The 72089-nt window shown below is 41.1% G+C and overlaps 2 protein-coding genes and 1 long non-coding RNA gene across 4 annotated transcripts in view; 1 reads left to right on the top strand and 2 right to left on the bottom strand.

Annotated features, from left to right (window-relative positions):
• Positions 1-16107: 16107 nt before the first annotated feature.
• On the bottom strand, positions 16108-20345 carry LOC119029432. The gene is made up of 4 exons (XR_005077988.1): positions 19767-20345; positions 19529-19653; positions 16385-16510; positions 16108-16230 (listed from the first exon to the last, which is right to left on the bottom strand). It is a non-coding gene; the product is annotated as an uncharacterized LOC119029432 (long non-coding RNA).
• A 24504-nt stretch (positions 20346-44849) lies between these two features.
• On the top strand, positions 44850-67127 carry lmnb1 (lamin B1). The gene is made up of 11 exons (XM_037117571.1): positions 44850-45603; positions 51433-51589; positions 51852-51977; positions 52803-52973; positions 54451-54576; positions 56628-56848; positions 56954-57182; positions 57305-57409; positions 61336-61455; positions 61649-61756; positions 66079-67127. The coding sequence occupies exons 1-11, from the start codon at positions 45248-45250 to the stop codon at positions 66118-66120; spliced, it is 1761 nt and encodes a 586-aa protein (XP_036973466.1). The 5' UTR covers positions 44850-45247; the 3' UTR covers positions 66121-67127.
• Positions 67128-71925: 4798 nt separating this feature from the next.
• LOC119029733 (E3 ubiquitin-protein ligase MARCHF3-like) overlaps positions 71926-72089 on the bottom strand; it is an 11328-nt gene continuing 11164 nt past the window's right edge. For both annotated transcript variants that reach the window (XM_037116795.1, XM_037116794.1), the window contains exon 5: positions 71926-72089. This exon is cut by the window's right edge and continues 843 nt beyond it. The gene's annotated coding sequence lies outside the window, so the exon portion shown is untranslated.

Below are 72089 nucleotides of genomic sequence, written 5' to 3'. Positions count from 1 at the left end.
GCAACCTCCAAACCCAGACTCGTCCATCAGATTGCCAGATGGAAAAGCGTGATTCATCACTCCAGAGAACGCGTCTCCACTGCTCTAGAGGCCAGTGACGGCGTGCTTTACACCATTGCATCCGACGCCTTGCATTGCACTTGGTGATGTGTGGCTTGGCTGCAGCTGCTCGGCCATGGAAACCCATTCCATGAAGCTCTCTGCGTACTGTACTTGGGCTAATCTGAAGGTCACATGAAGTTTGTAGCTCTCTAGCAATTGACTGTGCAGAAAGTCGGCGACCTCTTTGCACTATGCGCTTCAGCATCCGCTGACCCCTCTCCGTCACTTTACGTGGCCTACCACTTCGTGGCTGAGTTGCTGTTGTAGTGGGTTCTTTTCTGATCTGGTACCATGTATAACTGAAGCCAAGGTAGACATAAATCACTTAAAGAAAAAAAAGAAAAAAATCACCCATTTCTACACTATCTTTGTTGCTGTATCCATATGATACCCCTGTGCCAATCCAATCCAATCCAACATCACTTATTAAGCACTTTAAAACAACCAAAGTTGAGCAAAGTGCTGTACAGAAGAATAAATAAGACATCACAAATAAAAAGACATAGAAGACATAACAGCTCACATAAGGCGCAAAAATTTAACATAAAATACAACAATAAATTAAAAGACATAAAATATGAGTCAAAATAAAAGCCACGCAATAAAAGTATAAAGTAAAATAAAATCAAGTAGATAAAGTCGACCTCTTACTACGTGCAGCTGCATTTTGGACCATTTGGGGATGGGTGATGGAGGACCCACTGACTCCCACATACAGTGCGTTACCATTATCCAGCTGAGTGTTTACAAAGGCATGGATTACCGTCTCAAAGTGTTGCCTTGAAAGAATTGGCTTAATTTTGGCCAGCTGCCTCAGATGGAAAAAGCTTGATTTGACAACAGCCTTGATATGAGAGTTAAGATTAAGCTCAGGGTCCATTTTAAACCCTAGTGCCAAATGACAGAGCTCTTATAGCAGTCTCGCCTTATAGCAGCGTTATTTTGATCGTTTTCTTGAGTGCCGCTGCATAACTTCAGTGCATTCTGTATTGCGATTCAATCTCAGATGTTAGCAATGTTCGTGGTGTTGCCTAAATACCTCACTCAGTGCGTTTACATGCACAGCTTAGTCAGATTACAGCCATAGTTCGACTATGCCACTCAATCAGAGACACTTCCGGCTGACCTCTTTACATCACCAGCTGCCTTGGCATTCAAGAAAGATGGCATACGAACAGCAAGACGAAGCCACATCTTTATACACTTCGTTTTATGGTGTACATGATAATTACACAAACTAGATGCACAATGGTGCTCTTTCTTGCGGCGATTTTGGAGGAAAGACGCCGCCACTGCCATCCGTCTACTTCCGGCTCAAGGCCCTGGGGAAAAATCATGCGCCTGCGCAGAACGCAAAAATCCTATCCGATCCGCTGGAACATATACATGCAGGAGTAATGCGACTATCAATCGAATAATCTGGGTGCTTTAATTCGACAATGAGAAATCCGATCTGGTCCGATTTTATTCAGACTAAGGTGTATACATGCATCTTAAAGATCCGATCATAGTCGGACTAACCCAGTAATTCGGTTGTCTTAAGTGTCATGTAAATGCACTGACTGTCCGCACACATTATACACAGCATCACTACTGTTTTGAGAGCTAAGTCATCATCAATGACAACTCCTTGTCAGTGGTGCCTTATGCATTCATAAAACTGTAGTTAGCATATGACAGTTAATTCCTATTGTGTTGATGATAAAACTCAGGTATCCCAAATTACTGAGTTCAGATATCAGACTTTTTATATGAAAATCAATCCAACAAACAGAAACCTTTGGAATGACAAGTGTTAATGCTTAATAATGATCTACACACCACTACATGAAACATTTGAGTGAGGTCAGTCTGGTGATGCATTAGCGGTGCCAAAACAGAGCACTCTGAAAAATAACACGGGATCAATCAACTTTTACCCTAAAAAAACGCAATGTAATCTGGGACGCTGCTGCATTGGCCAATCAATTAAACATTCCCTGTTGATACAGTAACATGAGCAAATTTTTACTGTTAACCTCACAATCGTCACCATCAAATATGAAATAGATGCCACGGTGATAACTTTATAGAGTTGTAAAATCCTGTGTCAAAATATTTGAAGTATAAGTGTTGTGGTGTCTGTTAAGCCTTCCTTTAAACCCAATAATCAGTTATAACATCTAAACTTCCTTGATCAGACTTGATTATCTCATCTGTATCTGAAGCAATATAGCCGCAACAACATGGCTCTGTGAATTGTTATTATGCAGTATTATTATGCATGTGTAATGTGAGTCACAGATGAAAAGACACTAAAGTTACTTTGTTTTGCCTGATGAGGTAATCAGTCATATTTGAAACCAGTTTCTTGTTGCTATGCAATTAAAATAAAACAGAGCTTTTCTAAGCAGTGTGATAGTGAAACATGTCAAGTCGATTCACAATCCAAGAATAGAGTCTGTTTAATTTCTGTGTGGAAACTGGGCTAATTGGCTGTCAGTTAGCAACCAGAGAGCTGTCAGATCCACCCCCTGCTCATTTTGGTGGGATTAAAAAACAGCATGTTCATAGTGAAGCAGGCAAAGAAACAACACACAGCTGATGATGATCCACAATGATTGATTCAGCATTGATTCAGGGAAATGCACAATATATGGCCAAATTGGAACAAAACAAAAAGGCTAGTGTTAACTCTTGTTGAGGGGATGCTTCTTCTGTGTTTGGCAACACTGGCTGCTGCTGAGAAAGCGGCAGTAGAGAACGCGCAGGTAGAGAGGGCGGAGTGCATTTAAAATACATTCAAAACAAGAGGAAAGACATCAAGAAACAAGACACTAAAACAAGTTAAGAAATGTGAACAAGTTAGAAAATAGGAAAGTAGGTTAAAATAGAAAAAGGTTTAAAAGAGACAAGAATATAAAGTAGAAGTCACAGTGCAGGTCAAAACCTTAAAATTGCCCCTGTGAAAGACTGTGGTAAACAGAAAGGAGTTGAAGCAGACCTGCAGTTTTCAGGGAGTTTGTTCCAGATATGTGGCACATAATAACTGAACGCTGTTTCTCCATGTTTAGTTCTGACTTTAGGGATTGAAAGCAGACCCGAACCTGACGATCTCAGAGGTCGGGATGGTCCATAACTTGGCAGTTGATCAGAAATGTATTTTGGCCCAAAACCATTCAGTGCTTTATAAAGCAACAGCAGGATTTTGAAATCTAATCTTTGACAGACAGGAAGACAGTGTAAAGGTCTAAGAACTGGAGTGATGTGATCTATTTTGTTGGTTCTTGTTAGGACTTGAGCAGCAGCGGTCTGAATCAGCTGCAACTGTCTGGTGGATTTTTTAGAGAGTTCTGTAAAGACACTGTTACAATAGTGGAGTTTGCTGAAGATAAATACATGGAGTAAGATTTACCAAATCCCGCAGAGTTAGAGTCCTCTTATCCTGGATGTATTCTTATTCTTAGTGGGCTGACTTTATAATTGTCTTGGTGTGGCTGCTAAAACTCAGGCGTGAGCTGGGGCGTCACCAGGTTTTAAGGACAGGGGAGGCTTAGCCCCCAAGAGATGCACAGGATATGAGTGAATGTAGCATGCGAGCACAAAATTTCACGAACAGCTAACAAAGACTGAGAAATTATTTATTATTATGTTGATCTTTTTCTCCCTCAGCATTTCCTTCTGCCTGACCCCTCAAGATACATTGAAATACAATGAGTTGAATTAATAACTGATCAACATAGAGGCTAATGCCCTGACTTTCGCTCAAAACACGGTAATTGTTTGCTCCCAAATATTTTAAATTCACACAGATTACATTTTGGGCACATATGTGACTAAAATGGTTGTAATTTCACACCCTGAAAAATATTACTTAATTACTTAAATTAAAGTAATATTAAGATACTTTTGAAAATATTTGGGTCGGGCTAATTTGGCTCAAGTTAAATCTTAAGTCTTATATGGTGCACATTGACTGAAATGTTTCATATTCATACTGAGTTCCATAAAATTCCAAGACTGTCTGCATCACAAATTACTTTATCCTGTGAAATCCTTTAGACTCGCATTTCCAGTAGAGGTCTCTCCCCTCTCACTCCCTGTGCTCCTCCGCCCTAACACCTACATAGGGGTTGTGGGGTGATTATTATCAGTGTATTATTATTATTATTATCATCCGCTGATGATAATCATACGTGAATGAGCTCAGCTCCTGTTTCACAGTGTGCATCCATGCATAAAATGAGAAACACTGCTGATGCTCCGGAAGTTAGTATATGGCAAAAAAGAGTGCACACTTAACTCTATAAACAACCTGGGCCTTCACCATGCATTTCAGACTAACTAGCTATCTAAGTAGCAGTGTTCTTTTGGAGCTGGAATGTAACTTTTGACCGCGAAACAACAAAGGTGAGACGTGCAAAGATTGTCTATAGTGTGCAAGCTAGGTTTGTATTTGTTAAACAGGAAGCACTTGGTTCATTAATTACATGGTACTTTCTGTTGTTAGCTGGGGGCTGGAGCTAATTAATGTTACTACCAGCAGTGATGAGTACTTGCTCTCTTGAAAAACATTCTTTTATCCATTCTACTTCATTCATGTTCTTCTCCTCATGCTGTTCTAGTCACTCTGTGTGTGCTTCAAGGTACAGAAGCAGCAGGTACTGTGTGCAAGCAAGGTTGCAGCGAAAGCGTGGACTGTATATTCAGTGATGTGTGCATTATCATTATGAACAAGTGGAATGGATTGGCTAACGACGCACTGAAGGGGCTCTCTCTACCTTACACTGTGAAGTGAAGGGAAACTGACAGATTTATGATCATATTTAAGTGATTTTAAACTCATATTCTGGTCACTTTATATGGAATTTGTATGGAATCTGCACTTTTTTGCAATGATTGACTCCACTGTGTTATCCTTTTGCTGTCCCTAATAATGACACTACTCGTTCATTATAATCACAATCATGCCACTGCAATACTGTCCATATTAACTGCTAAGTATCCCTTTTTAAATCATCATGCAGCCATAATATGCACATAACCATAATATAACCATATAATATTTTCAAATCAGATTCATGTTTCTTCAAGACAAATTTAAAACCATCAATGACACTTTTCAACATACATTTTTTAGTTGAATTCAAGGTTACAGTAAAATAATTGTATCTAATTGCAACGTAGTTAATAAAGAGTTACTTTAAAAAAACTTTAATTAGAAAGCAAATGTAGTCCAACAGCGACTGGTGGTATATTCGTGACAAAAAAAATTCCAAGTTGATGTGTTAGTAGCAGGAAAAATGGGCAAGCCTAAGAATTTGAATTTGTATGAAAAGGGCCAATGTGTGATGTGATGACTGGTACAGTGCAGCTCTTGTGTGGTATTCCCCATCTGCAGTAGTCTGTATCTATCAAGGATGGAACAATGCTGAACTGAAGACAGGGTCATAGGCAGCTAAGACTCACTGATACATGTGGGGAGTGAAGGCTGGTCCCTGTGGTGTGATCTAATGGACAAGGTACTGTCGCCCAAATTGCTGAGGAGGTTACTGCTGGTGTTAGAATAAACTGTGCATCCCACTTTGTTGTGTATTTGAGAGCAAAAGAGGACCAAAGAGGGAACATTACGACCACCTGCCAATATTAAGCAGGTGTCTGGTCTGCTCCAGCTCAGAGCAGCTGATAGTAATCTCATTTAGTATGTTAAAAGCCACAGAGCTGTGTGGCATAATGAAAGCTATTTCAGTGCAGTATAATGTCACTGTTGTTGTAATGTCATCACACATCAACCTCTACTTCTTTCAAGTTGATTTTTTAAAAAGTCTTTAAAACTCACCTCTGTGTGGATGGCATTGTCAGCTATATTGACAGTCCTTCTACCAAGACCTGCTTTGAGTAGGATTGCCTCATCTTTGGGGTTTCTGTCGGTGTTTTGTGACAGAAAGCAGAACTGTATCTCTTTGTACTTGCACACGGTGACACGAGGTGGATCTCCTCCTTTCCTTTTATGCCTCTGACCAGATAAGATGGATGGGAAGCACCTTGGATGAAGAATAGACAGTTATTAATATGTGAAGTCTAAATATCCAACTTCAAAAAGAATGCCTCCCTGCTGAGGAGGCTCAGGCATTTTTTTTAGATGCTTCCTGGACTCCTCCATGGGGAGTTGTTATGGGCATGCCCCACCAAGAGGAGACCCCAGGCAAGTCCCAGGACATGCTGGAGGGACTCAAGGACACAGGAACAAACAAAACAAAGAATAAATGGAGCGCCTGTTAGTCAGCACGGAGGGAACAGCAGAACCGCAGTCAGCAACGCAGGGAATAGCACCGTCCGAATAAACACACTCTTAGGCTCCATGTACACAGCGGTGGCAATGCAGGAGGCCCAGAGATCCAATCCCACCGATGCAGCCTGGGGTGAAGTGACAGCAGAGGACCAGGAGCGCTTTTGCTGAACACCTGAAGACCCCGCCAAGAGCAGCGGAGCAGCGACCATCCAACATCGCTGCGAGCTGGGGAGACCACAGGAGCAGATGGCAGATGGCGCTGTAGGAGACGGCAGCCTTTCCAGTCGCTCTGCAGCACTGTTTTTGTTAACCCTACCCTTTCGGGTTTTTTTAATGTTGAACTTCTTCACAAAGTATTTTACATGTATCAAGACACACGGGAGTCAGCTCTCTCATTTACTCTAGAGACCAGTTGCTGGCTCTTAGGATGAGCACACCTGGACAGAGACACAACATCCTACTGGAGCTGCAGAGGAGATACCGAGGCTGTAAGGCTGGAGCTAAGCTAAAGGCGACGGTAGTGGACAACCTGAGGCGCTTCAAACCATCGATTCCCTTCGTGATTATAGGGAACGTCAACTCGCTGCCGAATAAGATGGACGAGCTGGCCGCTCTGGAGAACCAGCGGATCTACCGTGAGTGCATTGTTCATTCTGACGTAGACATGGCTAACAGATAGCATACTGGATGCTAACATGGACCTGCAGGGATTTACAGCAGTGAGAGCCGACAGGGGCACGAAGGCATGTGGCAAAAACAAAGGTGGTGGACTCATATATGTCTCATGTACAACTGTCGGTGTAACCCCGGCCATGTCACCATGAAGGTGGTTTTGTGTTGCCCTCATCTGGAGCTGCTGGCTGTTAGCTTGTGGCTATCGTAGATGTGCATGAATGAGGAAGACTGCAGACAGTCACGGTGTAACACCCGCTAGCTTTATTAGCCCAGAAAGAACATCAACAACCGTGTGTACCCAGCATTCTCCGCGCCCCTGACGTCCTCACGCTGTAGCAGTAACCATAGAAACTGTCAGCACAGTCTACAGCTATACTATCTACCGAGGGAGTTCAGTGACGTGATCGCCCTCTGTGTTTACATTCCTCCGAGAGCAGATGCGGCCACTGCTTGTGAAAGGATATACAGCGTAACAACACGGCTGCAGATGCAACATCCTGAGGCCTTCATAATAATATCTGGAGACTTCAATCATGTCACTTTGGACTCTACCCTGGCTGCTTTTCACCAGGTTGTCAACTGCCCCATCAGGAAGAACAGGACAATTGACTTATTATATGCCAACGTTAAGGAAGCATACAGAGTCACCACCCCTGCAGGGGCTGGCTCAATTTGTGGCAGCGGCACCTCCAGATGCCGCAGCTAGGTGCCACTAGCAGTCGCAGCAGATGCCGCTGTTTGCCGGAGGTGCCACTGCATGCCAGGAGGTGCCACGGCATGCCGGGAGGTGCCAGTGCTTGTGCCACTGTTTGCCAGGAGCTGCCAGTGCTTGTGCCACTGTTTGCCAGGAGCTGCCAGTGCTTGTGCCACTGTTTGCCGAGAGGTGCCAGTGCTTGTGCCACTGTTTGCCAGGAGCTGCCAGTGCTTGTGCCACTGTTTGCCAGGAGCTGCCAGTGCTTGTGCCACTGTTTGCCAGGAGCTGCCAGTGCTTGTGCCACTGTTTGCCGAGAGGTGCCAGTGCTTGTGCCGCTAACGGTAACATCTGCCGGGAGGTGCCACTGCTTGTGCCGCTACCCGTGACATCTGCCGTGGTATCTAGGAGTTCCAGCAGGGATGTCGCGCCACATGTCACAGCAAATTCCGCTCGTTTGGGCGAGGTGTCGCGGCAGATGCCGCTGTTGGGGGGTGATGTCACTGCTTATTTTCATTAATTTCTTACACATGTTGTGTGGATTATCACCTGCAACTTAATAAACTAAAATTACAGGCTACTTTGCAACTTATTTTGTTGTCTGTGTACTTTCTTGTATGATTATGACAGCCTTTACCAATTGTGGGTTACAACTGCTAGAGATGCCTGATGACACTGTTTGGGAAGGCTGCTATTGAGATGCCAAGGTTTAGTTTATGAATGTTAACAATTGCCAAAGTTGAATTAGACTAGCTACAGATAGCATTTCCATGACACATTTTTGCATTAACTTGCATGGTTCCCCTAATTAATCTCTCAATATTTCTGATTGATTCATATCACTATTTGTTCATTCATTTCATTGCCAATTATGATCTTATTTCGAACATTTAAATAAGATTACATGAACAAAAGTAGGCCATCATAAATAATATGTTATGTTGCAATGCTGGTAAAAGAAAGAAAATGAATAGCTTACATTTAGGTTATTATCTTTCTTTATATTAAAAATGCTGTGTAATACTACTGTGATACAGGTTTTCCATCTTCACATTGTTTTTTTTTTCCAAAGGAACACAAAGTCTTTACTGTTTCCACTGTCTGACTTTCTTGTACTGTTTATCTTAAATAACTTTCAATTATGCATTTGCACACCCCAGACTTTGATATGCTGCCAAAATATGTGTCTTGAAGAGACATCAGATCCAGAGATGTAGGCTACTGCTCACAATGTCAATACACCGAAACAACTTGGAACCCACCTTCTGTGGTTTTTTTTTGGACTCAAGCTGTTTAATACAGTATAATCCCTCTGTATGTAAAGACAGAAATATACAAAGCTTTTAATCACTGGTTTGCAACTCAACACATTAAGACTTTTAACCTATATTTTATTTCATTTTATTAATCTGGATCCATAATATACATGGATTTAATTTGACTGTGAAAGACCCACTTATTTTTGGTAATGTTTTTGTATGCATGTCAATCAGCACCTATTATGCTGATGTTGGTAGGTTCAATGATATTGTTTATTTTCAGAGGATGGTATATTGCACAAAATCTTCATGACATATCTGTTATTCCAAATCTTTTGATTCTTTTGATCTTTTATGATTCATGTTCTGTATATTTTTAGTTGTGTTGCCCTGTTGTGCCACATAGGTCTACATCAATTTTCAATTGTGCTACAATAAATCATCTAAATACAGTCCTGTGGACATAAGACTGCATATAAATGTCAACATGTCAACAGATGGCTGATGGTCCATGAGGTAGAAAAAAATTAAATATTTTGATGACACACACTTTGAATTTACAGAATAAACATGTAAACGGTTGACATATTTGGGTTTTTCCTGTCACTTTGGGTATTTGAATCCTCATCAGTGACTAAAACATAGGCTACATTGATTTGTGTTGTTTCAAAGGTGATTTTTTTTTTCTTCTTACTTTGTCCATTACAATCTGAACGAAAATGCCAATTGGAAGTGTGCAGAGGCAACACTTATGATAGGGTTTATGATACAAGGGGACTGCAGAAATTGGTCACTCTAAAGGTCACATTTTGAAAGTCCACTTTATATTAGGCAATAATTACACATAACCAGTGTTGGGCAAGTCACTGAAAAGTTGTAATTAGTTACAGTTACTAGTTACTTCTTTTAAAAGTAATTGAATTACTTTACCAATTACTATATTTGAAAAGTAATTAGTTACTAGGGAAAGTAACTTTTAGGTTATACTTCCATGTCTGCTTTTTAAAAGTAAATATACTGAACAGTCAAACACAATAAACATAATTTTTAGACCTAGGCCTATTTATTGTAATCAACAGGGCAACAGGCCTTAAAATCAAGCAGTACAACACTTAACTGTCTCAGTTATTTAACATTGCTACTCTTTGCTGTGGATAGGTTCTTTACACCTGCACAGAAATGACAACTCAACACAACATTTTTGTCTCTTTTTTTGACAAGCGAAAAGTAATGTCCATGCCTCCAGGAGAGAAAGCTCATTCTAACCGCACTGTTGGCCATGCTGTGGTTTAATGCTGATTGACTGATTTGACTGGTGTATCATTGTGTCACCATAAGGTCCTGCGACATTAGATCAGAAGCAGCTAAAGTAGACCTGTTGCAAGAGTGGCATAGCCCCTTTCAGGAATAGGGCGGTGCGTGAGGTGTGTGAGGACGTGCAAGAGTGAGGGAGCTTGCATATCTGCAGCAGGTGAATGAATGGGAGAGGAAGGAGAGCAAAGCAGGTAACAGTAGTAGATTAAGCAGTTAATACACAGCATAGGCTGCAATTTGGCGGTGAATAAAGGTGACGGCTCCTCCAGATACAGCAAAGCTCCCTGATATTATTTCCTGACCAGCTTAACACATGAAACGTGTTTGACCCCAAAGGTAAACACAAACTTCAGCCCTGGAGGAAATCATCTCCCCTGTGCTTCCCGACCACGGTCCGGGAGCTGGAGAGCAATGGTGTAACATTGTCTTCTTGTCTACAAGTGTTCATTTTTCCCAAAAGAGAGTGACGCAAGTAACAAACTCATTTAAATTTCAGTTATTGTGATTGCATTACTTGGTTAAAAAAAATATTTCGTTACATGCTCGTTACTGCTAAAAGTAGTGGAATTACAGTAACGCGTTACTTTGTAGCAAGTTACTCCCAACACTGCTCATAACCACATTGGAATAGTGCTACAGAGGAAAATATGCAGATTTTTCTTTAACCTGGTATATTTTGTTATGCTTGAGACTGAGAGAGATGCGGCAGGAAAGTTGATAAAAGTCAAGGTAGCCTATTAAATTAGCCCACTCAATGATCACGATGTAGGTAAATAACATAACCCATCCAGATGTCATGGGTAGCAGCGCAAGCAGTGGCACCTCCTGGCAAACGTTTCACCCAAACAACATCTGTTGCGACATCCCTCCTGGTAAGGCAGATGTCACGGGTAGCGGCACAAGCAGTGGCACCTCCGCCAAACAGCGGCATCTACCGTGACATCTCGCCAAACAGTGGCATTTGCTGCGACAGTGGCACCTCCCGGCAGATGTCACGGGTAGCAACACAAGCACTGGCACCTCCCGGCAAACAATGGCACAAGCACTGGCACCTCCCGGCATCTGGAGGTGCCACCAGAGATGCCGCAGCTAGGTGCCGCTGCCACAAATTGAGCTTGCTGTCTCTCCACCACCCTCCCCCAAATCAGACCACAACCTGGTGTACATACAGCCCCAGTACACCCCCCTGTCCAAAGGCAGGCTGTCACCACTCGCTCCATCAGGAGATGGACTCCTGAAGCAGAGGAGGCCCTGAGGGACTGCTACAACACTGGACAGGGAGGTGCAGCTGGGTGCACACGGTGAGGACATTGAGGGGATGACTCACTATCTATCTACCTATCTATCTATACACACCTACGTATATGTATATTCATTGAAAACAAATGCACAGGGTTGGGAGGAGGGTTAGCAAAATAGAGGAAAAGTGAGAGGACACCAAGTCTCCCAGCTTCTCGTCGGGGGTTTATTTATTAATGTGGTTAAAAATACAACCTACCTTGAAAGGTGCCTATATCACTGTCTCTGCTGCTGTTAGTTTAGTATGTGCTGAATCCACCGGTGGGAACTCCTCTTCCCCTTCCTACTCCATATGTAAACAAAAGCCCCTCTCCTCTGATTAGCTGTGGGATCAGTCAATCACAGATCAGCACCCGCTTTTTGCTCCATCTCTCTATCAAAGCAAGGAATCTCTGCCTGTCTGTCTGTCTGTCTGTCTGTGTATGTGTGCCTTAAATATCTCTGCAGATCAGGATCAGACTGATGTGAGAGTTTCAACATGGCTGCTGTGTGGTTCAAGGGTGTGCAACGTTGCATTTGTTTGGACTACAATGATACCGTTAATAAATTACTTCATAAATGCTTTACGAATTCCGCTAGCATTGTCAACCATAGCCACCATAGTCACGTGCGCACCAGAGCCAATCACTGCACAACTTAGCCACGTGCGCACCAGAGCCAGTCACTGCAGAGCTCATTTCCACGACATACCTTAAGAAACAAGCGGATTTATACCTGCAGCGATGCAAGCTGGGCCGGGATTTTGCCAACGGTTTGCTCTCGTTCTGTGCATCTGAACTGACTGTTGTGGATTAATGCGACTAAATGAGTCTGGACCGAGTCTGTTCCAGTCTGAGGAGATCCGGATACGCGAGGACAACAAAATGTAATCGGAATCTGCGGATGTTCGTGTGTAGCTAGATGCTAGCCCACCCCCACGGCCTGCCTCCTGAGTCGACAGACGCACCGGCAGGTCCAAAACCAGACTTAGGGTCAATAATGTCCACCACGCTTTTTCGCGAACATTGCGTCTGGTGTAGGAAGACTTGGTAAAAACTGGCTTTTGTCACGAAAGTGTCCACAAGCAGCAAGTTTGGTTGCTGAGGAACTGGGGAAGTTGTGTGAGGGATGTCGGCGTTGATACAGACAGCGACAGAGATGGCAAGTTTTGAGAGTTGAGAGATTTGTGACATATAGCGTGTTTGGAGTGTATAGTTACTGTTATTATATAATGTTTAGTGTAGTGTGTTTAGTGTGTAGTGTAGTTGTTTTTTGTGTTGTGAGTCAAAACAAGGAGGAGACTGCTGAATGTGGAACAACAATTTATATTTGCATTATAACTAATGCAATTGGTTCAGTAAACATATTTGTGGTTTTCATAATAAGAAATCTTTTTCCTACTCTGATTTTCTGTTATTTTGTGATTTTAGGTCAATAGTGTTAATATAGTATGTAAAAATGAAAAATAGCTGTACAGTCACACATGTGAGGTTGTGCTGAAAATAATGACACCAAACAAGGCAAAGTTAATAGCTTTAAGGTGAAATATAATGGTATAATCAAAAGTTGTCAAAAACAGCCAATTATATCCCTGATGTCCCACCTTTAAACACAACCTCATTTGGCCATCCATGAAAAAGCTACTTAACCTCCCACTTTTCAATAGGAATACATGCTTCCTACGGGCAATGCACTAGTAGACTGAATGCACAGATAGTTCTGCACCACATATCTCAGTGGACTCATTTGTGGACCTGTTATTAAGAATTTGTGAATGTCCATGTGTTGTGTTGTATTTGTGGTGAGGGAAAATATCTACAAGTACACAACTCATAGATTCTGTGACCTCAAACTGACTGATACACATACACAACCACTGTACACAACTACAAATCCCACTGTTATAGGTGCTCAAACCTTTTGCACCAATAATACCTTCATAGTTTCAGCTCATCATCCGTTTACAAAGGTTTTGGTTCACTCTCTCCAGTCTCATAGATTGTTGTTAGTCACAGTAGACATGACTTACTGGAACACTGAATAGAATGGAGCCATTCATAATGTTATTGGTCACACCTGTGCTTTTCCTGCTTTTACAAGTCAAGTCTGTTCCTGACAAAACCCTCATTTGTGCTGCATAAGGGGAACTCACAAGGCATTTGCATCAATTAAAGTAGATTTAGTAACTAGTTTATTTATGACTTTACCATTATTTATTACTTTTGTATTCCTTTCTCACTTTGTTTTACTACTGTTGCAAGACACTTTCCTTCGGGATAAATAAAGTCTTCTTGAATCTTGAATCTAGATTTGATAGTAATAGGTCACAGGTTTGTAAGTTACAAATGGGATTCTTAGAATCTGCTTAAATAAGCGGCATCTATAACGTATCAAATGTAAGGACACTGTTAAACATGATTTTAAGTTCAAGTATAAAACTAAGTACAGTTTTGTAAAAACGAGGCCCCTGGTCAGTCATGTCCTTTACAACTGGAAATTCCCTGGCTGAAAAAGGAAAGGGTCAAATACAAACTGTTGACACAAAGTTGGGCACACAACTCAAAAATATAATTGTATGTCGTTGAATCAGTGAGTTCTCTCTTTGAATCTAAGGAGAGAAACGTACAAAACAAACCAAAATTATATGGAAAATGCTGATGACACATATTTAGCCATAATAAGAAGGAGATTCTGAACTTTCTCATGGCACTCCAGTTGCTGACAGAATGTTTTACTGTATGTTGCTGCTTCCTGGTGGTCAAAAGAAGAAGTGAAGCATCTTTTCGGAGACTGCATCCTCAATGTGTCCCTATTCCATAATAATTGCAGCATACACTGTGTACTGTTGTTGTTTTGGCTGTGTTTTGGTACATCAAAGAAGGTTTATTAACAGGAAATTATATAATACATGTTTACTTTGTCAGCTGTCTTTTCAAATGTGAGTCTTTTAATTTTTCTTGGTATATGAGCAAAGTGTTTGCATTATAGTTCACTTGTTATAATATTTTAACACTGACTGGTTCATACTCAATTTGCCGGATGGGAGCCTCTTCATGGTGACACAGTTGTCTGGAGCTCAGAAATGGTCCCACCAACACCCCAGCCTCTCCATAACAGCTAAAGATGCGATAGCTCAGATGGTTGCTAACAGAGATGGAAGTTCCAGGCCTGGCTGGATGTTTATGCCTGGCATGTCTCTTGTATATACTTTTTTTTTCTGGATAAGAGGCACGCGGCACGCCTTCAGTGAATACTGTCTTATTGGACATTGACTTGTTCATTAAATATATTTAATGTAACCAACACTGATTATAAGGTCTGTTTTGAGGCTGTACTGTGTGACTCACAGTTTCAGTTGATGTGTCTCGATCTCGACACTGTTCTTGTTAAGAGCCAAAGACTTTCTAATGAGTAAATGCTATGCTCCCATTATAAACAACATATCAATCTCAAGAGTGAAGAACTAATCCTTTGGTTAAATTCTTTTTAAGGTTTTTAATTAAAGCTCCTTCAGCAAAGTGTAGATTTCCTGCATTATTACTTTGATTTGATGGCTCACTGACTCGCTGCTCTGTGGTGTTAAATTGCACAATTATACTGCCATCTACTCACCTGGCATGCTTACTGCAGCATTTTCAGTCATTTTTGTGACTCCATGTGCACAACGATCGTTTTCACTACGTTGTGAAACGTTGTGAATGTGGAATTTCTTTGAAATGCAAAGGTGAAACATACCTGTTTTTAAAAAACTGTTGTCATGTAAACAGGGCCTAAAATCCCATGGCTATTGCTTCTTAAATCGACAAAGACTGATGAGATCAGACAGCAGAGAGTAAAGAAATCAGAGTGACCTCAAGAACCTCACTGAATACCTTTCACATTTTCCACAATTAACCCTCTTTAGATCTGCCACAAGGTCACTTGTACTGATGACCTACTGAGAATTATCACTGCAGCTTAGTCACAACTAGGTGATGAATGTAGCATTTAGCAGCTAAACAGCCAGGTTCTCTCAGGACTTGGTGAACAAAATCAGAGCTGAATTTGTAAAAGAACAACTGTGATTTAAGCAATTTGATCCCATTCCCTTCCTGGATGAATACATTTCAGCTTCTGTTATGCCAAGGCAAAATGTCTGCCATGAATACAGTCTATTATACATTCTAGTTACCTCTCATGTTTTTTGCCTCACTCTTATCCTGTTTCACCTTTGTTCTAGTCTCATCATTTGCTAGATCAATCATCTTTGCCTGCCACCCTACCCCTCTCACTCAAAACTATTCCTCTCCTCTCACCCTCCCTCAATCTGACCCTACAAGACGTCACATTCCAAGATTTTGAAGTGGGATGACAGCTAATTTCTGACATTTTCTAAACTGTTTCAAAGGGTTTTAAGCTTTGAATCTCTTCAATTCAACTTTGAAAGTATGAAAATCACTGTACATAAAACTGTTCAGATGTCGATGGAGACTTTATTTTCTTAAGACCAGCGAGCACATTGTATGGAGTGAAGAACAGTAGCATGTAAGCTTTTTCCATTATGGTGGAGGTAGTCCCGCAGAGTCATGCAGTGAGGCTGTTGTTCCAATGTGGATCATCACAAAATGGCTTAACCCTGGGTGGAGGAGGCACATGTTTCCCTGGGAAAATGATGATATGGAAGTAATGACAAAACAATGACCAGGCAGGAATGACATGCAATACAGACAGTTAAAACTATTTAACATATTTTTGTTTTCAAACAACAACAAAGAACAGGTTGATATTGCAAACTTATCCAGCCTGATCTGACACCTTTAGGGAGAATCAATCTTCCTGGCGCTCTGCTGAACCATCTGAGCTCGTCTGATTCTCTCCTCAAAGAAGCTCTTTTGGTGCTGATACCTCTGATCTAACCTGACCAACCACTGCTCCTTTAACCTGGAGAGACAGACAAAAGAGAGAAAGGTTAAAGGTGAAGAAAAAGGTAGTAGTAGGATAGTTCAGATAGAAAAAAAAACATACAAAACAAACAAAAAAAACAATTTTCAGCATAGGAATAGGTATGTTTTAAACTAATGATGTGCTTGTCCTAATGCCCCACTACTATGGAAGAATAACAAAGTGACTCTGCTAAATCATTTACAAACACATTTCCTCTAACTTCTTCACAACAAAAGCCATCCTGGATTTTTGTAATTTAAATGCATTTTGTAACGAAGCAGAATTACAGGAAACATATTTTCAAGTAACTCTTCAAGTACCTAACACAATGACAGCAAATCAAAGCAGATGTTTTAAAGTACAAGAGAGAAACTAAAGAGAATTGGTTTGAAGCTTCAAAGGTGCTCAGAGTTGAACACACTGACGTCCTTCTCTCAGATTTTCTACACAGAAATGAGTCGATTTTATATGGATACTCCGAACAAGCACTTGTGGTGGGTTGGCTGCATTCGTGAGTCGTCATTTTGGCCCACTTGGAAGTGGACGGACCAGGCTTGGCCTTTCTCCAGGGTAGGTTCATCGCATATCTAGCGAGTGACCCGTTGACCTATTGCTGCAACATACTGTCTGAGAAAGAATGGTCTACCTTCAGAAGGAGAATGGGAACATCTTGATATTTAATAAGCATGGTGGTCATCGTCTTATTTTAGTGTCTTAGCATGCTAACATTTAGCAGACACACTACAGCTGAGGCTGATCGGAACATCATTTTTTTGCTTCTAGATGTTAAAGGTCTATAACAAGTCAGAACTACAGACCATGCTGAGACTGGATCTCACCTGCCACGATGCCTGTCACCATGTTCACGTTCCAACCTATGTCCACTGAGTAGTCCTTACTACATTATTACTCATTAGTGAGTGTGGGTCGGAGCATCCCCATATCGGCCTCCATTTTGATCTCAACTATAGAGTTAGACAAGTTTTGCGACTGCATCTTGTACGGTTGTGATGTTATCACTTTGCCAAAATCTTTCCACATATCTTACAAAATACACAAAACTGCATCTGTGGTAGTTCTTCATGCAATATGTGTGTCCAGGAACAGGGTTAACCATGATGGCACACACAGACTCACAAGGTAAAACATTGTTAGCTGATGCCAGTAAAAATGTGTGTTCCTTTCAAGATGGACTTTGCTTTCTTTGTAGAACATGCATTACCCTGAATGCCTTGACTGAATTGAAAGGGGACTGTTGGGCCTTGGCAGAATTATGCAATCTACTGAGTGCCAGGTCCTGCGATGAGCTGGCAACTCATCCAGGGTGTACCCTGGCCTATGCCCATCGAGTGAACTGGATTTGGCCCCAGTAAGCCTCACAAAAAAAGCGGCAACATCCCGCGACCCTCACGGATAAGCAGAAAGACAACGAAACAAAACAAAACTGAGTGCCATTCTAGTTCCGCATTTTCTTATTTTTTATTTTTTATGCATACAGTCAAGACAAAAGACATCTACTACAAAGACTAAAGTCTATATTGACATTTATAAGCTTTGTGTTCTTAGTGTTGGCTGAATTCAGTGACTGGGAGGCAGCAATGAGCAGAGGGTTTGTCACAACATCAGAGGCCAGTATTTACCATGACACCATAACTCCTGGGCTTGAATTAATCATGCAGACATCCAGTGAAATTCTATCTGCAGTCCCCGCTGTCAGGGCTAATTGTGTAATGGAAAATATGGAACAGTGTGTCTGTGTGTGAAGCCGTGACAGGATTAATATTGTTGTGTCTGTGCTGGCAAACGGTCATCTGTCAGCACGCGTCATGTGTTAGCTAATCTGCAGTGTTCCATTTATCCGTCCTCAAATATTCACACTGATCTCCAGGATTCAAATGTATAGTTGAGCTGCCTCTAATCAACATTCCCAGGCAACTATGTGATGACAGACACACAAGCTGTAAACATAACTGAGGAATTGTTCCTAACTAATAAAGTTATATAGCAGAGACAGGGTAAAGGCTTGGACAATAATAAAGTTTATTTTTAATGCTGTTTTCTTTTCCTCTCTGATCTATTGGATCCTGCACTTGCTTGTTTAAACCCACAGTACTTTCTTCAGAATTCTACAGATTCTAGTGTCTCTAAAGATGCAACATATTTCAGGCTGAATTTTGGGACAATGTGTCAACAGTTATTTACAAGACATGAAAAATAGTTCCAATTGATGAAAGAGTGCAGCCATAAAACACAGTTGGGTTTGGATAAACATCAGAAAGCTTCAATGCAGAGCAGTGTCTTTTATACTAGAGACTGTCAAACCAACAGTCAGAGTTAGTTACTGTCATCTTTCTTCATCATTAAAGTTCAGCCGAATTTTCTTTACTTTTTTCTGTAAAGATATATGAATTTGGATTGACGCCTCTGCAACTGTTCTCATTGCACACATTTTCAAAAGAGGATAAAGCAGAGTGTTTGTACGAATAGCATTCAAGTGTCTAGGTTGGTGTTTCCAATGAAAGAGGTTGACTGACATCTTAGAGGCATCTTTTTCTCTTTGGCTGTATACTTTCATAATGTTGCTTTCTTTGCTGGATGCATAATTTTTCCAATCCCAATTTTAAATAGACGCAGATCTAGGTGACTAGATTATTTCTGAAATACATAGGCAGAAAATAATACGAAGAAGCTGCAATGTCATCAATATATCCATTCACTCACTGTGAATGCTTCAGACAATGGCCTACTCTATTTACACATGGGCTCAAATTGGACAATACAGAGGAGCTGTACTAGGGAGCTGGCAGGGTAAAGCCAGGAAATTTCAGTGTTAATTCAGCTGGAACTTTGTATTCATATGCACACCTTGTGAATTCAACAAGATTTAAAGCTTACCACAGCTGTTACTCTAGAAGAAACTACAACCTTGTAACTGGCACTTTCCAGGACAAAAGAGTTTTGAGTGTTTGAAAGTGAAGTGCAGTGCTTCCTCTTGTGAACATCTTTATATCTGACCGTGTCAGAGAGCTGCTCCTCACACGATTGTTCTCCTTGTCCATCTGCTCGCAGTGTTGAACAATCCTCTGCTCCCAGAATGATTTCAGCTTCTGTTTGTCATGAATCCGAGCAGCGTTCATCACCTGACAACAGGACAAAATAGTCAAAGTTCAGACGCAAAAAGGTTGGCATGTTTGAGGAATCTTCATCCATCAAAAAGGAATAATCAGAGTTGAATTAATTGTCCCAAACTTACGGCTGTTTTCCAGCTTGAGTCTCTTCTTTCTCCTTCTGTCTTTTTTTTGTGTTCTTGCGCTCTTTCTTCTCCTTCTTTTTCACTTCTCATTAACTTCCCATGGTTCTTCTCATCCCCTGTCTTTCTTTTTACATTTCTGCATGTCTCTTGTCTTGTCCTGTCCATTCTGTTTTCCCTCTCCTATAACTCCTCCCCTGTCTACCTTTCTGTTATATCATCTCCTCTCCTCCACTCCCGTCATGTTATCTTCTTTTCCACCCTCCACTCCGTTCCTCATCTTTTCCATTCTATTTCCTTTTGTTCTATTTCCTTTTCCTATCTGTTCTTTCATGTTTTTCATTCACTTGAATTCCAGAGGAAAATGTTACTGCTCAAAGCTTGCTCCTATATGGCTATGGAGCCGTAAAGGAGCTCAATGAGAGCTCTCATTTCAGTCTCATCTTTTTTGGTCTCAAACACTTCTCATTTGTTTCTCCTAAAATTCCTTAGGAACAATAGGTGAGACTTGAGACTTTACCGCTTAAACCTTGCTTCTTTCCAGCACATTCTGAAACTTTATTGAGAGCTTGATGAGATCTTTGAAACTTACAGGGAGCCCAAGTTGAGATTTTCTGCACCTGCAGAAACAATTGAGAAACAGGAGAAATCAGCCACAGCCTCACTTTGGTCTCACATAGATCTCATAGTTGTCTAGGAGAAATGAATGAGACACTACTGAGATCTCTTTTCCAATTCGTTTCCTCTGGGTTGTTTTGCTTTTCCCAACTAATCTTATATTTTCTGTCTCTTTTTTTCTTTCTTGACAGCTTCAGTTCACTTTTTACACAAGTAATATTCTAGCTAACTAACGCAATAATTTGGTTTTCTTGTGTGTCATGTAAACACAGTGAGTGCTTGTTCAGTGAGATCAGATTAAGAGGAGCATGATTAGTGACTAATATTTTCTGTTTATTGCAAACAGTGTCAGTTATCAGATTCAATCCCCATTTTTCCCTCAATGTATTGTTATCTGTGCTGTAATCTATCTGGCTTCCTCCCAAAATCTAAAGACCTTATAATACAAAAAGCCTATGTTAAAAACCAGAAACGTTGGATCGTCAGACATAGGTAATTTCACTAGGTTAGAGCAGCATCATGGGACACACTGTATTGTAGCTTGATACAAGAAAAAGGAGTATAAAAGTCAGGATCTCTTGGCCTCTACTGAGCATATTTGACCATTCTTGTTTTAAACGGAGCACCCCTTTAAATGTAGCTTGATAAACTGTTTAAAAGAGATGGCAACAAGTATAGTCTGTGTTTCTCCTTCTTATGTATGGTTGTTCAATCACAGTTTAAATTAAAGCTGCAAGCAGCGATGAACGGGCCCTCGCAGTCCACGCACATCAGGGCATGCTGCTGTCGGGGTGTGCCGTGTACCCAACCCTGTACATTGACCTATGTGTTCAGGGCTGGACTCTTATCAAACATGAAGTTTCATCCAGATAGGAATGAATAAGTTGTTTCTTTATGATTTGGTGGCCTGCTCCTGTCGGTATTTAATAATGTACACTGAAGGCAATCTACTTAAAAACAAAATGGACTACAGGTGAAAAATCCCACAAACTAATTTGTGGTCAGTTGTGTTTTGATTATTGATTGGCTAAGATGATGTCGGAGGGTGTGCTCACCTAACTGACTTTTCAGTCTCCTCTTCTGTGAGAAAGCAGAACCTAAAATTAACATTTCCATAGAAAAAGTGTCTCCAAGCATCCTGAACATCTGCTGCAGCAGCTGAAACAAGGAGTTCAGTCTGCCACAGTGCATGAAGCAATGAAACACAGTTTCTCTCTGCAAGCGGAAAGGACACATCTCATTTACATTTAGGTTAATTACAGAAACAAAAGCATTCACAGCTACAATCCCATGAAGAATTCTCCACTGCAAGTGTCTATAGAGCTTAGTCCGTCAGATTAGCCAATTCCTAAAACGGAACACAGTCAGTTAGCTTCAACACTGCACATAAGGTTACGGCATAGGTCGACCTACCTGCATTGACTGAGGAGAGCAGCAGTTCTGAGGAAGACAAGAGGGTCCAAGACAGGCATCTAGAAAACCACATACAGCTAGTTTAGACATGCTAACACAGATAGCTGCAGGCACAACCTGTACAGTCACCGCTATCATACCTGCTGCAGCAAACATTGGCGCACCAGAAATGATGTGTGGTTTCGGTGACAGAGAGGGGAGAGCGTAGGACCCCTACTTGTCTTTATAGGTTGCCTGTGCACAATGTTTGGCAGTCTATCAATAAGTCTACATATAGAATCACAGACGTGAAACAGAACCTGCAGCCCCATTCTGCTACACATAGTTTTTCCTTTCATATAATTTATCCTGTTAGGTGGAGTGTTGCTGGACTCCAGCAGTCGTACCAGTGCAGTCTTTAAAATCAGGAACGAGTGTCAGTGCAGGCAAAGGATCATCATTGTTTGGTTGACAGTGTCTGTTACAGTGAGCTGCCAACAAGAAGAGTTCAGTTTGCGTCAGCTCACACCTCCAGGTGTTGAGGAGGTGGGTTATGAACCTGACAGACCTGACCACACGAGAGGCCAGAGCTGCAGTGTTGATCAGTCATGGTCCATATAGTTGCACCAGAATGAAGCAACTGCAGCACAGAAGATCCTGCTGTGCACTCCACGTGGAAGCAGGTCCCATGCACCACTGGCTCTTTCAAACACCAAAACAAGGGAACACATTTGGCCAGACTCTGCTTGTTGAACAACCCTCACACGGTAAACAGTCCATTATAAAACTCTGTTAGGTTGCACAGTTTGTGAGTACTCAGGTCATCTGAGTCAACAGAGGCTCAGAGAGACCAGTACCTGCAGCCCATCTCAGTATGGCTCAGGCTAAGGGCCTCCAGACAAGGTCTGCTGGACCGCCGAGGAGCCTCTGGATGAACCAATGTCGGAAAGGCCAGAAGACAACTGACGAGACTCCACTCTACTAGGGCAAAATATTATGCTCCTCCGCTACCATGCTGAGCAAAAAAGGATTTTGAACAACCGCATATGCCACCTCATTTTAAAACTACCGCAAAGGGCTACCAGGAGAAGATTTTGGGTTAGAACCAGCAGTTGGTGGGACAACTTTGTTAATGGCGTTGTTGTGGACGTTGAATGGATGGAGAACTTCCTCATGTCCAGAGCATCTCTCGTCACCCTGAGTGAAGAACTGCATCCATACATCAAACGGCAAACAACAGCCATGAGGGCAACAGATTTTCCTTCTTGGTGACCCAGCCTACCCTCTGCTGCTTTACCTGACGAAGGTATATTCCAGTGGTTGCTCCAAACCTCAAGAACAATACTTTGGTCTATGTTTGTTCAGGGCATGCATGTTTATCGAGTGTGCTTTTGGTCACCTCAAAGCCAAATTTGCTGCACTGAAAAGGTCTATGGACATCAATCTGCAGGACCTGCCCCATGTCATTTACACTTTCTTTGTTCTCCATAACTTTTGTGAAGACAGTAAGGAGACTGTGACTGATCACTCTGTGTTGGGAACAATACAATGTGATAACAACCCGCAGCCCTCCACACAACGCAACAACTACATCACGGACTGTACCGAGGGAGAGGGAAAGAGAGTGAGAAGAGTCCTCACAAAGTACCTTGACCCTTAACAAAAGACAGGACAGTGACTACTTTATTGTCATTTTGAAAGTGTTGTGAACAGTGTGTGCCTAGTGAAAATAAACAAATGACTGCAATCACTTTATAGAAAGCTTTTGATTCTGTTGAAAGGTACGATTTTTAAAACTGTGCAAAGGTAACAAATGACTATTCTGTCAGGAAAAAAAGACGAAGATGGGGACTGAAAACAACTACAGCACGGACTATAACATGGGAGAGGAAGAGAGTGAAGAGTGCTCACAACTTACCTTGACACTTAACAAAAGACTGGACAAGACTGTGAATGATTTACTGATTGTCATGTTAGTGTTGTGAACAATGTGTGTCTAATAAAAGAAATAAACTAGTGAGTGCAGTCACTTATAGAGAGCTTTTTTATTATTACAAAGTACCATTTTGAAAAATGTGCAAATGTAACAAAAGGTCATTGTGCAAATTTAGCAAAAGACTGTCCTGTCAGGAGACAGATACACACACACACAATATACAAAGACACCATAAATATCTGTAAAGTGCAACTGTTGATATTGGCAATGTTTGTATTTATCTGCGCCATGTTCTCCGAGTGAGCTCTTGCTGACTCCTCAGTTAACTCTAACAACCTCCTCTTGATCTTGAGATCCTCCTCTGCATGAGCAGCCTGAGCTTTCCCCTTCAGCCGGTCCCCTCTGTGGCTGTCCAGCCTGGCCTAGACAAATGTGGAGCAGAGCAGAATTACATTACTATTGGGCAAAACATGCTAAGGCCAAAACTATGTTGTGAATTAAGCAAAAGCAACACACCTACGCACACACGCATGCATCAGTCCTAATGCCCACAACAAACGTCACTGTAGCGTACTGTAGCATATAGCTAGATAAGTTGAAATCATGAGCCTACCTGGTGCAAATGATGGCGCTGCTTCACAACTGCGGGAGGAGGACAGTCGAGGGATTCTTTTGGTGTACTTGGTTCTGAAGGCATCTCCTCTGTCAATGTCAAGGGCTACTCCGGCAGGTCACTCGTCTCGATGCCTGAAACAATGGAGTGAGTAGTGGGCGACCCACCCCTGGGGGGTATTCCAGAAAGCAGGTTTTGTGAAAACTCTGAGTTTGTTAACCCTGAGATGAGAGAAACTCTGAGTTTTCAGAGCCAGAAAGACAGGTAACTTAAACTCTGGGTCTGTTACTGCGGTAACTTGCTCTGTGACCCTAACCTGCTCACTGGCAGGTTTACCTGAAGAAACCCTGAGTCTGACGGAGCTGTCTGACGGTGGCTGTCCTTTCCCTCTCAGTCCAATCATGTTGAAGCAGAAAAAATTCACATAGTTTTACACCAGGAGGAGAATTTAGATTCATTTAGATGAGCTCTCACTCCCTGACGAGGACTGAACTGAACAGCAATCCATCATTTATATTCTCCGGCTGCACAGCGAATATCGACATCACTGACGTGCTCTCAGATCTGAACAATCCTCTTCCCTTTTTTTTAAGAAAAACAATTTTAGTCACTGTGCAGGTTAATCAATCACCATCCAGCAGCCAGAAAAAGAGAATTAACTCACATTTCATTTGGCTTTTTTTTATTTCCCACAGATCCGCCAATTGGCGAATATGCTCAACTAATTATATTCGGGGATACAGTGGTGATTGGCATGCTCCCAGGCCCGCCCCCTTACTGACAAAAACCGCCCACTAAAAAAATTAACTCGTGCATGGCCAGGGGGAATGTTTTCTGAGCGAGGAGAGGAGACTTTCCCTAGGGAGCAGTCTGCGCACCCGCAAGCAGGGGAAAGTATTGATCGGACTCTGCGCATGCTCCAGCTGTTGTTCTCCTGGCAGGCCACAATATTGCACCAGGGGGCGGTAATGCAGGATAAAAAAAAGCTTCAGAGTGCATGGAAAAGAGCTCGGGGGAAAACAATGCGCAAGCAGATGTTTGATTTGCATGTGCACGATTTATGGAAGTATTCTGTACCCATACTGATGACTCAAACAGGTCAGGCTGGGTCAGTCCAATGATGCTGCTAGCTTACATTGTTACTGTAGGATACATCCTTGTACAGTACACAGAGGCTCCCCTCCTGTGTGTGGGCATGGTTCCAGCGCTTCTATCTGACACGTCTCCAGCGTTTCACAGCAGAGAGAAGTGCTTGTTTTTCCATGATTTTGAGACCTAATTTTACATACTTGGCAATTTTTTAAATCTTTCAAATTTGGCTCAGTGGTCAATGTTTCTGTTGTGTGACAAACTCACAACACAAATGTATTTCTGCTTTACTTTGCTTTAAGCACTTTCACATAAAGTCTTAGGTGGGAGGAGGATGACACTTTGGCAGAAGAAGCATGACTACAAAATTATAAGGGACTAATACAGAGTTGGTGGGTCCATACAGAGATATTGGTCAGACCCAACATTGCAGTGTGAACCCAACAACTCTACATTAGTTACTTAATCACAGGTGGATTATACAGACATGATGGGTCTTTATTGAGATATTGGGTCTATACTGTGATGTTGGGTCTTACCCAATTTCCGTGTATAAAACCAACATTTCAGTAAAGTCCCTGGGTTTCTACTGATATATTGGGTCAGACCCAACATTGCAGTATAGACCCAACATGACTTTATTAGACCCTATTTCCCACAGTTTTCTTTCCACAAAAGGGACTAATATGGAGATTTTGGGTCTATACTGTGATGTTGGGTCTGACCCAATTTCTGTGCATGAAACCAACATTTCAGTAACAGTCCCTTTATTACAACGGGTTTGGTTTATACTGCAGATCCAACATCGCAGTATACCTTACTAGAAGACCCTACTTGCTGGTAATGTGTGTGGGAAATTAGGGATGTTGGTTGTTAGACCCAATGTCATGACCCCTTTGTCTCACACAACAGGAAGTAATTTAAGTATGACTCCAGCATTCATGAGATTATTGAAGACCACTTTCTCAGTATCTAAAGGCTAAAACACCCAACCTTTACCTTTGAGATCCTTCATTTATTAAGAATACAAAGTTGGCCAGAGAATGACTGAGACCTATTTGTCTCACACAACAGGGAAGTGATTTAAATATAAATCCGGCACTCGTGAAATTGTTGAAGACAATTTTTTCAGTGTCTAAAAGCTAAAACACCAAACTTTTACCTTTGAGACCCTTTCAAGACTTTAAACAAACATGAATTATTCTTCAAAAACGTATATGTATTCAAGAACATTTACTCTGTCCTTTAAGGACATGGCACTAGTCTTTAATCAATTAGGGACAGGTCCATACATTTCACATAAGTTTGAGTAAAGAGGTTGAGACAAACTCTGAACAAACATGAACTCATCAAGAACATATGTAGGAACTTCACTGTCCTAATGGATGTGGCTCCTGGATATCCTGTTCTCCTACATTACCTAATATGAACTGTTTTGAGGTAAAGGTTCATACAAACCGGTCTAATTTTTATGTTCACATTGAAATGAAACTTTAAGGGATGTCCAGTCCTCCCATGTGACCCACTCTGAATTTCTTTTAAGTGAAGGTTCACAGATAAACCAGTCTTATATCTATGTTAACATTGAACAAAGAACTTTAAGGGATTCTTCATCCTTGGACTTTTATTCCTCTGAAGAACATGGCTCCTAAAAGGATGAAAAAGATGTTGTTTTCTAATATATCTGTAATGTAGCAAACAGCACTAAAAGAGTTTACAGTTATATACAGCATCCTAAACAGCATGCAGTTAATCATAAAACAGAGAAATGAAGCACAGTGATGAGCACAATCACAGCAACAATAACTCCTGCTGTAATTTCAGCTGTAGTTCCATGTCCATGTCCGTCAATCACTGTTGATGGAGATGTGATTTTGAGTATAAGCTCACAGTCTTCCATACCCACAAGTACAGCAGTAGGCTCTAGATTCCCTCTCTTGATCTCATCCATGGTGTCACATGGATGATGAACCTGTGTTAGATACAAATATATGGCTCAGATGCAGATACTGGCTTGTCTGGCCTCTCCATTACGATCAAAAACATGTCTTTAATCTGTTCTCTTGCTAACTTTCTCACCTAACATTGGTACATTCCAGAATCTGCAAGCTTAAGGTCAGTGATGCATATAGAAACATCACCATCTTGGGGCTCAGGAGATGTAAAGTAGATCCTGTTCTTTAAAGGGGCATATAAATTATTATAAATGATAGTTGGAGTATACCATAGTATAAGTTTGTCATCTTCCTGCCTGTTTGGTAGCACAATATTCCACTGTATGTCCAAATTTTCCAGATACTCAGAATCAAGGGTGAACTCACAGTTAAGAGACACAAGCTGGTTCTGGGGTGAGAGTGCATAATATCATCATGGTTAAAGTCCATAGCCCGGTAAAATATCCAGGGAGACAGCAATGTTGATGCACAAGCATAATGACGTACTTGGATTGGTGAGCTGCAGATTTTTGCACTGCCAGGGTTTTCACTGTACAATATAAGGGTTACAGTTAGGGCAGGACTGTATGTGGGAACATACATGTTAAACATGGTGCAAGAAAACTGGTCGGTTACAACATATTAGACCCTCTCACACTAGTTTGGCTGAGAGAGAGAGTGAGAGACTGAGAGGTATCCTCTAAGCCCCCAGACCCCATACATACATCCTCATGAACATCATCAGAGTCACTTTCATGATGAATGAGGAATGAAAATAAAATATCTCAGAAAAAAAAGATCAAGTGTGGTTTAGGAGCTTTTTTGAAGTATTCAGGTGTCAAATGAAATCACAGATCTACTATGTGTTTCTTTTAAAATGTTAATACATGTATCTGAGGAAATATGTGTTTGAAGGTCCTTAGTCATCAAGGTCATGATAAAGCAAAGGCTCATCTAAGTCTGAAGGCAGCTGGACTGTTTGAAAATCTTGAGTGAAGTTATGAGTTTCCAGATTTAGCATCATTAGTCATATAGCTGAGTATTAAAAATATTTGAAGGGTCATGAGCTGATGTATGTAACTATAATTAAAAATATTATTTCCATGTCATATGGTATTGATTACAGGATTGTGAGATTGTTTAAAATGCCCTTTCTCCTGTGATGTAAAGACAATAAAGTCAACACATTTTTTTAAAAGTTCCACAAAATCAGGCATTTAAGCTATAACAATCACAAAAAGCCCACAAAATTCTAGGGGTATAGTATATAAATATTCTGAAGCATATTCTGTGAATAATGTAATACTTTTTTTATTGATTATGTCAAATGAGATCTATTTGACCCATGTTAAATATGGAGAGACAACTTTACAGAAAGTTGGGTTCATAATTGCCACAGCTCTATTAAAGTAGTGTGCTACTCAATAGCACTGGCATTGATGTGCGGTCAGGAGAGGCAGGGGAGGCAGAGCCTCACCTGTCATCATGGAAAAAAATGAAACATATAATAAATAAATAAAGTAAATGGTTATATTTATCAAATGGTTTGAACTATAAAATATGTTTCCATTTAACTTAAACAGTGTGGATGTCTATTATTAAAAAATCGCTGAATTTTCACATTTCCATTCAAATACGGGGAAGAGACGCACAGTGAGGCAGCAGCAAGCTGAGCCTCTCCTTGGATTGCGCAATCCCTCACAAACTGAGCTCTGCCATGCAATGAGAGCATGTCACTGTCTCTCTGTATGTCGCCAATCAAATGTTTCAAACACTTTTAATATGTGCACTCCCCTGACTTTCCATAGTTTAGCTGATGTACGGAAACGAACCATGACCTACGTGGAGCTCGCGGAGGTGCTAATTGCTCCAATTAGCATATGAATAGCAGCGTAACAACACGTTACCTTCTTTTCAAAGAAGAACATGTCCTACATCAACTCATCCCTTTTACTGCTCTCAGAAACTAGAAAAGAATATAAATGACAACAATGAATACAATAAAGCTATTAAAATCTTAAATAAGAGGAATAAAATGATATAGACTGCAGTAAAGGCTAGGATAAAAGATTAGTTAAAACAGAATAGAACAACAAAATATATGTAAAACAATTCATAAAAAGCAGATAAAAGAACAAAAGAAAGTTAGGTTTCCTAATCAAAATCAAGGCTGTAGGGCTTTGGTCTAAGTTTACATCAGATATTTCAACACTGCCATGTTCAGGAATATTAACATTGAGTTCTTTATGTAGGAAGTTCATGAGAAAGAAAAGTCCAGGAGTCAGGACAAAGGAGAGTTAAGGAGGAATAAGGAATAGTTCTCACAAAATGCATAGTTGTATCTCACTAGTCAGTGGGCCAGTATTGGTTTAGTAATTTCATAATCATTCCGTTTTTGACTATTTTTGATTTTGCCATTATATTTCACCTTAAAAACTATTTACTTGGTGTCATTACTTTCAGCACAACCTCACATGTGTGTGACTGTACAGTTATTTTTTATTTTGACATACTGTATTAACACTATGGACCTAAAATCACAAAAAAACTAAAAACTAAAACATAAAATCCGAGTAGAAAAAGTTACATTGTTTTACTGTGAAAACCACAAATGTGTTTAACAAACCTTTTTTTATTACTTATAATGCACATATAAATAGTTGTTTGCTAAATATGTGCATACATTTTAAAAATTTACAAAGTTATATGTATCTATTTACATTCAAATGCAGGCAATGCTCAGGCCTGCCTGAGCTCCTTCCAGCTGAATGAAGAGCTGCACTGCCTGCTCCACATTCAGCATCTCCTCACTGTTTTGACTCATTAACCAAAAAACTGACTCCACTACACACAAAACACCACATAACACACTAACTATACACTCCAAACATGCTAAATGGCAACTATCAATATCGCTGGCTGTCTCTACACCAACCATTGTTGCCTGTCATTCATCCACCTCCGTCCCTCCCACAACTTCCTGTTCCTCAACAACCAAACTTGTTGCTTGCGGACACTTTCGTGACAAAAGCCCCTTTTTACCATTTCTTCCTGCACTAGACACAAAGCAAACATGACAGCAATGTTCGCAAAAAAGTGGACATTAGTTACCCTAAGTCTGGTTTTGGACCTACCGGTGCGTCCGTCCACTCGGGAGGTGGGCCATGTGGCCTAGCGGCTAGCAGCTAGCTACACATGAACATCCACAGATTCCGATTCCACTTTGTTGTCCACACGTCTCCGGATCTCCTCAGACCCGAACAGATTCGGTCCGGACTCGTTTAGTCTCATTAATCCACAACAGTCAGTTTAGATGCACAGAACAGAACGGGACTGAACCGCCGGCAAAATCCCGGTCCAGCTCGCACCACTTCAGGTCTAAATCCGCTTGTTTCTTAAGGTATGTCGTGGGTTTGAGCTCTGCAGTGATTGGTTCTGTTGCACACGTGACTGTGTTGGCTCCGGTGGACAATGCTCTCAGAATTGGTAAAGCATTTATGTAATAATTTATTAACGGTATCATTGTAGTCCAAACAAATGCGACTTGGCACACCCTTTAACCAAGCAGCAGCCATGTTGAAACTCTCAGGTCAGTCTGATCCTGATCTGCAGAGATATTTGAGGAACAGAGAGACACACACACACACACACACACACACACACACACACACAGATGCCTTGCTTTTATAGAGAGATGTAGCCCAACACCACATATTACCTCATCGTTTCATTTCATTAACAAATAGATGTAAATTAAAATACTGATTAACAAACGTCTCTTTAGTTCAGGCAAAAAATAATCATCATTTAAAATGTAAAAAGGTCAACCATTGAAAAATGTGTACAGAAATTGTTCATAAATGATGTGCAAATGGGTGAGTACTCGCTCAAGTTGGCACAGTGTTAAAGTGAAACGCTCGCCAAAAAGCAATCGAGGCTTTATTTGTGATTGAAAATGAGTCAAACCTTCATGTAAAAGCATAATTATGACAAAAGAGGCACTTTTAAGATTTATCATAGTTTCTTTTTGGGCAAGCTAATTTTCAACGGAGTGCAGGGGCACTTTAGCGCTAGCCTCAAAATAGCTATTTTTAAAAAATAAGAAGGCTCGACACAACATAAAATTTGGTCTCTACACATGAGCACAAGCACTGAGAACATTGTTTATGTACAGAAAGTTTACTAAAAAGAAGGTTTTTGGACAACCAACGTTAGCAATTTTACTTTGGGGCACCGCCGTCATGGCAGACAAAAAGTGTCGATGGGTAAGTGCCCGTAGCACTCCTATTGAAAATTAGCTTGCCCAAAAATGAAACTACATTAATCTTAAAAGTGCATCTTTTGTCATAATTATGCTTTTACATGAAGGTTTCACTCATATGGAAGGTTTCACAAACAAAGCCTTGGTTGCTTTTTGGAAAGAGTTTCACTTAAAAAAAATAGCCAATCTGAATTTAGCATCTGATCTCCAAAGTGTCCCGCTGGTTTGACTTTGTGGCACATTTGTAATGCCAGCTTGAGCGAGTACTCTCCATCCCTGTGGCAGCATCGCAGTTACGTGCGTCTCCAAGTCCATTCAAGTCCAGCAGGCTCTGCAGGTGTTTAATATAGTAAATAGCCGCCCACAGTGTCTCCACCTTGTTGAGTCGTTTGTCTTTCAGCTCCTGTGGCAGATGCTCTCTGAGCCACGCATAGCCTTCACTTACGCAGTGCACTCTCTTCCGCTCTCGTTCGTTCCTTTTGCAGATGAATGCCTGCTGGAAGGAGTAATCACACACCCCAGGGGTCCGTGAAAAGGGAAATAGCAGAACAGTGTGTTGGGTAATCATCCGTAGAGGGCTCTGGTGTTATCCATGAAGATGCCTTAATAACGCGTGGCCTCAACTTAATTTTCTCGTTCCCATGCCTTAGTAACATGTGGCCACGACTTAACGCGCAATAATATTTTTTTTTACCAATGTCAGCGGAGGGGCTCCATACTTGATAAACCTTATTTCACCGAAATAGAGCTCAATCCACTTCATTGTGCAAAAAGTTGCTTATTTTGCCGAGAAAAAGATCAAAATTGCTATAAGTGACTTTTAATCAAAAATGAATTAAAAAACAAGTGGATGTTGTTTGCCATGAGATTGGTTTTCATTTGATTTGGATTGGATTTCATGATTGCAAAACGTTTTTCCAATGAGTTTTCTATCAAGGAAAGTTTGATGTTGAATACATGTTATGGCAAACATGATTTCAACTGTATGTCAAGTCATTTTTGGTCAAAACTCTGCTTCACTATTCAAAAATAAGCTTATTTCTCTGCAAAATGCTTGAAATTGTCATAAGTGAAATCTGACCTTATTAAATTAAGAACAAAAAGGCAAGGTCAAAGCTTACTGTTTGAAGAATTTTTGAAGTTGGATAGATATTATGGCAAACATGGTTTAACTTTGTCTTTAATTCATTTTTGGTCAAAAGTCACTTATGGCCATTTTGAGCTTTTCTCAGCGAAATAAGATGGTTAATTGAAGCGTTGGACTAAGGTCCAAGATGGTGGATCAGACTGTGGAGTTCTGGGAAACTGAGTTCAGTTCAGAGTCCATTTTGAAATCCACAATAAACGACTTCATTTATGCATCTCAAGATATGGATCAGACAACCAGAAGGATTGGAGTGAGTGTGAGGACTGTGTGGGAGGAGTTTAAAGAGGTGTTTTTCTCAGGGTTTGTGCAGCAGGGATGGAAAGGCACTTACACTGCCATTTTCAAGGCAAGGTCAGCTGAGAGGCAGGAGGGCTGATCAATCATGATTCAGCAGACTTGATGAACTGCAGAGGAAGAAGTTGGTGCAGTAGGGGCTTGAGGTCACGAACAGGAACAGGTTCTGCTGAACCATCTGAAGAGTGCAGAAGGAGAGGCATTGCTTTGTCTACTACATGTACATTACATGTGATAGCTGGCTCAGAGAAAGGCAGCTAAGGGCTCTCACCCCTTTGTCAGAGTGTCACCTGGATCATGGAAGGAGTGCTGCTTCCACAGACTGAAGGGCTCACACCCTGTTGTCCAGGCTCCTTCAAGGTGGTTGATGGACCTTTTGCCAAAGAACAAAGGGCTCTCACCACTTTGTCTGGACTCATCCACAGTTATGTATGGGTTGAGTCTTCTACTGAATGAAGGTCTCTCACCTCTTCCTCCGAGCTTCTCCCAGATCATGGAAGGAATGTTTCCACGAAATGAAGGTTTCTCACAACCAGTTCCTTGGTGTTTGTTTTCCACAGTAGTCCTGTACTCATCATCAGCTGATCTGAACTGTAGGGGTTCCAAAAGTGGTTGACCAAGAGCTGGAGCTGCTCCTAGCCTCTCCTCAGGGTTCAGGTTGGGAGATCAGTGCCACAGGTCTGTAGTCCTTGGAGCCACAGGGACATGGCGTCTTCAGCACAAAGACCAGACAGGACGTCTTCAGCATCACAGGCACCCTCTGTGGACTCAGGCTCATGCTGTAGACATGGTGAAGTACTCCACATAGCTGGGGGGCACAGGCTTTGAGCATCCTGGGGCTGACACCATCAGGACCAGCAGCCTTGCCCGAGTGGAGTCTCACCAGCTGTCTCCTAAAATGGTCAGCTGTGATGCTTACTGTAGAGGTGACAGGAGGGCAAGTAGACGTGGGGATGGATCTCACAGGAAGATGAAGGATTATATGAATATTTAATACCCCATGTTCTCACTACATACTCAAAAAATACAGCAGCAAGACTTTTTGCCCAACAGCTATATAGATATTATTACACGGCTCTTCTTAATGCTGTAGAATGCTCCATTCACTTGAATGGGCCTTCCCAACATTTGGTGGTCAATTATTTTCATATAATAAACGTTGCTAAGCATATTTGACCGCTGTGAAATAGTGGTCTTTGTGCCTCTGATTCACGTATTTTGTAGAACTCCAGGCTCTAGAATCTTTGCTTAGCAAGTAGTCCGGTCACTTTTCATCCCAGCGTATTTGGTCGCAAAGCATCGTTCACTGATCTGTAACACTTAACCTACTTTATATCAGAAAAAGTGTACTCCTAGGCCACTAGTATGATTGAGTTTCAAATTAACTTTATTATTTTTGGAAAAGACAGTGATTTCAACTCTTGGCTAAAGGCAGAGTTGTCGGCACTAGTCAAGAAAAGAAAAACAGAGGAAAGCGGCGAAGAGGGAGAAGCGAAACGGGCACAAAGTTTTGGATGACAGAGACATTGATAGAATAGATGAAGGTCGACAGGAACTGAACACCAAAAAGAGCGTGGTATTATGGGCCATGTCAGTTTTAAAAGACTGGGTAGTGGAGAAGAACATGTCATCAGACTTGTTTAACTGTAGTGCAGAGTCTCTAAATAAGGTGCTACGATCATTTTATCCTTCAGTGCAAAATGTTACTCGATTGCAAGCTACATTGCTATTAGGTTGGGGATATCTCGTCACTTCTCAACATTTAACATCATGAACTGTAGCATGTTCAAGTTGAGCAATGATGTATTTAAATCCGTCATCAAAGACTGATGGAAAAAAGGCAAAGACACCAACCAGCATCAACCCCCCCCCCCTATCTTGGTGACAGACCTACAGATGCTCATCAACTTTGAGGTCTGACAACCAAAATTGCCCCGCTGCCAGTTTTGAAAAGCACATTTCCCTTTGCCCCCCTAACGCTGACGCATTCTACCTGCACCTCCTGGGGCAAATGCTGTCCAAGATCAGCCAGGCAGCAGGCCTTTCAAGGAAGTACACAAACCACAGTCTGTGCAGCACCACTGTGCAACTGCTGTCCCAGGCTGGTCTGGAGAGTCGGGAGATAATGTCTGTGACTGGGCACAGATGGGAAGGCAGTCTGAGCTGCTGGACTCCATCCCTGACAGACAGGGAAAAGTGGAGCAGAGTCCTGTCCTCTCATCCCGACAGTAGCAGATCTGGTAGGTTCTAGTCACATAGCCTAATATTAACAATTTGAAATGTCAAAACATTTTTTGCCTGACATGATCGTTTTTCTCAGGTGTGTCCATGGCAGCACCCTCACCCCCACCCCTGCCCCAGAAATCAGGGATGAAGACAGAAAGATCTCCTTCAATATCCCAAAAGAGGCTCCATTCTACTTGTCAAATTTTATGATTAATCGCAATGTACATTTCAATATGCATAAATGAATGCATAAATTTCAGCGGATGGCTGATCAGCTGTGTTCTATAGAATGTTCTGTTCAACATCTTTGTTGTCAGTTTGGATAACTAATAGGCAGGCTTGAGAAGCGGTCCAGTAGTCGCACTTGGGGATTGACACTTTTTGTCTGCCATGACAGCAGCGCACCGGAAGTGCAGCAGCAACCGTGAGTCATTCAAAAAACCTTCTTTTTAGTAAACTCTGTGTACACAAATAATGTTCTCAATGCTGGTATTCATGTGCAGAGATCCTGGTGATACTACGAGCAAAGTTTCATGTTGTGTCGAGCCTTCGTTTTAAAAATTCTAAAAAAAAATTTTTTAAAAATCTAGCCTAAGAGTGCCCCTGTAAATCTTAAAAGTGTCTCTTTCATCGTAATTATGCTTTTACATGAAGTTTTTACTCATTCAATTGCAAAAAAAGCCTCAGTTGCTTTTTGGAGAGAGTTTCACTTTAATAGAGCAAATGATACTGAACTGCTAACAAATGTGGTTACAATATTAGGACTACTAGCTTTCTGAAATTTGTTTAAGAGAAATTGTTCTTGTAATCAGTAAAGTGGGCACAGTAATAAAAAAGGGTATATGAGAGTCATATTTAGGAAAATACTCATTAAAGGTACACTATGTCTATAAACGAACAGATACAGAGCTCTTCACAAAGGCTAACTTGAGCTTTAGATGTACCTTAAAGCCATTGATTAAAATGAAACTCTAACCAAAATGCAACCTAGGCTTTTTTTGTGAATGTATACGAGTCAAACCTTCGTGTAAAAACATAATTACGATGACTTTTAAGATTTACCTTATTTTTGTTTCCTGCTCAAACTCATTTTCAGTGGGAGTGCTTGGGGCAGTTTTACGCTAGCATCAAAATCACTATTTGTAAAACACTAAGAAGAATTGACACAACATGAAACTTTGCTCGTAGTATCACCAGGGCATCTACACATAGCTCAACTGAACCAAATACCCACTCTACCCAGACGTGTCGATCCCTGAGTACGTCTGGGCTGCCATGACGATGGCTAGAGGAAGAAGCTAGTGCTAGCGTGAGTTGTTAAAAAATGAATGTTCTGTTCAACGTCTTTGTTGTCAGTTTGGATAACTAATAGGCAGGCTTGAGAAGCGGTCCAGTAGTCACACTTGGGGATTGACACTTTTTGTCTGCCATGACAGCAGCTCGCCGGAAGTGCAGCAGCAACCGTGAGTCATTCAAAAAACCTTCTTTATAGTAAACTCCGTGTACACGAACAATGTTCTCAATGCTCATGTTCATGTGTAGAGACCCTGGTAATACTATGAGCAAAGTTGCATGTTGTGTCGAGCCTTCTTAGTGTTTTAGAAATAGCAATTGTGATGTTAGCATAAAAGTGCCCCATGCTCCAATTGAAAATGAGTTTGGGCCAAAAACGAAAATATGGTGAATCTTAAAAGTCCCTTTTTTGTCATAATTATGCTTTCGGCGACTCATTTACATTCACAAATAAAGCCTTGGTTGTTTTTTGGTGAGAGTTTCACTATATGTATTATCTATCAAAGTAACTCATTACATGTGAATTACTTTTCAAATAACACTTGAAAATGTGTATCAGCTTTATTTAACAGACTAAGTTGTTTGTTTATTCACGCATTAACTTAACATCATAAAATACTTTCATCAAATCATAAACTTTAAATAGAACTTATTGTATTGAATTTTATGGCAATTTTACATGTAACTGATACAAAAAGTAGACGTTTTGAGGATAGGCTGAAAAAAGTGACAAAGCACACCTTCAGATAATTTAAAATCTTTATGGAAACTGCAATAAAAATGCACATGGTCAGAAATAAGGACTGCAAACCTTTCAGTCAAGGCTCCTTTACTGCACATAAACACTACAAATGTAGTCAATTTTGACACATGCAAATGAGGCATCAAGTAAGGTTTTAAGTTTACACAGACTAAATTCAGTTGTGGCAGACAAAAAGTACATATAATCCTTCTTCTGATTTTAGCAATAACTTCATATCAAAATATAAAATATAAAATAAAATAAAATGAAAATATGTCTTACCTCTCAAAAAAAGCTTTAGTGCAAATGAGACAGAATTCTGTGAGTATTATTCTTTCCGTGAGTCCAGAGAACAGAACATCAGCAATCTGATTATGTTTACCTTGATTTCTTCCAGTTTATGTTTAAAATACCTTTAGAAAGGTTTTCAAGACATAACATAACACAACACATTGTATTTGATTTTTTTTCCTTTAAGGTGTTATTGAATTAACTAATAAATGGTTCATATGAATTAATAGGTATATAGTTTGTCGTCCCATATGTGTGTTTTATGAAAAAGGGTTATCTGACACATCATTTTGAACACAACATAAAGTGAATCCACAGTTACCCAGTGTCAATCATGATGTTCCTCTTACAGAGACTAATGAGCTGATGGGTTGTTGAGAAAGTTAATATAAACACACAGGAATGAACAGCAACTCCGCCACAATAAAAGCTCAATATTTATGAAATATATGCTGCTGTGGAATCATGAAGATAAATGTTAGTGATCAAGATGAAGGTGACCACTGCTACAACCTTTAAAATTCAAAATCCACAATTCAAAGATGAGATCAGAGCTTTGCAGTCGACATCTTTAACACAAATTATTGGAAATAAGACTTCTGACATAAGAAATGTGATGAAGTTGTTTACTTAATTGCCAGCTATAATTGCTAATTCATATAGGTGTAAATTTGAAGAATTATTAATTGTTGAAATCGTTTATCAAGAAAAACATTCAAACTTTTTCTCATATTTGAGGATTTGCTGTTTATAACTGGCATTTTTCACAAGCTTCGGATGCAACAAATGTTATTGATTAAAAAATAAACAGATTCATTTATAGATGATATTGATAATAAAACAACTTAGTCTTAAATCCCAGCCATCATCCACATTAGATTAAAATCAATATGTGATGGACCCACATTTAATTTTCTTGCACGTTTGTCCTACTCTAATTTAGACAACAATTTTTGCAGAATTTTCTACAGTCTAAAAAAATAAGAATTACGGAAGAAGAGTGAGTTTTTTTTCTCTGTATAAAACTGAAATAATACTACCAGATTATTGTGACATGTTATATATGTCACAATAATCTGGTTGGATGACAGTAAACAAATAACTTTTGACCAAGCCTTTTAAAATTGTTTTAAACAAATTAAAAATCTGCTGATCAAAATCATCACATGAAATCTACTCATCTGTGTTTCTTGCTGAAACACCATTTTGGAAAGACTTGAATACACACATGAATACTTCACCACCCTCTGTTTATTTTCTCATGTGTAGTAAAGAAATTTATAATCCAAACCTTTTATCACAAATATGACCAAGCAATTAGGAGATGCCTCACAGTTCAGACTGTTTTCATATAATATTTGTATGCATTGTACTAAAAGTACTGCACTAAAGTTTGTGTGAAATCATACAAGTCTCCAGCATCATGGTCAATCAACAGAACTACGCAAACCCTGGCAAGGGCATTTAATAGAAACAAGGTGCTTTCTAGAAATCCCAGCCTACAGCCACATGTTTTGTTACTACTTGATGAAGTATTCATTATCAGTGATTATCAGCCATAAATATATAGGTTAAAAGAGGCCAACTACTCTCAATAGTAGGTTCAGAGGCAGGATATGCTATAGAGTGATTTAATGTTTTTCTTCAGATGTTTTCAATATTTTAAAACAAGTCCCCATCTACTTCCCTTGTTTCAGAGAATGCTGTGATGCTGTTTTGCTGTGATGCTCCAGAAATGTTTTGCGGACTACAAAACTTTACCTGACTTTTCATCAGCAAGGAGGTGAGACGATAATGACTGAATTTTCATTTTTGGGTGAACTTACCATTTAATACATCAATAATTATAATGAATCTAAGTAAATAATTTTGATGTTAGTACTTTGATGTTTTGATGTTAGTCACATAAGTAAGATTTTAAATGTAGGACTTTTACTTGTACTGGTATTTTCACACCGTGGTAGTGCAATTTTACTGAAGTAAAAGATCTGAGTACTTCCTCCATAATTGAAAAAATACAACAGAGTAAACAATTTAAGTATTTTCCTCCAAAATATAGTGGATTGGAAGTAAAAAGGAGATGGAAATGGATGTACTCAAGTTCAGAGTAACTAATCCACAAATCATGAGAAGTAAAAGTACTCTTGTCTGGGAGTAATTGTTTGATCATATTATTTTAGTTCACATCACTGTCTGGAGAAAAAACTTCAACCAAACTGTTAAAACATACAGTGTAAGATTCTCTTTAAAGAGCAACTGGTAACATCCACCACAAGGTGGCATAGCCTGCACACCAGACTCAACATGTGCTTTAAAGCCCAGCCTACTAAACATTAATGTTGCAAATAATTTAGGTCTTGCAGTAAACAGGTTTAATTCTGAACAATATGAACATATGCTTCTACACAGTATAGTAAACTATGTTCAACAGCAAATTCAATTACTGAACAACCTGGTGGACACAGGACAGAGTGGCAGGAAGGATGAGGAGCAGACTTGAACAGGTGAGGGCGGTACAAGGGCCGGAGTGAGGGGTAGTGGGACCAAAAAGGAGATGGAAAGCAAAAATAAATCACGGGAAACATAAGACAAAAGGAGAACACTACGAAATTTTAATGATCTAGCAAAGCCTGCAGGAATGGGTACGTCAAGGGTGTTGCTACACTACACTAAAACATGACTTTTTTACTTATCACAGCATATTTGCACAGTACTTTGGCAAACTAGTAGTTCACATTAAGCTTTTTTTTTGTTTCATTTATGGCTTTGACAAAATCATGTGGGCTATTTAATCGCCACACAGCATGTCTATAGAAATAATAGATCAAAATCTCTCAAATTAAGCAAAAAATAACAAGTTTCTATACATGTAAACCAATCAGTTGTTAGATCAGGCAACAGCCAGCTGTTTCCTATCATGCCATGGGTCTTGCAGTGTAGTAATAGGTCCTTGCTAGAGAGCAACTGCAGTGCCTGGCTTCAGAAACTGTAACCGCCTCGGTCCTGTGAGAGTACTGTTGCTCAGGTGTGATGACATCAGAGTAGGTCGAGATCACGCCAGACACCACCGTTGATCGGTTCTGCTCAATCCTCACTGATAAAAGACAATAGCTTTGATTATTCATCCATCCAGTATTTTGACTGTCAGGGGTTCATGTCCCATTTAACATGAGCTTTTGTATTGCTCAGTACTTCAATAGGCCTAATTAAATCAGCTCAGTGTTAATATACAACAGACTACCACTGTGCAGTTTGTAATACAGATGTATGCCTATTCAGTCTCTCTGTTAGCAACACTGGCCACACAGTTTCTGTTAATAGAATGAAAAACTAACTAGAAATATCATCAAACAATTATCTGTGGCAGCTCATAGGGGTAACAGGCCCCCTGTTGTAGACCCAGGCTGTAGTAAAACCTTCAGAGAACCTGGGTCTGGGGTGTTTTGGTTCGGAAATCCAGTATCCAGTTACAGGGGAAACACTTCATGCGTCAGTGAGGGCCCTGCGATGAGCTGGCGACTTGTCCAGGGAATACCCTGCCCTCGCCCTGAGACAAGGCTGGGATTGGCTCCAGCAGTAACACCCCGCGACCCCTTGGAAAAGGGATAAGCGGCTACGGACAATGACATGACATGACACTTCATGCAATTTGGTTATCAGTTTGAAAGGTGTGGCGGTGTTGAATACTAAACCAAAGTAAATAAACAGCATTCCAACATATGTGTAGCATTTTGTATGCATAGACAGCATTATGAGTTTAAAAGGTACTAATTTAGCAAATTGTTTTGTTTCTTTTTGAATTGAGACTGTTGAAAAAATTGAGCCAAAGTAAAGGGTAAAATACTGTGAATATCTAAAGGGAGCATGGAAACAATATTCAGCTATACATTCAATACTGTATGACTGTTTATTTGAGTTATGGTCCCCTGGCACTGATGAAATGTTGGCTGCTGAACAAAATAACAGTGTTATAAGAGGCCACTGGTGAAACGGCAAAGAAGTCTAGAGTCTAAAAACAGTCAATGATCAATTATGGGAATTATGGGTATTAAACCTTTAATGAACAACAACACGTAAATGGAAAAATATCTACAATACATAGAGGTTGCATGTGGGATTGTCCTTACAGAGTTGTTAAGGACTTCTGGGTTATTGACTCTTCCAACCTTCATGTGGGTTGCTAAGGATCAGTGAGTCCTCATGTGAATTGTTGTTAAGCTGTCTGGGGAGATAACCCAGTACAGCATTGTGGGTAAGTAATGTCTTAGGCCGGACGCTCCAGTTTGACATAGATGGATTCCTTTAGTTCTCTTTGAAACCATCTGTCTTCTCTGGCCAAGATTTTTATATTGTTGTCCTAAAAGGAATTATCTGATATGAGGAAACCCATGTAAACCAGACAAGACAGATGGTTTGAATAAGGAGTGGCCTAAGACATAACTTATCACCAGCATACAATGCTGTACTGCATTCCCTTCCCAGACAGCTTAACAACCATTCACACCTGGGCTCACCTAGACTTAGCAACCCACATGAAGACCAGTTGGGTCAATGAACCACAAGTGGCCCTTATGACTCAAAACTCTGTTTTGAAAATGCTTGAAAAAGTGTTAAAAATTGGGAATTTTTAACATTCAGCAAATCATTTTCAATAGGGACATTTTTAACAGCAAACACTGACATTTTTGGAGTACGAAAGTATGAAAGATATCAATGAGAAATAAGATTTAAAGAATTAAAATGTTCCTTTATCGATCCCCATGGGAGAAATGTGCAGGTAACACAGCTGTACAGAGGGAAATAAGTAGCAGCACAAGAGTGAGTCTCAACAATAGAAGAGACATTAAGAGATATTGGAAAGAATAAAATAACAATTTGACTAAAAATATAATAAAAACAGTAACAGTAACTGTCCTTGTATGTACATAACTTGTGCAAAATATAATAAATATAATAAATGTGCCTGTGCAATATGGAGGGTTCCTGAGAAAATAAATAACAACAAAAGAAAAAACAATAGCAAAGGAAGAAAAAACAATCAGTCTTTATGTGACAGACTGAGTCCTTAATCAGTGGTGAAAGGAGGTGTTGCAAGCTGTGGTGGTGATGTTGAGTTGTCTGATTGCTGATGGTATGGTATGAGAGAGCCCCACAAGTGCTTCGAGGCACATGGTTGGATGAGTCTGTGGCTGAACGTGCTCCCGGGTTACCTCAGCTCGGCATAGATACGATAAGAGTGTTTCCATTATAGCTTGCAGCTTTCTTCTCATCCTCTTCCCTGTCTTCGCCTCCACACTGTCCTGTTTCACCTCAACCACACACTTGGCTTTCCTCACCAGTTTGTCCAGCTTGATGGCACCAACACTCCAAATGACACCTCCCCAACACACTGCTGCAGAGAATATGACACTGGCTACTGCAGAGTGGTAGAACATTCGTAGCGGCACACATTTAAAGACCTGAGCCTCCTCAGAAAGAAAACCCTGCTATGTCCCTTCCTGTAGACAGCCTCAGTGTTGTCTGACTACCTGCAGTGTCATTCTAACTGCAATAATCTCTTACTGAACTCAGTATTTTGATGTATGCATGGAGTTTCTACTTTGAAAAATGTGGAAGGAGGTAGGTGCCAGAAGAAGTGTCAGAAATACTTTTTAGAAGAGTATATGTTGTGAATGATGACTCAGCATTGATAGAAATTATTTAAAAAAAAACTGATGAGAACATTTTTAAGGGAAACTCCAGTGTTGATTAGCTATAAATGAGGAGAGGGAGTAAACCTCACAGCACAGATGTTGGTCATCAATCAAGGAGATAAGCAGTCATTCAGCTTCAAAATTACTTTAAAATCCACTAGCGATGCAGTCTGTGAGAGAACTGAAGACACTCTTCAACCCTGATGTGATTATTTTTCAACTAACTGCTGTTCTCTAGCCATGCTGCAATCTTGGAGAAAAGAGAGAAACTTTAGAAATCTCTCCAACAAATGCTGAGTACAATTTTGTATGAACATTTCATCCTGAATGTATTTTTGCTTTCCAATTTGAATAGAGACTTTATGGAACATCTGTACTGCGGATCTCTGTTTAAAAGGTTGCTTTCATTACACTATCAAAGCTATAGCTATGGATCTGAGAGGGGGGTGGATGTGAAAAAGTAATGTAGGTGCTATTACTAGACATGTTACACTCAAAAAGTGAGTGTCACAGAAGACCTTTAAATCTGTACACAAGTATAGAATAGGTAATAATTTAGTGTATAAACACTTACAAACAATGCACAATAATAAGTTGGTAAGTTGCTGTGGTTCCACATTAGTTTTGACTAATGTCTTCATGTCAATGGCTTGCAGTGTTGGGGCCCCTCCCTTTTAAAGTAAGGACTGACACATGCCTAAATGGCTCTGTGTTGACTGTCTTGCTGTGGACCATCCATGAGAGGTTGATGGATCTGCAGCAAGCTACATTTTGGTATGTATGAATAATATCTTTTTCAACTGTCAACCCCCACCCCTTTTTTAAAAAAACGCTTGTACCCCCATTTTTTTGTCTCTGATGATCTATGGTAAACTTGAGTGTCATCAAAGACTCCTTTGATATAAAATGTATTTTTATTATTACTGTTATTATTAATATGTAAGGTGTTATCATCTAAAATGGTCATATAATTAAAAATAATACACCTGTATTTAACCAGTGCTATTACATTTTCACATATTAATTGTAACATATATAATTAGAGTTTAATGTTGGAAAGTTCAACCAATTTCTTCTTTTGTATGAGGAAATCCCCTCTTGATTAAAACTAATTTAAGAAACGTCAATCTTGTTGCCTTCAAACCAAAGAAAATGGTCCTTACTCAGTTCAGTTCACTTAAAATTGTCCCTGTGGAGCAATTAAAGACGCAGGTAAAGAAGTACACGTAACAAGGACCACAATACAGGAGCAGGATACAGACTATCACATTTTTTCTGTAGCTCCTGTTTCAGCTCCGCATGTATCCCTCAGAGTGAACAGGGCAACAGTACATAATAACTCAATAACAAATAAGTAATATGGTCAATGTTATTATTTTTGTGCTATTGATTTTCTTGAAATATGTGGGGAAGGTCAATAGTGAACAAATGTCTTCGTCTTCTCCTCCATGCTCACTGTTCTCCATCCAACAAAGCAGCACATGTGATCGGATGTGATACAATGAAATGCTTCTACGCTCAGTCCTTATCTGAAAAGTCAGGGAGCGCTTGTATTTTACGCCGGGACGCCAAGATTCAAAAATTGAACCAAGCCGCTGAAAACCAAATTGTAGATAGCGTGATGGAAATCGACTCCGCCTGCTCGGAAGTTATTCGGCATACGTTGGTTTGACTCAGAAGTGTAACCAAAAGTGGAATTTGAAAGAACCCACAACGTCGACCTACGCCATTGGCTGTTGGTAGACAACGTTCAGTTTTTCAATGAGCCGCCATATTAGGAAGCCAAACCCCTCTTTCATTCGGCAAGGGAACGACAGGATATAGTTCCAGCATAGTTTAAGGAGGTGGTGGTACTTGCTGAGCACTTCACTTTCTGTTATTGGATCTGTGCAAGCAGTATCTGGGTTTGGTGTGTTTACTTTCTTTCACAAGGGTTATTTAGCTTCTCTCCCACAATGGCGACCGCGACTGCAACTCCGACCGGCCAAAGAAGCACGTGCGGCGGCGGCACACCGTTGAGCCCAACCAGGATATCCAGGCTGCAGGAGAAACAACAGCTCAGGGACCTCAACGACCGCCTAGCCGTTTACATCGACAAAGTCCGCAGTTTAGAGTCTGAAAACGACATACTACATCTGCAAATTGATGAGAAAGAAGAAGTGAGGAGCCGGGAGGTAACCGGGCTGAAAGCCCTGTATGAGACTGAGCTAGCCGATGCCAGAAGGTGTTTGGATGATTCCTCAAAGGAGCGGGCCTGGCTGCAGATTGAGCTGGGAAAGATCAAATTTGACCATGAGCAGCTTCAACACAAGTAAGCTTTTAAGAATTATAGCGTGTAACGCAGTCTAATACGAACATGAACTCTTAACGATTAGCTGTAGACTTTGTGCTGACTTTGATTTTCGAGCCATTTTTGCAACATTACGCACGCAGGTCTGGTTGGTGTTACGGTTACGTTTTCTTGTCTGGTGTAAGCGTCACTTAAACCGGGCCGTAAGAAAAGTTTCTGTCACTTTCCTAGTTCGTTAAACTGCAACAAATTACAATCTACACACATTAAAAATGGAAGAGTAATTGGCTAAATTTTGAATTGATTGACAGTGGCAATTACCGCCCACCATTGTCTGTGTTGCTGAAAGAGTATCAGTGAAATTGGCCTTAAAAATGCAGACTCAGATGTCTATTGCTGAATGAATAATCGTGTGTGTGTGTGTGTATATATGTATATATGTGTATATGTATGTATGTATGTATGTATGTATGTATGTATGTATGTATGTATGTATGTATGTATGTATGTATATATATATATATATATATATATATATATATATATATATATATATATATATATATATATATATATATATATATATATAACACACAAGTGTATTGGAGTATTGTGTATCTTGAATATGAAATATGTCAGACACACGTTAACGACATGATTTTAATATCCAGATTGTATTTATCGAAATATGGGTTTGTAGTCCTTTTTGTTTGCACAAAGCCCCCATACAAAGCGTGTCTGTGTGTGCAGCAATTGTTACTCTCAACTATTGACATTAAGTGCATGAATTGAGCATGTGAAGTATTTATTCTGAAAGTTTGGGGATTCAGTGCTTTTTCAGAAACATGATGCTTTGGCGATCAGGTGTGCAACTGATTTTTAAAAAGTTTTTAGACAAATGTGGCTGTGTCTCACCATAATAAACACAAAGCAGTGGGGTCTTGAGCCCCATTAAGTTGGAACCGACAGCTGTGGTGTGTTTTCTTTCTTTCATTTTTGTTTTTTTTAGCTGGGTGTAAAACAAACTAGCTGAAAGCAACTTTGAGCTCCCCAATATCTGAAATCCCACAGAATGGTCATGACAGTGTTGCAGAGCTCTGCACTCTTTGCAAAAAAAAAGTAGCATAAGCACTCTATGAAGAGTAAGAGAGCTGTTGTGCATTGTTGAACAGACCAAGTACTATGTCAAGCTCTCTGACAGTAAAACAGGTGGTAGTGACAGCTGGCCAGTTGACATGACCCATTAGTCCAGTTTATTTCAATTTCTAAAGCTCCAGTGTATCAAATTTGGGGCAGAAATAAAATGTTATTTTAACAAAAATAGAATATGCTAATGTTTTAATTTATAAAATAATCTGAAACTAAAAATCATTGTGTTTTCGTTATCTTGGAATGAGCTTTTTATATGTTCAGAGGAAGCAGGTCCTCTTCCAAGAAGTGGAACATTTTGCACCACCATGTGGATACAGTTTCCACAAAGCAAAGCACACAAAACAATAAAGTGAGTAGTAATTATGTAATCAGAAATGAGTACTGCAAAAACAATTGCACCGCAATTTATTTCAGTGTGGGAGTGTCATTCCATGGCCCGTTTGTGCGAACAACTGCCAATCCAGAAGGTGGCAGTGATGCTCCTAAAAGCAGATTGCCAACCACAATGAACCAGCAGAGAAGAAGCTGCTATTTTGGTCTTTTACTGGCATACTGATCCTACAGTGATTGTATGTCCACATCAACTGGATACTACTACTACTACTACTACTACTACTACTACTACTACTGATTAGGGCCCGAGCAGGGAACCTGCAAGGACCCTATTGTTTTTCAAATGATTCATTTTTTTGTTTGTTTGTTTTTTACATTTTTTTTTTTCTTTGGACAAAATGATTGCATTTTTCACTACCTGGACATACCCCAAAAGTCACCAAATTTGGAATATAAGTCGCAACTGGCGAAATATTTTATAATCTATTGTTGTCCTGAATTTCCACCACTAGGCGGCGCTGTTATTAAGGAAAGTGCATTTTGGCTAATAACTCCCATATACTTTGTCGCACATTCAAAACCTTATATCCATGCGTTCAGTGAATTGTGGTGAGTGTCATGGTATAGGCCACGCCCATTCCCACCCACCCTTTTTTCCGCTACATCGCAAAATGTTGAAAACCTACCTTTTCATACTCCTCCCAGGCGATTTCACCAATTTGCACGACACTTGGCACACAGCATCTGTGGACCCTCCTGACAAAAAAGTTATCAAAAGATTTGTAATAGAAAATTTGTTTTTTAAGTTATTAAATAATAACTTCCTGCAGATTTGGTTCAAAACAGGAAGTGTTGCATATCTCAACAATGGTGTGTTTGGCTGACATGAAACGTAGGATACTACTTTAACATGAGGCCCTGAGGGTCTCTGCAAAATTTTAGGCGATGACCACAAGGTGGCGCCCTTTAAATTTAAATATTTTATATCTCCACATCGATTACGCAGATTGACTTGAAACTTTGTATAATCATTGTCACTGCACTATCTGTCAAAGGACTTACCAATCTGCCACTAGGTAGCGCCCTGATGCCAGTTTAAAATTATATTTGGCCCTGTGCCCACACAATAACACTTATGGAAATGAAATTCATAGGGATGGTATAGACTAGCCCCTGCAACTTACACACCAAATATGACCAGCAGGTGGCGCTGTTTTCCACATGAAAGCGTTTTTGGCCCATAACTCACACATAATGTGTCACACATCCTTATATCTACATGTTCCCTCAATTCAGCTGAATTATTTGGTGTAGGCCACGCCCACTTTTGGGTTAACTTTCCATTCGCAAAATCGCGACAAATGAAATGGTATTCAGTTTATAATAATCTTCTACGGTTTTCAAATCATCATGGTTTTAGTTTTAAGGATTTTTAGAGTGTAGAGCAGCTGGAAGAACTGGAGAAGAAATTCTCCTCAGCTTGATTTGGATCCCACATCTTTTACTTCACATAGACACTATATACAAAGAAATGTAGGACATCCTGTTGGCTTTCAGCTGATGGTCCTATTTCAGATGTAGGACTTACACTTTTGACTGTAGAAGTCCTAGAGTGACAAGCACTCCAGCAGCTCCCCCGTAAGGCACAATGTTAATTTTGAGCCTAGGTTTCTGGAGGAGAGCAGACAGTACTTATTTTGTCTCTCGCTCTGCCGCCCTCAATTTTCACTCTCCAGAAATAAAAAATGACATCACAGATTTCACCAATGTCTCCTGTTACTCAATATATAAATATTTTGGTGATAATCATGACATTTTTTTCTGAAACTGTTCACCTTTTAAAGCTCTTTCAGCCCTCTTACTTTTTAGCTTTCATCATGCAGCACACCCGATTAGTTAATCAGTTCTTCTCTGATCTGGCTGTATTCTCTTGATGTTTTTCAAGATCTCCCAAGAGCACCAGTGTGATTGATAGAGTGGTGGCGCACAGACTCCCAAGAGCAAGCACAGTAAGATGGAACTTCCATCTCTGTGCCGTGAACACTGTGTTTGAGCACGAATGTGACATCATCCAGTGTCTTGAATTCATCAGGGGAGTTTGAGCCTACCACTCTGCGGGAAGCTTGAGGGTTTGTGCGGCTACTGGATGATACTTTGAGCTTCTTCCTTAAACTATTTCATTGCATTATGCCTTGTGTGAACATTTTCTTCAGCCAGCTCGAGCAGTGGACCATCAACTCAGTCTTTGTCCGGGTAATGATGCAGCAGTACATGCACTTTTTCTGACCTCAGCATACATTATTTAATATTAGCGGGAGCAGGCCACCAAATTATAAAGGACCAGCTTCTTCATCACAAGGCATTGCGTGTAGAAGCCCTGACGGCAGTATGCCCCAAGGTGCGTGGACTGCGAGGGCCCTTTCAACACTGCTTGCAGTTTTTATTATTATTATTATTATTATTATTATAACAACAATAATAATAATGATGATAATGGTAATAAACATATTATAGTTGGTTTTTAAACTGATGCACAAGACCAAACTAATTTCAAGTAAAACAAAACGTTACACAGAGAATGGTCCATTTTTCCCATTGTAGCATTTAGCCATACTGCCAATATGCCAACCACTGACTTGTCTTACTCTGATCTGATCTGCGGGCCATGCCTTTGACATAGAAATTGCAGTGTAGTATGCTGTTGTAAGTTGACTGCATCGGCATGAAAAAATGTGTTTTCAGCTGGTGCACGAAGCCAAATACAGTGACTACATGTGAAACATAACTTTAAACTTCATTGTGCTTTTGGTCATTCACGCTAAACTGCCACAAAGCTGGAAACACCAGTTCTACCAGTGGTTCCAGAAGTTAGTTTACGGGCCAGGGTGTTACTGAGAATGGTTGTGCCTCCCAGCATGTTTCTCAGTAAAATGTGAGAAAGAAGATAGACCACAGTACATTCCATGCATAGTTTGTCCACTTTAGCAGCAGTCCCACTCGCTCATCGTAACCCTGAGGCCCACCATGAGAAACTAATTGATCTCTGTCCCAACAGAACTCCTCCAAAAACTAATTTACTCACAAACCCATTGAAACTGTACCACTGTTGACTTAACAACAGACTCAGAGCTGGGAAATGGGTGTGCAACGTGTTGTAAAGTGAAATACATGGCTTTTATCTATATTTGTCAATGTTCTTAAAAGTAGTAATTTTAAAGACAGTTATTTGTAATAATCACTGGCAATGTACTTTCTACTATTTCCACTACATTTAGAAAGTTTACAGTTGAGGCCTAAAGTTGAAGAGATGTATGTATGTATGTATGTATGTATGTATGTATGTATGTAAATACATATTTACATATAGCTGCACATTGCAGTTACAAAAACAAGCCACTAGAAAGTAGGTACCCTCTATGACTTCTCTACTTTTGTTTAGTTAATTCCACTTAACTGGTGAACAAGTTATTGTTACATTTATATTGTTAATAATTTATTTAAATTTGACAGTAAGGCCTTAGTGTGGTATATTGCAAATGTATAATGGGGATTATATCACTCATGACACCATGTGTACCATCTTTTGAAATAAGAATTTAAAAATGAAATGAGTTGTTAAGTATCCTAGACTAGTCTAGATATGGCATAGTCATCTGTGCTAAAAGGGAAAAAACTGAAAATCATGAAGAATTGAATCAAATCATGAAAATTGAATATCAAATGTAGGATTTGGAGAATCGTGACACCTCTGTTTTAAATACTGTTTTAAACACCGACTACATTGCAAAGTCCATGTTGTGGCCAAATATAACAATGGTGACCACACCAGGACATCTCTCACCCCTAGTATACTGTGCTATGAAAATTGACAGTTACCACACCATTTGCTTGTTAACCTTATTAACTGTTGTATTCTTATTCCTATAAGGGTCATTATAACTGCTGATGATAATAATATTTGTGTAACACCACGTCTAGTGAAACCATAATATTTTCTGAGATGTTTATCAAAATGTTAAAATCTCATGACATTGAAACTCTGGTGATGACAAATGTGATCAAACTGTCAACATATGAATGTTCACTATGCTTTTCTAAACACATAGATGCATAGTCAGCCTGTTCTCTATTAACAATACTGCACTATAGTGTGGTTATTGAACATCCACTCCTGTGTCACCCTGCCTGCTTCATCAGGTTTGGATTTAGGTCCAACACATGTCAAACCCGTATGAAGATATGCAGGAGCAAGGCATGTACTTGTCTGTTGTCTTCAGGTATTCATACTAACCTGCAGTCACTGATATCATCAGCAACTGCAGGTCATCCACATGCACTCACCATGCCTTGTTCTCTACATTTCAGCTACAATAAGAAGGATTCTGAAGCAGCCGGAGCCCAGGCAAGGCTTAAGGACTTGGAGGCTCAGCTGAACTCTAAGGAGGCCATGCTGGCTACAGCACTGTCTGAGAAGAGAAGCCTTGAGGCCACACTGGCAGACCTGCAAGTACAACTGCAGGAGGTAGGGCACTGTAGCAACATGAAATTGAGGCTTGAAATATTTTCTTTTCTAAGAACCTGTTCCATTGAACATTAGTGGAGTGATCAAGACATCAATGGTGCCTCAAAACAAATGCACAAAATATAAGTGAATATTGTCAGCTTTTATTCTGAATACCTTTTCCCCATTCCTATTTTTTTTATCTGGACCCAAAATTGATAACACATTTCTGTTTATTTAGGCATTGTTTTTGAAGCCCTGCCTGTTGTTTCTTTGTTGTCAGCTGGAAACAGGTCTTGCCCAGGCAAAGAAACACCTTGCTGATGAGATGCTCCTTCGTATAGACTTGGAAAACCGCTGCCAGAGTCTGACTGAGGAAATGGACTTCCGCAAGAGCATGCACCAAGAGGTGAGAATTTGTAATCCCCCCAGTCTTGCTGTTGCAGGATTTTGTACACTGCTTTGATCATTCTTCACTCAATGCATTTACATGACACTCAAGAAAACCGAGTTACTGGGTTAGTCTGACTATGATCAGATTTTTAAAATGCATGTATACGCCTAAATCGGACTGGATCTGATTTCTCATAGTCTGTTTAATACACCTAGATTATTTGATTGATAGTTGCATTACTCCTACATGTATACGCTCCATCAGATCGGATCAGATTTTGCGTTCTGCACAGGCTCGAGAGTTTTTACCTAGGGCCTTGAGCCGGAAGTAGAAGGACAGTGGCGGCGGCGGCTTTCCCCCAAAATAACCGCAAGCCAGAGCACCAATGTGCATCTAGTTTGTGTACTTATCATGTGCACCATTTACGAAGTGTACAAAGATGTAGCTTCTCCATGCTCTTCGTACGGCATCTTTCTTGAATGCCGAGGCAGCTGGTGACATAAAGAGGTCAGCCAGAGGTTGCTCTATTACTAGTTGATAGTAGAACAGCACCACCTAGCATACCCGTAGTGTACATGCTTCGGCCAGTAATTCCATTTTCTCACTGGCATGAATACTGGGACAGTTGCAGTTGTCTGAGTAGCATAGTCGAACTATGGCTGTAATCTGACCAAGCTGTGCATGTAAACACACTGACTGTCTTTGTCAAAAGAATTCAATCAAAATATGTAATTTTTCACCCCCCAACCCTAACCCTTCACAATGTGCTTCCAAGTTCTCCAGCCATCACAAAAGATAATAAAGTACACCAAGAAAAATTAAAAGTGTGCTGACTTGCAGGAAGTGAAGGAGGCTCGAGAGCGGTATGAGTCCCGACTGGTGGAGGTGGACTCTGGAAGGAAGCAGGAATACGAGTATAAACTGACAGAGGCCCTGGCTGACATGAGGGCTCAGAATGAGGAGCAGATCAAGATGTACAAGGACAACATGGAGAGCACCTACCTGACCAAAGTATGAACTCACACATTGTCTGCATGCACACTGTCTCAATACATATTCTGTCAGTTCTCTTTATAATCTTTCAATGTGACTGAAAGAAAAAGCTTCTGTCCACACTTGCTGTTATAGGAGTTTGGTTGGACACTTAATCAATTGTTTAAAGCTGGCTGCAGAGATTTGTTGAATTTTATTTATTTATTCATATTTTTAGAGGAGAGGAGGGGAGAGAGTAGAAGCAGCATGATGGGGAGAGATGGGAGAAGAGGAGTTGAGAGGGCTTCTTTTTATTTCTAATTGTAGGTCTATATGAGAATCCGAGTCCTACCATGGACACTTCATATCTAGGTCAATTAAAACACCTGCGATTAGAGGATGCCATCTGATAACTTCATAAATTAAAGTTATATTATTTTACACTTTGACAGGCTTGGCAGTAAGGTTTATAAGTGAAGAGGACACTGTCTTATAACTTCAAGAAAAATACAATTGGCCTTCCAAGTATATTACTGTTAACACAACTAACAGTGATGGCAGGAGCAACTTAGTTTGCAGTCAGGGTGATGGACTGTTCGTTAGCAGAGCTGCAGCATTATTATTGGTGTCCCAATCAAGCATTCATGTAGTTGGTGCCCTACAAAGTTGATATTGGACTGGCTCATCACACGCCTTAAGTAGTTTAAAGCGCGCATTGCGAATATACAAAAAATGTTTTCAAACGTATGATACCGCCACTGCTACAGATTATACTAGTAGAAACCCTGGATGGGGCTCAATCACATTCTTTCACACCAAACTGGGAAGCTCATTTCTTTATGGAGCTGACTTTGGGTAGGAGGGCACAGGCATGTTGAAAGAGGAAAGGGCCAGTTGAAAGTATGATGGAAACTGTAAATGACTAACAAGATGTGAAGTAGTAGACTTTGAAAAATATTTTGGAGATTTTATTTTTGCATATATTATCACTTAAATGACTGCATGTGTGAAATTAAATTTTCATGCATTTTTTAAAGTAGTTTTCTGCTCTGCTGTCTTCATTAACAATAGAGTTTTGTTTTGTTTTTTTTTACATTTTGGACACCACCTTTTGGAGCACACATTTGCACCACATGCTTTTATGTAATCCATCAGAAACAGAAAAAGATCAAACTAAAAACAAAAGAAGAGGAGATTTGGCAGAAAATTGAAATCAGGAAGACATAGTAGGTCAAACCACTTGTAGTACTGACAACATAATGCATTTTAAGTTAAATGTGAAAATACAGTTTAGTGCTTTGTTTAGTATTTTGAACATCTGCATAGAAATGCAAGAAATCTATGATCTGTGAAACTGCAGGTGATGCACGCAAAGAAAGCAAACATACCAGCTCTTTACTAACTTCCTGTGTGTCAGGAAGCAACTGACGCTGCTCAGTTCCTCTTTCAGTGTGTGATGAGAAAGACACAGTGTTGATGTTGCTGACTCTAGAACTATCTCTTTGTTTGCCTCTAGCTTGAGGACCTGCGTCGGTTGTCTGAGATGAACGGAGCATCTGCCAACATGGCTCGAGAGGAGCTTAAGGAGTCCACCCTGAGGATCGAAAGCCTTACTGGCCAACTGGCAGGACTGCAGAAGGAGGTTGACATTTTGTTTTACTCATTAAGCTGTTGTTTTATGAAAACTCACAATATAATATTATCATTACTTTTAATGCTAACGATTATTTTTTTAAATCAGTTATTTATTGTTGTGGACAAAATATCACTAGAATAACCAGCATGTCAGCAGCATACAACGTAGCAGCTTCGTCTTTCTCTAAATTGATCAGTGGGTTCCCAACACATCACACGCACAGACCATGGAGCGACTCCCACTCCGCCACACCAACCTGTGTGTTTATCCAAATCCTGCAGTGGCTCAATTCATCCAGTATGAATCCATCCGCCCCTAGATACTTACTCATCAAGCGCTCGAGCATGGCGGTAGTTCTGCTCACAACCTCCACATCAACACATTATGTGAATTGTTGCGTTTATGTGATCGATTACATTGATGCATCGCACTAGTCCTAATTATGTTCTTTCAATGATAAAGACATAACAGCAAAGGCGACTTATGTGCTAAGCATCATATCACAAGAAATAATCTACAATAAATCGCAATATCTCTAACTGAAGGAGAGAGAAAAACTATTGGGAAAATTAGGAAATGGTCTGTAGCTTCAGGTTGTGTGTCTGTCTGAGCCATTTGCTGAGAAGAGACAAGTTCTGGCAGCAACATGCTAAACTAAAATCTTCTCTTTGGCAGTTATCAAAAAAGACTGGTAACTAACTCTGCTGAACAAGATATTCAGGGTTGATGAGTAACAATGGTGAGGTTAACAGAAGAAACAGCAAGGCTAAGCAAACAGACATACTATGGAGAGCCTCACAGTCCCTCTAAGGCATAGCTCAGCTACAACATGGTTTTCACATTGAAACTTACACAAATGGCTATGAATGTACTTGGAGTAACTGTCAAAGCCCCAGCAGACACTCTCTGTTTCCAGCCATCCATCTGACGGTCTTTTCTGCACATAATGGCACCATAAGACGTTTTGAGTATATCAAGTGGCCCTGCCTTTTTAAATAAAAATCATCTCAGGCGGAGGTATCACGATATTTCCACTTAAGAAAAGGTTTGTGGAGTTAAAGCTGACTCCATTTACATGGGTCTGTCATACTGGCCCAAACAGAAAAGTCGAAATGAATCATAAATACTGACTTTATGAGATTAGCAGACCTGCCAGCATGTACACGGTTTGCATAGTGCGTGTACACTTTGACATCAAATACAGTAGTATGTTTTGTCACTCTGAACTACAAAAAAAGCTGGTGAAACCTTGTGAATTTGACCAATTATGCAGCAGTGCATTTGTTTAATAGGAAGAGGCAGGAGTAATATGCCAATAAGCATACAGCCTGCCAAAAAATACAAAAGAAGAGCTTAGCCTATCATAGTGCCAAATTAATTCCCCATGCCTTCACCCAAATACAAAACAAATATTCTACAGCAGGGATGACTCACAAAATGCGTAATGTCATTTCAATAGACTCACAAGAATCAACAGCGACACTCTAGACATCGATTTTATCTGCCTCATTCTTTCCTCACTCTGACTGACTGCGAAGACTGTCCTTTGATTCCTTTTTGAAAGGGTAAGAAACACAGTATTAAATGTGCCTTGGGGCTAAATTATAGCTACATTTTTAAAAATAGTGACATTAGCTCTGACATTAGGCACTTATCAGTGCTTTTTAACTTTATGTATGCTCTTCCAGTCCGTACAACTCCTCCCACTAATGCCCGTTCTGCTGTTAGTGCAAAACCTATATTAGTAAGTCAGAACTTTAAAAGTTTACCTTATTGAACAGCTGTGTTTACAGAGGAGGGATATTTCTCACAGCGCACCAGTTCTACCCAAAACTGACATGCTTCACATAATTTAAAATTTAAAGATGAACTTAAGCAAATAAAGACAACACCCTCAATGTCTTCCTCAGATATGCATTACACTGGTTATAATTTTCAATCTTACCATGATGTTATTAAAGCAAAGGTTTTCAGGTTAAACTTGCTAAATTGTTGGCTTGCTGTTTGACTTGTGTGCCATTTCAACATTAGACATTAATCTCTTTATTTATATTCAGACTCGTGGTTGGCGTGATCGTATAATGGAGCTGGAGGCAGCCTTGGTTCAAGAGAAAGACATGTGCCGCAAACTGCTGACAGATAAAGACCGCGAGTTGGCTGAGATCCAGGCTAAGATGCAGCAACAGCTGAATGAGTACGAACAGTTACTGGATGTTAAACTGGCTCTGGACATGGAGATCAACGCCTACCGCAAACTCCTGGAGGGAGAAGAAGAAAGGTGACAAAACACAAGCTTGCAATGATGTTATTTAGTTAAATTTACAATGACGCTGACCTCTAAGTGATCTGGACTAACTCTAACTGTGTTGTTCCCCTCCCCCAGACTGAAGTTGTCTCCCAGTCCTTCATCTCGTGTCACAGTATCTCGAGCCTCATCCAGCAGCCGCAGTGTGCAGACCACTCAGGGAAAGAGGAAGCGTGTTGATGTGGAGGAACAGGAAGCCAGCAGCTCAGTGTCCATCGCTCACTCTGCCTCGGCCACAGGACCCATCAGCATTGACGAGATCGACACCGATGGCAAGTTCATCTGTCTCCACAACAGTGGAGATGAGGTGAGCTCCTTGCTTGTTAGATTTTAAAATGTTTGAGTTGCTAGATTTTAATGTGGAGCTGCAGATGAAAATGTTCTATTTTGAGATCATGTCTATAACCTTTTTGATTGTGTCTCTCTCAGGACCAGGCCATGGTGGGTTATGAGATAATTAAGACGATTGGAAATTCTACAGCCACCTACAAGTTCACACCCAAATATGTCCTGAAGGTTGGCCAGAAAGTCACGGTACGGCATGAGCTTGACTCTATTAAGATTCAAGTCGTTTTCTCCTGAACTTCTAACATTTTAGCATATTTTGGAACCTCTTTTCAGTACAACAGATTTCCAAACCAAAGAATTCCCAAACCAGCCCTGCACAGTGGAACTGTAAACTAAGAGACTGAAAGGGTGTATATAATGGAACAATGAAAATTACATAAATGCTTTTCTGACTGAGTCTGTTATGATTCAAACCTATTAACAAATGTCAAAAATGTATATTCGAAATGTTAATTAATAGCGTGATGCTGACAGAACTCAACTGCAAGGGTTGTGTGGCACCCAGATAAATAACAGCATGCACTTGCTAAAGTTGTGTTGAAGTTCATAATCACAAAAAGCAGCAGTTGCAAGCATTTCTTTTATTTGATGACTGGATAATTACCTATACAAACATGTGGCATACTTGATATTCCTCCTCTTGTAAACATCTTTTACAACATCACAAAGAGACTAATGTTAACGGAGTGGAGCAGAGATCCAACAGGATGAGCTTACTAACACGCATTTAACAACTTTGTTAAACTCGGTGGTGAGCAAAATAGGTGCTCAGTCTGCTTTACCTGAAAAACTCTGCTTCTGCTCAGGGTCTGGTACAATGATGGGCCTACTGGAGCTAACAGTGCAGCAGAGAAGCTGCTCTCACTGCTGGACTTAAAATATTTATAACACAGCCCAGCCCCTTGTTTTTGTATTCACATACAGACATGCATGCTTTGAAATTAGTTAATTCATTAACTAACTTTTGTGTTTCATATTGTATTTAGCAGATTTAGGACCACAGTGAATGGTTCAGCACACAGTTTACCTGAGCTAGTAACTGAAAATCATGCCTTACCTGAGCTAGTAACTGAAACACCTCCTGAGGGAGGTGTCCCGGGGGCATCCGAAACAGATGCCCGAGCCACCTCAGCTGGCTCCTCTTGATGTGGAGGACCAGCGGCTCTACTCCGAGCGCCTCCCGGGTGACAGAGCTCCTCACCCTATCTCTAAGGGAGCGCCCCGCCACCCTGCGGAGGATACTCATTTCAGCCGCTTGTATCTGGGATCTTATTCTTTCGGTCATGACCCAAAGTTCATGACCATAGGTGAGGGTCGGAACGTAGATTGACCGGTAAATTAAGAGCTTTGCCTTTTGACTCAGCTCTCTCTTCACCACGACATTGCAGCGGCCGCTGCACCGATACGCCTGTCAATCTCACGCTCCATCCTTCCCTCACTCGTGAACAAGACCCCAAGATACTTAAACTCCTCCACCTGAGGCAGTAGCTCTCCCCCAACCCAGAGGGGACAAGCCACCTTTTTCTGGTCGAGAACCATGGCCTCGGACTTGGAGGTGCGGAGTCTCATCCCAGCCGCTTCACACTCACTGCAAACTGTCCCAGGACATGCTGGTAGTCCTGGCTCGAAGGAGCCAACAAGACCACATTATCCGCGAAAAGCAGAGATGAAATCCTGTGGCTCCCGAACCAGACCCCCTCTGGCCCGTGGCTGTGCCTAGAAATTCTGTCCATAAAAATAATGAACAGAACTGGTGACAAAGGGCAGCCCCGCCGGAGTCCAACATGCACCGGCAACAGGTCTGACTTACTGCCGGCAATGCAAACCAAGCTCCTGCTCCGGTCGTACAGGGACCATACAGCCCTTAAAACACATGTGGACTGGTTGGGCAAACTCCCATGAACCCTCGAGCACCCTGCGGAAGGTATGGAGCTGGTCCAGTGTTCCACGGCCCGGAAGAAAACCCTAACCCTGAATCCGAGGTTCGACTATCGGCCGAATTCCCCTCTCCAGTACCCCAGTGGAATAGACTTTCCCAGGGAGGCTGAAGAGAGTGATCCCCTGATAGTTGGAACACACCCTCCAGTCCCACTTTTTGAATAGGGGGGCCACCACCCCGGTCTGCCAGTCACTGGCACTGTCCCCGACTGCCTTGCAAGGTCGCAGAGATGTGTCAACCAAGACAGCCCCACAGCATCCAGAGACTTGAGGTACTCAGGGCAGATCTCATCCACCCCCGGTGCTTTGCCACTGAGGAGCTTCCCGACTACATCAGTGACTTCGGCTTGGGTGATGAATGAGTCAACCTCTGAGTCCTCAGCCTCTGCTTCCTCTATGGAAGACATGTCAGTGGGATTAAGGAGATCCTCGAAGTATTCCTTCCACCGCCCAACAATGTCCCCAGTCGAGGTCAACAGCTCCCCACCTCCACCATAAACGGTGTTGGTGGAGGACTGCTTCCCCCTCCTGAGGCGCCAGATGGTTTGACCGAATTTCCTCGAGGCCGACCGATAGTCCTCCTCCATGGCCTCCCTGAACTTTTCCCAGACCCGAGTTTTTGCTTCCGCGACTGCCCGTACTGCCGCCTGCTTGGCCTGCCGGTACCCGTCAGCTGCCTCAGCAGTCCCCCGGGCCAACCAGGTTCGACAGGACTCCTTCTTCAGCTTGACAGCATCCCTTACTTCCGGAGTCCACCACCGCGTTTGGGGATTGCCGCCACGACAGGCACCAGAGACCTTACGGCCACAGCTCCGGACAGCCGCGTCAACAATAGAAGTGGAGAACATGGTCCATTCGAACTCGATGTCCCCAGCCTCCCTCGGGATCAGGTCCAAGCTCTCCCGGAGGTGGGAGTTAAAAACCTCCCTGACAAAGGGTTCTGCCAGACGTTCCCAGCAGACCCTCACAATACGTTTGGGTCTGCCAGGTCTGTCCAGCTTCCTCCCCTGCCAGCGGATCTGACTCACCACCAAGTGTTGATCAGTTGACAGCTCAGCCCCTCTCTTCACCCGAGTGTCCAAGATATACGGCCGGAGGTCAGATGACACGACCACAAAGTTGATCATTGACCTCCGGCCTAGGGTGTCCTGGTGCCTGTGACTAGCACAGAAGTCCAGTAACAAAACACCACTCTGGTTCAGATCAGGGAGGCCGTTCCTCCCAGTCACACCCCTCCAGGTAACACTGTCACTGCCCACGTGAGCGTTGAAGTCCCCCAGTAGAAGGACGGTGTCCCCGGTTGGAGCACTCTCCAGTACCCCTCCCAGTGACTCCAAGAAGGCCAGGTACTCTACACTGCTGTTGGGCCCATAAGCCGAGACAACAGTGAGAGAACTATCCCTGACCCGAAGGCGCAGGCAAACGACCCTCTCGTTCACTGGGGTAAACTCCAACACATGGCGACTGAGCTGAGGAGCTATAAGCAAGCCCACACCAGCTCGCCGCCTCTCACCACAGGCAACTCCAGAATAGAAGAGAGTCCAGCCTCTCTCAAGGAGTGCGGTTCCAGAGCCCGACTATCTCTAGCTGGTACTGCTCAACCTCTTGCACCAGCTCAGGCTCCCCCCCCCCCCCCCCCCCCAGTGAGGTGACATTCCATGTCCCCATGGCTACAGTCACTGTCCGGGGCTTGGGTCGCCGGGGACCCTGCCCGCCACCCAAATCACACCGCACCTGCCCCTTCTGGACCATCCTGCGAGCGGTGAGCGGTTTTTGAACTGATCTTAGCCTGACCTGTCACCTAGGACCTGTTTGCCTTGGGAGACTACTGGGGGCATTAAGCCCCAGACAGGTGCTCAAACCCCTCCACCATGATAAGGTGCCGGTTCAGGGTGTTCGGTTCTCTATTCAAATCAAACTGGGAGATTGCCATTCACACCCCTATTCTGTCTGCATATAGAATTAACAGCATTCAGACTGAATACTGTAAGGACAGGCGATGAAAACATAATACTGAAAACATAATATCTAAAATTCTCTTTTTTTTTTTTTTTTTCTAAAGGTGGCAGAAACAACACCCTGCAATCGAATTTCAGCTGGTCATGGGGTTCACTTAATTTTGATACTGTGTTGAATATGACAGTATCTTGTGTGTCTGTGTTTACTGTGTACAGATTTGGGCGTCTGATGCTGGTGTGAGCTCCAAACCTCCAACTGACCTGGTGTGGAAGAACCAGTCCTCCTGGGCTTCAGGGGAGGATGTGCATGTGGTGCTGATCAACCCTCAGGCACAGGTGAGAACATACACACACACACATACAACCAAACTTCATCCCTGACTGTCACTGAGCCTCTGTATTCTGACCTATACCTACGTGTGTTACGTTGCCAGCTGAATGTCAGCTTTCTTTTTCTCTGCCCAAAAAGCGGTGTTTCAGCCAATTGTGTGTCAGTACCTGCTGATTATTTTCATGTGCGTGTGTGTAGGAGGTGGCAAAGAGAACCACCACATACAAGACAGCAGTAGAAGAAGAGGCTGAGGAAGATGATGATAGTGGAGTGGAGGCCACTGAGGAAGATCTGTACCACCAGCAGGTGAGACTACCAGCCACATTTTCAACTCAGTATGACAAATCTAACTGGGACTACTAAATGTTTACAAGTGCATACCGCCACTGCTCAGAAGTGTGGGGTTGTCCATGAAAACTCACAATGAATAGAAAATAAAGTACAGACATTAACAAGGTTAGAAATAATGATTTTTACTTTCGCTACTTTTAATTTTGTCCATCAAAGTTTACTTTCATCAAAGAATTTTTTGCAGCAGTTATCAGCCCTTCTGTCCATTGGCATTCTAGCTGTCAGTAGTAGTAGAAGTTAATGCTGGTTCTCATAGACATGTGTAAGAATACACAGTGCACTGCTGTTTGTTTCGTATGGGGCTGCAGAGCTGCAGACTAGTCAGGGTGCCCATGCTGACCTTGTCCACTGCTAAAAGCACCAACAGTGGGCACGTGAACAGCAGAACTGGACCACAGAGCAATGGAAGAAGGTGGCCTGGTCTGATGAATCACTTTTTCTTTTACATCACGTGGATGGTGGGTTGTGTGTTCGTCACTTACCAGGGGAACACATGGCACCGGGATGCACTATGGGAAGATGGCAAGTCAACAGAGGCAATGTGATCCTGTGGGCAATGTTCTGCGGGGAAATCTGGGGTCTTGCCATCATTGTGGATGTTATTTTGACACATACCACCTGCCTGAGCATTGTTGCAGACCATGTACCCCCTTTCGTGGAAATGCTATGCCCTGATGTCTGTGGCCTCTTTCAGCAGGCTAATGCGCTGTGCCACAAAGCAAAAAATGGTTCAGAAATGATTTGAGGAGCACAGAAACAAGTTTGAGGTGTTGACTTGGCCTCGAAATTCCCCAGATCTCAATCCAATTGAGCATCTGCGGGATGTGCTGGACAAACCAGTCTGATCCATGGAGGCCCAACCTCGCACCTTACAGGACTTAAGGATCTGCTTCTTACATCTCTGTACCAGATACCACAGTGTTCCTTCAGGGGTCTAGTGGAGTCCATGCCTGGATGCGTCAGGGGTGTTTTGGGAGCAAAAAGGGGACCAACACAATATTAGGCAGGTGGTCATAATGTTCTGCCTGATCAGTGTAAGCTTGTCTAGAATTTTGTGGAGGAGGTAAGAGACATTGTCCATGATCACCAGCAGTTTTGCCAGCATCCTGTCCTCTGCGACCTCCTCCAGGGTGACAAGCTTGGAGCCAACAACAGACTCTACTTTTTTGATGAGTTTGTTCAGTCTGTTGGCGTCCTTCGCTTTGATGCCAGCATCCCAAGACACCACAGCAAAGACAGACTGATAAAACATCTGGAGCATCCAGTTGCAGACATTATAGAACCTGAGCCTCCTCGGGAAGTCAAGCCGGCTCAGGTCCATTTTGTAGAATGCCTCCATGTTTGTAGACCACTTCAGTTTATTGTCCAGCACCACACCCAAGTATTTATATGATTCCACAATGTCAACATCTGTCCCACCGATGCAGACTGGAGAGGTCGGGGGCTTGTTCCTTGATCCAATACCATGCAATTTAGAAACCATTCCCTGCTACTTCCCAATTAGCTCAGTTAGCTCTGCTTAATGTAACACACCAGAAATCGGTTCTTCTCCGCTGCTCTAAAAGTCAACACAGGAAGTTGCGCTGGCAATTACTAGTTTTTAGAGTGATGAAGAAGAAGTTGATTTAGTCTGGCAGAGCTGGCAACATGTCAGCTGTTTTGCAATACTCTACTCTGGATAATCCCATCAGTAAAACACTGACATGTTCAGTATACAAGGCTGAAATTTCAAGGGGTGGCACAAGTGTTGCCAATTTCAACACCAGCAACCTTATAAAGCATTTGAATGTACATCGCATGAAAAGGGCACAACAAACTGTTCCCCCCAAACTTTGAGACAGTTAGGGGACACATTTTATCTAGGCGGAAGTGCAGGCAATCAGCTTTACTTCTGATATTTGGACCACCGACCTGTAGGGATGCGCATCGTTAACCGGTCCCATTTGGGAACCTGTTCTTAGTCAAACGATTCTTTGGAATCGCTAACAAAAACCCTTTGCGATTTTGCTATCGATTCTTCCTGGGCTGCGCTGCCACTGTAAACAAAAGGGAGGGATCTGTGCGCCAAAGGTGGCAGTACAACTAATATGTCCAAGCATTTGGCCACACAACACGGCATTATACTCCAGCAGTGCTGTGTGTTTGACACACTCAGCAGCACCAGTGCGAGCATTAGCACAGCAGGTAAAATTAAACAACGTCGTGTGATAATGATAAACATGAGGTTAATTTAGCACCAGGATTCAGAATTTGTGTCACCAGCTTTCACTTGTGCATTTTGCATTTGCCATCCATGTAATGTAGATGATAGCAGAGTCAGTCAGTCAGGCTGCTGCTTGCTCTGGTAGTCAGTCTGCAGATAACAGTGGCAGTGCAGCAGGAGGAGTTGTAGTCTTTTCTGTGCTCATGTACTACTTGGTTTTCAGCCTATTTGGGAATCGATAAGCAGGAATCGATAAAGCATCGGAATCACTAAACCTTATCAATATACATCCCTACCGACCTGTCTTTTGTGTCTTCGCTGAGTCTGAAACACACTGGGTGGACGCAGTATCGTCACCAACATTTGCCATTTAAAGTGCAGTGCTGGCTGCAAGCAAACAAGTTCCTTCAGTAATCAGTAGTCAATTTATTTGCTATTCCATTACTGTTTTAAACTGTTCTATTTAAAAATGATAATAAAATGGCTGCGCTTTAACAGATTTTGAATTAAAGTATTTATTCCTAGATGTATTTATTTGTTCTTTCTTGGCTATGAATTACTGTCAAAATAGATAATGAAAGAATGCTGTATGGCAATCACTCTCTGCAAGGACTTACCTGAGCCAGGTCATACAACAATGATAGTAATCATCACATCTGTACAGGGTTAGTAGTGTGTATACAGCCTTTAGCATTTTTGTTTTGTTTTGTTTTGTTTTCTAAAGACACTGGTATCTGTTCGGTACTCTGTATCCGCTGATACAGGTATCAGGTATCAGTATCAGGAAGGAAAAACTGGTATCGAAGATTTCTAGGTTTAAACTGGGGCACAAAACTAAACCAAATGTTCACAAATGAAACGTAATGCCACACAAAGAAATGTCTATTGTGTTCCCTCTATAGCATGTAGCCATTCTAAGTAATTCCCTGTTACTGACCTGTTCTACTCTGCTTGTGATCTGTGGTCATGCCTCTGCCAGAGTAGGTTAAGCATGCCGGTCCTATTGTGATCGTTATCATCCATTCAGTGTGTTTACACGACACTCAAGAAAACGGAATTACTATGTTAGTCCGACTATGATTGGATTTTTAAGATGCATGTATACACCTTAGTCTGACTAAAATTGGACTGGATCGGATTTCTCGTAGTTGGATCGGAACACCCAGATTATTCGATTGATAGTCGCATTACTCCTACATGTATACGTTCTGTCAGATTGGATTCGGATTTTGCGTTCTGCGCAGGCTCGAGAGTTTTTTTCCCAGGGCCGTTGAGCCGGAAGTAGAAGGACGGTGGCAGCAGCGCCTTTCCTCCGAAATAACTGCAAGCAAGAGCTCAATTGTGCATCTAGTTTGTGTAATTATGCACACCATATACAAAATGTACAAAGATGTAGCTGCGTCTCACTCTTCGTACGGCATCTTTCTCAAATGCCGAGGCAGAGTTTGTTCGTTGCTGGTGACGTAAAGAGGTCAGCCGGAGGTTGTTCTCTTACCACTAGTTGAAATGGGTACAGTGCCACCTATCGTACCGGGGTATAACATGCTTCGGCAAGTAATTTGATTTTCTCACTGGCGTGTATTCTCGGACAATTGCAGTTGTCTGATTGAGTAGCATAGTTGAACTATGGCTGTAATCTGACTAAGCTGTGCATGTAAAGGCACTGACTGATGTGTTAAATGGACGCACAAAGCCAAACTGAAACCACAGTAGATCGTTACATCGTTCAAGCTGCTAGTCTGATCGCCAGATTGTGTGATTGGCCAATGCAATGTGACATGAGGCCATGTTTCTTCAAAAGGTTGAGTTTCGTTCAACTTTTTGTCTCTTACTCTTACCCTCATCAAAATAAATGGAAGGACCTGCATTTTTAACTTTACTGCTAGGTTTGGTCTGAAACCAGGCTGCAAACAAGATTTGAGGTTGAAAAGAATACTGACATGTTGATAAATAAACTGAGTGTTTATTGAGATGTTAAGACTATGTTTTATTGCATAGGCAAAGTTATGCATACCTTTTTAAAGCCTCAACTTAAACTCAAACTATTTTAAATGATATTACTGTTTGTGTGCAGGGAGACCCTCGCACTGGCAAGAGGGGCTGCTCCATAATGTGAATCCAAGGAAGCCACCACCACCACCACCACCACCACCTCTGAGCCCAGCAAGTCAGCTGCCAACTATAACTGCAGAACTATTTTTCTATCTTTTGTAGTGTATTTTGATAAAATGTATGAATTTATTTTATCTTTTTATTTCTCAGAAGAGTGCATAACTGCTTGTTGTAGATGTATATTCATCATCAAAACCAAAACAATGTCATTGTTCAACAAAATTTTGTAATTGTACAATACAATTTGCAAAAAGTAGCTCAACCCAAGGCCAGACTTTACGAAAACAATGTGTTCTGCTGTGTCATTTTTAAAATAGAATTCAATTGTGTTTTTTTATTTAATTTCTAATTTTATTATTATTATTATTATTATTATTATTATTATTATTATTATTGATTAATTTTAGTCTTATAGTTACAAGGAAAGCCCCAAAATGTTACTGATTAGTGCAAGTCACTGCATTTTCTTTACAATATGCTAAAAATCTACTGTATTATATTTTAAAAAGAAAATCTACAAAATATTGAAAGGTCAAGTACACTAAAACAGTAACAGGAGTGCCACAGTAACAGGTCTGGACAATGTCTCAGTTCACTGGCATTCTTCTATTTTTTTTTTTTAATTAACCATGATTGCATGATTGTATTCATAAGGTGGGAAGTTGAGTTACCTTAAAGCCCCTGATGGTTTTGAAACTGTGGCTTTGGCGACTCCTTGTCTTAGAATGAAGAAACATCTGAGCTGAGGACAGTAGAAGAAAATGAACTGAAGACTGCATCAGTTTTCACGGGGCCGTGTCATTTGACAAACTTGGGATTGTAACGTTTCTCCACACGGGGCTGTAATCTGATTACATTTTTCTTTGCATACTTTAAGGAAGTATTGCACCACTAATTAAGAAGTGTTGATTGTATTCTTAACTTTTGATAGTGATAACTTGTGTGTTGGTGTGTTAAAATGCATGCGATGGCTGTAATCTTCATAGTTGAATGATTAAATGTTTTCATTTACTTATGTTTCACTTTATTTATTTCTAGTGGTATTATGTCAGACACATAGCTTGGTATTTAAGTAACTTTCTAAATAAAGTATAGCAATCAGGAAATCAGCAACATAAACAATGATTTTGTATGACAAATACTAAATAAGCCTGTATTGACAGCTGTTTTACATGTGTAACTCTTAAGTACCATGCCCATGTAAAGTGTAAGTCCTGACCTCTACTTATTTTGTCATGTTTCTTTAAGCCAAATATAGAGCAGCAACTGGTCTTCTTCAGATGTCAAGATTAAATACTCCTTTTATCCAGGACAGACAATTCCATAAAGAGTCGGATCCGTCTGCTTGTGGAGCAGGCAGAGAGCGGGATCCTCCTGTTCTGGTACCTACACCAGCAATGGTGGACTACGGAAAGCTGTCAATTCCAACGCTCTGTGATGGCCTTTACCACCAAACCAGCCAAGCAATGAAAAGTACTTGAAGTAAAGAAAGGCTTAGCTGCAAAATGGACCGGAAGTTAGTTTATTTCAAAGCATTACAATAGATCTAATTAAACAACACAGGTTTAGCTAATCTGCCATAAATAACATAATCAAAAGAGGTTACAGGTAGCACAGACCAAAGCAGCTTGTATGGCACTGGGCATTCTTCTGCAGCATCATCACATATGGAACATCCACCAATCCAGTAGATTTTGCCAATTTTGCACAATCCAGGGCCTGTGCACAACGAGAAGACAAATACAAAAGCTCCAATGAAACCCTAATCTTAAAAAAAGGTGTTTAACATAATGGAAACATGACATTTGTGTGTTTTTTTTTCAAGTTTAAGGAGGTGGCAGTCTCTTCATAACAATGGTGTCTGAAGTCAGAGACGTACATCTGCATATCATGTCTGCCAATTTTATATTTAAGATAAAAAACCTTTGATAGCAGTAGTTTGACAGACTGCTATGGACATGGAAAGACAATAGAGATGCACAATAAAAAGATCAATGTAAGTGTATATTTACTCATATGCAGAGGTCAAATCTATAAACTGACATGTCTGAGAGTAACAATAAAATACATTGTGGCATCACCAGGGGGCACGTGGTAGAAGGCTGCCACATTCCGGGTTGGCTGCAGCCTAACAAAATGGCTGCAGCACAGACTACACTTCCCAGCAGGTCTCACTCCTCTTATAGGTGTGGGTGTTTAGGCCACCTGATTAAAGGAGAGGGGAGAGAGCAGATGTGCTTTTAGGTGGAACGAGCTGTGCCAGGACCCTGGTTCATGAGTCTGTGTTGGAGGCTGCTTCCCCTGCTCGAGGCGGTCTGATCCCTATTGTTTGTGTCCATGGGGACACCCACGAGTACCCCACCATGGTGGTGAAGCTTACAACCACTAAAGGCTCCTTTAAGATTGAAGTGGGAGTGATCAAGACCCACACCCATTTACTGGGGTCCATTTGGGCATAGAGAAAATAAAGGACAGAGTCTTGCAGAGGTTCTTTTGGCCAGGCCCCTAGGTTTGTGGAAATACAAGTCAAACGGTAAGAAGCCAGTAAAAGATTGTGGAACTTCTCTTACCGCGAACAACAGGTAGGGGAGGAGCTGGTCCCAATTTCTCCCATTCTTGTCAATGGCCTTTCTCAGCATAGCCTTGAGAGTCTTGTTGAATCTCTCAACAAGTTCGTCCACTTGCGGGTGATACACTAAGGTCCTCACCCATTTCATTTGCAAAAGATCACTTAGCTCCCTGGTTATCCTGAACATAAATGGGGTCCCTTGTTCTGTCAGAATCTCCTTGGGGATCTTGACTCGGCTACAGAAAAGCAACAGTTCTTTTGCTATTTGTTTAGCATTAGCTTTTCTTAAGGGGATGATTTCTGGATACCAAATGGCGTAGTCAACTAAGACCAAAATGTACTGGTATCCCCGAGCAGTCTTTGGTAGAGGTCCCACAATATCCATCCCTACCCTCGCAAAGGAAGTTTCTATGATAGGCAGAGTGACAAGGGGGTTCCTTTAGGTCTGTGTTGGGGCATTAACCTGACACTCTGGGCAACTATGGAAGTAATTCTTGACTTCCTTGTGAAATCCTGGCCAAAAAAACCTGTTTCAATTTATAACCACCCTTGATCTTACCAAAGGTTATTGACAGGTCCCCTTGTCAGCAGAGTCTAAGGAGAAGACTGCCTTTGCCATGCCTGGAGGCCTGTGGCAGTACCGGATGATTCCCTTTGACCAGCTCCTGCCAGGATATGCCTCTGCCTATTTAGTGTGGTGTCTAAAAACCTGATCTGTAATACCATCAGCTGTTCTGTGTATGTAGAAGGGAAGTACCTGAAAGGCCTGCAATGGATAAACAATAGAGAAATAAGCTTGTAAGAGGCACACTGGAGTCACGGTTACTGTATATGGAGATTATGACTGCTAAGTATGAAATACACAAAAGATAGATAGATAGATAGATAGATAGATAGATAGATAGATAGATAGATAGATAGATAGATAGATAGATAGATAGATACTTTATTGATCCCGGAGGAAATTCAAGCATCCAGTAGCAATAACAAACACTGAACATACATACAATATCAAAGAAACAGTAGAAATAAAAATATGGAATAAAAAAGTTATAAAAATGTTTTGTACAACTGTATAAAAATATTAAGTGATATTAAAAATATAAAGTGACATAGAGGTAAAGAGTATTAAGGGGACAGGGGACGGTGTACAATTAAATTAAATTGGGCTATAAAAAATGAGTCCTTTTGAGTGCATTTGTCCATTGTCTATTGTGCTTCCTGACATCACTGCGAGCTGTTGTACAGCCTGATGGCCAGGGGGACGAAAGAGTTACTGTGTCTGTTGGTGGAGCAGGATTGAGACAGCAGTCTGCCTCTGAACACGCTCCTCTGCCTGCTGAAGGTGTTGTGCAGAGGGTGGTGGGTGTTGTCCAGTATGGACAGCAGTTTGTCCATGGTCCTTCTCTCTGCCACAGTCACCAGAGAGTCCAGCTCTGTGCCCACCACTGAGCCAGCTCTCCTCACCAGTCTGTCCAGTCGGGCAGTGTCCCTCTTCTTGCTGCTTCCTCCCCAGCAAACCACAGCGTAGAAGAGGACGCTGGCCACCACAGACTGGTAAAACATCTGCAGCAGTTTTTTGCATACTGTATGTTGAAGGACCCCAGCCTTCTCAGGAAGTTGAGTATTGCCAGATGATACCCAAGTCCCCAGGAAGGGAAGGGAATGAAACAGTGGTGTCTGGCTTTATTTTTAAATCCTTATTTAGAAGATATTCCACCAGTATAACCCAAAAATGGAAGTTAATCACCAAAAAGAATGGGGGTTCCAAGGGCGTGGAAACCCCTGGACCGAAATAGTATATAAAGGGAAGCATCAGACAGAGAAATCAGTTCATCCCAGGAGAGCTCACTGCATGTATCTTGCTGTGTGAAATAAATAGCTTTGACCTGAAGACCAGCTGTTTCATCCTTGATTTAAGACTCCACCTATGAGTGTTTGCTTAGTAAAAAGTCAGTTAATTGCTAATATAGACAAGTAGTCTTGGCTCTAAATTAGATGATGTGGATATTCAGAGCCAGGACTGGGACAGCCACCTATACAGCCACCTGGACAGCACACACTATACTTCCTACCAGGCCTCACTCTTTTGACAGGCGTAGGTGTTTAGGCCACCTGATTAAGGGAGTGGGGAGGAGAACAAAGAAGGACAGAGAGCAGATGTGCTTTTATGTGTAAGGAGCTGAACGGCAACAGACGGAATGAAGACATTGACAAGGAAAGTGCTTTAAGGGAAAAGGGAGAAAGACACTTTTTATTGGCGATTTGGTTGGGGTAAAGGAGGAGTTAAAGGGCCCTCCTCCTCTTTCGGAAGGTGTTGTTCAGTTGGACTTGTATGGGAATTTTGTGTGGAGGAATAAACTGTCTGCATTTGATTCATCTGATTTTGGCTTGTTTTTTCAGTTTTTGCACTGCTCCAGCCTTACCTGTCTGGATTACCTCTCATGACCTCACAACATATTAGAACAAGATAAAACAAAATACATCAAGCATTGAAGGTAAATGTATTGTCATCTTTTTTAATTACAAGTGTTTAAAAAAAACGAAGCAATGTTTGAGTCCTTTTGAGGCATGGAAAATGGAGTGTTGATGACGAATTGCAGAGTCTCACTGAGGATTGAAGGTGCTCTGTAGTCTGGTGGTACAGCACTGGATAGAAGACATACAGGAATATTAGAGGGCCAAAATGACACAAAATAATAAGCCACTCAATAACATCTCAGTAAGGTCATGTTCTCTCTGTCTCTCTCAATTTTGCTGTGGTCATGCTACGGCATGATGACGTATCTACAAGAGTGAACCAGGCCTGGTTGTGGCCAGAGCAATGTGAGTGCAGGCAAGCAGGGGTATAGCACAGTATGGAGCAACTTGGCAAGTGCACCCTCATCTTTGGGCTCTGTGCAGACATCATTATATCCCAAAACAAGGAAAATATACTGTTAGTCACATCATAAGACCTTACTTTATGATACATCTGCAATTAACTGATGTGGTTCTCAGTTCTATTTTTTTCCTTTTAGGGTGGAGATTTAGATATAGTGTTGCTTGAAAAGCTTGACAAATTAAACCACATGAAAGTCTAGTCTTTCAACCAAAGTATCCTTATTTTAACCACTGAGGGACTGACATATCTACACTTGTTGGAATGGAACTTTGTTTTTTCTTTTAGTAATAAGACAATAACCAAGAATACATTTAACACAGAAAAAACCTTACATGATCAATAATCAGTCATCTCAATTGTATTGAACACTGACATTTATTTTTCAACACTGACACAATATTGAGACAGACCCAGCAATATGTTTAAAATAAAAAAATAGCATTTGGTTTAAGTGTATGCCTATAAATCTATAAATTCAAAAGTGTCAACTGTCAATGAGGAATTCTTGAAAGACTTTAAT

Source organism: Acanthopagrus latus, chromosome 12 (genome assembly GCF_904848185.1).
Source record: "Acanthopagrus latus isolate v.2019 chromosome 12, fAcaLat1.1, whole genome shotgun sequence".
NCBI lineage: Eukaryota > Metazoa > Chordata > Actinopteri > Spariformes > Sparidae > Acanthopagrus > Acanthopagrus latus.
The sequence above is the reverse complement of the archived record's forward strand: the minus strand, read 5'-3'. Positions and strand labels throughout refer to the sequence as shown.

Excerpts from the sequence above, each read along its gene's own strand:
- lmnb1 (XM_037117571.1), top strand. The coding sequence starts at position 45,248 with ATGGCGACCGCGACTGCAACTCCGACCGGCCAAAGAAGCACGTGCGGC. Across the intron at positions 51,590-51,851 it reads TGCAAGTACAACTGCAGGAG|CTGGAAACAGGTCTTGCCCA; the intron begins GTAGGGCACTGT and ends CTTTGTTGTCAG. Across the intron at positions 57,183-57,304 it reads TCCACAACAGTGGAGATGAG|GACCAGGCCATGGTGGGTTA; the intron begins GTGAGCTCCTTG and ends TGTCTCTCTCAG.